We start from the raw sequence: 72,089 nt of genomic DNA, 5'->3' as shown, positions 1-72,089 counted from the left end.
GTGCTATGTTAAAAGACACTCAGAATACAGTGAAAACACCTACATACACTAGGGAACACTATGGGCTCGATTCACAGAACTAACTTAAGACAAATTCCTAAACTTACTTCCATTTTCGTATTCACAGAAGGCACTTACACATTTTGGTATTCACAGAAGACACTTACTCACTTCGGTATTCACAGAAGTTAGGAGTCCTAACTTTAGGACTCCTAAATGCCTTCTGTGAATACCGAAAGTCTTAAAACTAGGATTTTTCTCAGTTTAGGAGTCCTAAAGTTAGGACTCCTAACTTTACTACTACTAAACTGAGAAAAATCCTAATTTTAAGGCTTTCGGTATTCACAGAAGTCATTTAGGAGTCCTAAAGTTAGGAGTCCTAACTTTACTACTACTAAATTGAGAAAAATCCTAATTTTAAGACTTTCAGAATTCACAGAAGGCATTTAGGTGTCTTAAAGTTAGGAGTCCTAACTATACTACTACTAAACTGAGAAAAATCCTAATTTTAAGACTTTCGGTATTCACAGAAGGCATTTAGGAGTCCTAAAGTTAGGACTCCTAAATTCTGTGAATACCGAAATGAGTAAGTGCCTTTTGTGAATAGCAAAATGGTAGTAAGTTTAGGATTTTGTCTTAAGTTAGTTCTGTGAATCAGGCCCTATGCGTTGGGGTCCCCCTGTGATCAGCATGACCTACTCTGTAAGCCCCAAGTATATAATAGGGCAGGGTATTAAAACTACCTCTTAAAATGTGCCACAGGGCGTGTTTGCACACGTCACCTCAGGCCCGTCCCCTCACTGCCCCACTGTGTAAACACTCCCTGTGGCCATTTTTTAAGTTGGGAGATTAAGTCCCCTTGAATCCTGAGGGTCCCTAGGGTCCAACTAGACCACTAGGTACCTCCAGTAAGCGCCACAGAGCTGCGTTGCAGAGAGATGTAAAAAGGGGCAAGGCCTAGACCACCTCTCTGCAATGCAGCGCAGTGGCGCTTACTGGAAGCACCTGGTGGGCTAGTTGGCCCCCAGGGTCCCTCAGGATTGAAGGGGAATTATTTCACCAACTTAAAACACGCCTTAAAACACGCCACAGGGCTTGTTTGCACACGTTAACTCAGGCCCTGTCCCCTCCCTTCACCACTGTGTAAACACGCCCTGTGTCCGTTTGTTATGTTGGGAGATTAAGTCCCCTTGAATCCTGAGGATCCCTAGGGGCACAATAGCCCACTAGGTACGTCCAGTAAGCGCCATTGCAGAGAGGCGTAAAAAGGGGCATGGCCTGAACCACCTCTCTGCAACGCAGAGCAGTGGCGCTTACTGGAAGCACCTGGTGGGCTAGTTGGTCCACAGTGTCCCTCAGGATTCAAAGGGAATTATTTCCCCAACTTAAAACGTGCCACAGGGCGTGTTTGCACACGTCACCTCAGGCCCCGTCCCCTCCCTTCACCACTGTGTAAACGCGCCCTGTGGTCGTTCTAAGTTGAGAGATTAAGTCCCCTTGAATCCTAAGGGTCCCTAGGGTCAAACTAGCCCATTAGGTACCTCCAGTAAGCGCCACAGAGCTGCGTTGCATAGAGGTGTAAAAAGGGGCGTGGCCTCAGAACACCTGTCTGCAATGCAGCTCCCTGGCGCATACTGGAGATACCTGTTGGGCTAGTTGGCCCTCAGGGACCCTCAGTATTGAAGGGGAATTAATTCCCCAACTTACAACTGGCCAGCGGGCGCGTTTGCAGAGTGCTGCAAGGAGGGGGCGTGGCCTCCGGCGTTTATTTATTTTATTTTTTTAAGAAGGAGGGCTGTGTGGCCTCCCTTCTTTTTCTAATTTACTGGCCCCGGGGACCCCCTCCCCCGGGGCCGGCCTTTGTTTTTTATTATTTTTTAAAAAATATATTTGTAGAAACACCTAGGACATGCTGGACAAACCGTATGTACCTATCACCATGACGATTTGCGTGATATTCATTAAAAGGCGACTACGCATAGAATGAATCCACATGGAATATATTTACAACGCTATAGAAGCTCTGACGTGTCTGAGGCCCTACCGTGCCTAATCCCGGCGCACCCGCCGGTGGGTACTCTCCAAGTAGACACCCTTGTTGTTTATTTATACAAACATGGGTAGCTATTGACGGGCACATTTAATATACATGCACACCAAGCCATTCAAAGGGGATTCGACAAAAATTCGACCAAACTATGCAAGAAACTTCCCTCACGGTTAATAAAACACACATCCACTGCCGGATGTGTAATACTTTTTATTTTACTCTCTGGAAAGGAGACAAACCTCACTTGAGAGTCACAGCGTGCTCCTGGCTGAGCCCAATGCTGTGTTACACCCACCAGTGCCCGCCAAGTGCCTCACACCTCTGTGTTGTATTCCACCAGCTAGTGCGTATGTTATGACACTCTCTAGCCCATGTGCACTGTAACACCACCCCGTGAATAGGTCATGCCACACTTGCCTGCGCACGGGTTATATTGCCCCATCTAACGTGCCTTCCTCGATGCCTATGTTATAACGCCCAGGGCTATGCCATACATATTACAATCTGGAATCCATATATTTGTCACAGTGCATATGCAACGTTACACTCCCCAGCACATATTTTATATTACAACTTTAGAGACTAGTTAGGTTACACAACACTGCCCTGTGCATATTACACTCCAAGGCGAATATCGCATAGCACGCGCTAGTGCCTGTGCTATCTTGCGCTCTCCAATGAATCTGTAATTGCGAACAATGTATTGCATATTATATTTCATGCCCCGGTTCATCTTATATCACACTTTTTGGTGCATAGTTTATACCATATACTATATCTAGTTTTCATTTTCAATCGTGCTCTCAGGACTATGTTCTATATAACACTGCGTCCACCTACGCTTTTCACGGGCATTACCGTTTGAGATGGGGGTGGAGGGTCAGGGGGTGATTCTGCCAAGTGAGCCCGGAGTCACAGTCACAAACGTCCTCTTCTTCCTGAATAAAAGTGAGATTATGCTGCATACTTGTTCATATTTTAAGTAGTTTGCACAGACACACATTTTAAAAACAATAAAGTTCCTAATACCCACCTTCTCTGAACAGTTAGCTTGCAGCCACATCCACCTCCTCCCTATCCTCTGTTGTCTGAATCCATGGACTAGCCTCCTCCCTCCTGCCATGCATGGTCTGATGTGCTGCCACTGCCCTCCATTTAGCATGATGTACCAGTCCACTCCTCCTGCCCTCCATTGCCCAATTTTATGGCCCATCATTGACCTCCTGCTTAGATTCTGTGCTTAGCTTGCTGCCCCGATTCTCCTTCCCCCTGCCCTCCGATGTCTTTGTGCATGCCCCTGCTGCATCCTTTTTGCCCACCATGTTCCATGGAACTCCCACTCCTATTTACTCTAAGTGTTCTGTTGAGCTGTCACTCCCCTCCCACCTGCCTAGCATTGTCAGATGACTGTAACCTGTCCCTGCCACCTCCACCCTGCCTGTCCACATGCCATGCCCCTATCCCCTTCCTCCTGTCCTCCATGGTCCATTTTACTGCCACACCCGTCTGCCCTCCCTGGTCTGTTGTGCTGCAACTGCTCCTCCTGCCTGCACCGCATGGTCTGTTGTGGGGCCCCTTCCCCTGAACTCTCTTGTCTGTGCCCAGGTCCTGACCCTCCCTTCTATCCTCCATGGTACTTTGTGCATGCCCCTGCACCCTCCTTCTTGCCCATCATAGCCATTGTGCTGCAACTAACCCTCCCGCTTGCATGCATGGTCTTCTGTGCTGCAATGGCCCCTCCCACCTTCCCTGTGTGGTCAGCTAGCTGCCCCTGACCCCCTCCCTCCATGGTCTGTGTGTATGACATCATAGTCTCATTGTTGCTCTCCATGGTGTGTCTTGTTTCTAGTGCCCATCCTGCCTGACCTCCATGGTCATCTTGCTGCTCCTGCCCTGCCCCCTTGCCCCCAGCCCTCTGTTTCCATGTGCAGACCCCTATTCCCTCCCTCCTGGCTTGTCTGTTCCATTGTAATGCCCCTGATCCGTCCCTCCTGCCCTTTATGGTCTGTTATGCTGCAGCTTTCTCTCCTGTCTGTCCATTATGGTCAGCTAGCTACCATTGACTCTTTCCCCTCTGTTCTCTGTTGTCCATGTGCATGGTCCTGTCCCCTCCCTATTGCTTTCTATGGATTGTTGTGCTTCACTCCCGTCCCGCATGCGCTGTGTGGTGTATTGTGCTGCTTAAACCCTGATGCCTGCCCTGAACTGTCAGTTTGGTGCACCTCTCCATGTCCCTCCTGACCTCTGTTATCCGAGTCCATGTCCCTACCCCAATTCCTCCTGCCTACCATGATCCAATGTACCATACTTGCGAACATTTTGAACTTGGTAAGAGGGAGATTTTGAAAAAAAACTGGGGTATTGATTTTCCGCTCTGAGTTACATTGAAAAAGAGGAGATTGTAGACAGGAGACAGATCAAATAAAGCCCATTTGAGCTTAAAAAAATTGGACGTTTCCAGGCTGAAACGGGTCTGTTGGCATGTAGGGGTGGGCGGAATTTGCATAATCGCGTTACGCAAATCTCCGCGAAACGGTAAAAAATCTCCGCGAACATGCAGAAATTCCGCGAACACGCGGAATTGCATGTTCGCGATGCTTTTTTCCTGTTCACAGTTGCTGTTTGCATGCTCGGGGAGAAATATCCAGTGTGGTCAAATTGTTGCCTCTGCACTCTCCTACCTGCCTTCAATTTTCAGAGTCCGTGCCCCTGGCCTCTGCCTCTCAACAGTATCCCAATGAACAACTAGATTGCTAACATTCTATATTTATTACAAAAGTGTGGAAAGCCTGACGTCATCTTGATGTAATCATAACTGCAATACCTAGAGTATTTCCTTTAGAAATTACATATGGTTAGTGCTCTAAAAAACTAAAATGAGGATATATTTTTTGAGTTTTCAAATAGCGACAAAGAACTTTTAAATTATTTGTAATCTTTATGGTTTTTTTATCCAGTTGACCAGCTGATTAAATGTTGCACCTAGGGGAGAGGATGTGGTGTTACTTCCAGAGCTGCAGACTTTGCAACTGGGGAACCAGGTTCGAGTTTCTGCTTCAGCTCAACATTCTGTGATTCTGGTCAAATCACTTAATCTCCCCATGTCTACAACCAAAATGAATTTGATCGTGTGTGATGTAACCAATGCTCATGTAAAGCACTCCAATACCTGACAAGTCTGCACTATATAAAACTGCAAATACACAAAAAAATAAGTGTTTTGCACACTTCTGTCATTGGGCTACATGAGAGCTACATCTGGGTGATATTTGGGCTACATTTGGGCTCTGTTGTCTCTGGTGGCCATCTTGGGAGATTTATTTGTTATGAAGTTTCCTAATTTCCTCATTTACTGCAGTCTTCTCAGTAGGAAATACTTTCAGTTTTGTACTTTGGTTCCATCAAGAAGGCATTCAGATGTGTCACACATTTGCCATAAATTCTGAATGTTAGCACTCTAGTTGCTCATTAGATCATTGTAGTAAAGCTACTGCTCACCAGTGAAGTCTGCTGCTGGTATTCGAAGTGCATGTTTCAGTCTGCTTGTCAGAATTTTTTTTATGAAATAGAAGAGGATTTGAGAAGTCAAAATGTGCCCTAATTTTTCTTTCTGCAGCACTAATCATAATTTCTATGGTAAAATGAACCCCCTCATTTTGTTCCTTTGTAAATTAAATGTTTTAAGTGTTACCACTTTATTCCAATCAAGATGGCTTCAGGTGTGCCATACTTTTGTCATAAGTAAGACTGTTAGCACTCTAGTTGTTCGCTAGAACACTCTGGGACATTCTGTCATTGGGCTATACTTGGGCTACATCTGGGTGATATTTAGGGTACATTTGGGCTCTTTTGTCTCTGGTGGCCATTTTGGGAGACTTATTTGTTTGATGTTTCCTAATTTCCTCATTTACTACAGTCTCCTCAGTAGGAAATACTTTCAGTTTTTTACTTTGATTCCATCAAGAAGGCATTCAGAATCAGATGTGTCACACATTTGCCATAAATTCAGAATGTTAGCACTCTAGTTGCTTATTTGATCACTGTAGTAAAGCTACTGCTCACCAGGGAAGTCTGCTGCTGGTATTGAGAGTGCATGTTTCAGTCTTCATGTCAGAATTTTTTAATGAAATAGAAGAGGATTTGAGAAGTCACTCAAAATGTGCCCTAATTTTTCTTTCTGCAGCAATAATCATACTTTCTATGGCAAAATGAACCCCCTCCTTTTGTTCCTTTTTAAATTAAATGTTTTAAGAGTTACCACTTTATTCCAACCAAGATGGCTTCAGGTGTAGGGGTGGGCGGAATTTGCGTAATCGCGTTACGCAAATCTCCGCGAAACGGTAAAAAATCTCCGCGAACACGCAGAAGTTCCGCGAACACGCGGAATTGCTTGTTCGCGATACTTTTTTCCTGTTCCCGATCGCTGTTTGCGTGCTCGGGGTGAAATATCTCGCGAACACGCATATTGAGAACGCGAACAAGCAAAAAATTTCGCGAAGTTGCGGAACGCTGATTTTTGGGCAATTTCGCGTTCTCCGCGGAACGCGAAATTACCGCCCAGGCCTATTCAGGTGTGCCATACGTTTGTCATAAGTAGGACTGTTAGCGCTCTAGTTGTTCTTTAGAACACTCTGGGAAGCTGCAGTAGAACACAAAGGAATCAACTGACAGTCTCTGCCCTTGTTGGATGTACATGTTTTACTGAGAATGTCAGACTTCATCCTCACATGACTGAGAATGATAATGTGAATTTACAGAAAATATGCTCTCAGTTTAGCTTATAGATCACCTTCCAAACCTCTGTGGGAAAAGCATGAGAAAATAGTTTTCTCTCAAACATGATTCATGATATCACAGCAGAAGGCTTTTTCACATGGTAAAATCACCTTAGAACTAGGCCTGGGCGAAGCACTACGCTACGCTCGCGTAGTTTGCGAAGTTCGCGCTACTTCGCACTACGCGGACTGCACGTAGCACAGTGCAAACACGCGTAGCGTAGTGTTGCGTAGTGCTGCGGTCATTTTTTGCTTGCTCGCGGTCCTCAACGTCAAGTTGGCGACCGCGAGCAAGCAAAATGACATCCTGGCGAGACTTTTTCCTTGTTCGCGATCGCGAGCATGGAAAATAAACCTCCCGGCGAGATTCCCAACGCGAGGAGGTCAGGTTTCTCATTGCGAGGGGTCTGTGGTAAATAATTTAATTACCGGGACTTAATTTGATACAGAAACATAATAAAATAGCTCAGTAAATAAGAGGCAGAATCCGTGGTATTAGAGGTTCGGAATGGGCTTTATTCCAATGGTCGATTATAATCGGTTGCTCCAAGTTCCATCACCACGAAGGTTCAGGAAGTGAAGTACATACGTTATTGACAATCAATTACTTTTATACAATAGGCATTACAGTGAGGCCAATACAAGAGGCGTAACAATTGATAGCAAAGATAACATTTCACATGCGTAGCAAAAATAGGCGTAACTGGGAGTGATTTAAAGAACGTCATCAGATGTGATGTCATAAGAGGGCGGTTACATGAAAGAATTTCGCAATGTCAGCAGAAATACTTGACAGGGATGCGCGCGCAGCAGCATGACGTGTGATTGACGTGCATCTAGGGGGTGGAGGGGACTTGACATTTAGCTCTACATGTGGCGACAGATGTCTGGAGGGTCAAGTCAACCTAATCCCAAATCATATCTAACATCCTATGTTTAAAGAACTATGTTATCCAAAAGAAAGGTCTCTTAGAGTAGAATCTTATTCTATACTGACTATACTGACTGTTAGTGCGTGTACAAGCGTCTAAGTGTCTACACTAGATGCGAGGGCAGGAATCTTCCATAGTAATCAGGGCTATGAATTACTTGTATAAAGACAGAGAAGCCGGGCCTTTGCTCGGTAGCTGGCAGAATGTTTACTTAAACTACTAGACAGGAATGCATTGGGCAGGGATCGGAGCAGATAATTTCGAAGGTGAAATACAGTTCTTGGCAGGCAGCAAGCTGATGTCAGGCTTCGTGAGCCGCGCAGGGAATGAGACAAAGTTCATGGTCACAGATGCAGGCTCGGACTGGAGCTTCAGAGACAGAAAGCAAGAAAAGCTTGATGACAGAATCAGGGCCTACTTGCCTGGACTGTAAAAATGGCATAAGTGAACCATATAAAGGCGGTGGCCTTCGGATCTGTTCGTTTAAGAATCGGAATTATCGGTGAATTACATACATTGGAGTCTGTTTCTACAACCACTCCTTGGGCAATGAGCTCATCAATGATTTGCAGTAAAGCCATTACAGCATCTGGGGGTAACTTGTATTGTCGCATTCGTGGTAGTACCACTCCTGCCTTCAGTGTGACTCGATATGGTGTAATATTCATGCAACCAACATCAGTAGGGCCTTGTGCCCATAGATGTGTAGGTAAAGTCTGCAATCGGGGATCCATGTCTCTAGACACATAATGACCTTTGAAATCACGTAAAAACAATCTTACTCCTTCTGGAGAACAACATATTATAGCTCCTAGAGCTTTCAGTGTTTTTATTCCTAACAAGTTTTCTGGACATGATTTAGTAAGCAATAAATCTGTAGTTCGGGTCAAAGGTCCTATCGTAAGTGGAAGAGGCTGTGACACTTCATTAACAATAGGTTTTCCTGAAAAACCAAGGGAAATATTCTGTGAGCCTGAGAGGGGTACCCCTGGAACTTCACTACGTTTTATAGTTGTTCGACTTGCCCCTGTATCGAGTAAAAACTTTCTGTCTTGACCTAATAATTCACTATGTACATAAGGTCCTTCTTGGTCTACAGGGACCTCGATAAGGGGTAAGTCAACTTCCCTCTCTAGGCTGGTTCATGCGTATCGTTGGTAATCAGGGTAGTCATACTGTGCGGTCTGGTACAGCTGTCGTGTCGTGGTTTGTGTGGCAGCAGCAGGCAACGCTGGTGCGGCTGGCACAAACTGTATAGACTGTTGTGGAGCTGGCATGGACTGTGCATGCTGCGGTGCTCCTTGTTCATTCTGATCCTGTCTAGGTGGCCGTGGTCTTTCTTTTGTAATACCTGTGGCGATATTACGCTTCAGAACTGGACAATCGTGTACATAATGACCTGGCTGTTTACAATAGTTGCATGTCCCTTTTACAGGTCCTGCTGAATCACCGGAATGTGTCGTACCCTTTTTATGTCCTTCAGCTGGAACTGTCTGGGAGACTAGCATTTTCATTTTCGTGTCTTTCATGCGTCTTTGTTCATGATCTTGTTCTTCTCTAATTCTATTGTAATGGTACTGTAACATTTGTAGCATTTGTGATGGGGTATTACCTTGCCAGGTACTCTCGAATTTTAATACTCTATTCTTCACTTGGGGCAAAGAATTTTCAACTAATTTTGTCACAAACAGATGTGGGTATGACTCGCTACTTGCTTTTATACCACTATTTATACCAAAACATTTTTCGAATCGGGCATAGAAATCACTAGTGTCTTCATCTTGCTTTTGTTTACAGGCTGAGATTGCACCCCAGTCTTCCTTTTTCGTGGTTAATAAACGTGGAAGTACCTGTACTAGTAAACCTGGTAGTGCTTTAGTTTTGTCCCCAAGCCCCGAACCTGGACCTCGGGCCTTTTCTTCATTTTCTAATGCTGTCCAATCTATCTTTTGGTCTCCCACTTCCCACTCTTTTTCTTTCAGTTTTTCGTAAATGCCAGCAGGCATCAATACCTTTAATATGGTCATAATGTCGGGATAGGTATACTCTCCCATGAGTAACATGTCTTTAATTTCACAGTGGAAACCCGCTGGGTCTTTGTCATGACTGGGTACCACTTTCTTCATTTCCAACAATTCTATTTTCGATATGGGCGTATATACATATACACGTTTAAACTCATTGTCCTCGCCCTTTATTGGGTGCACTTCTCGTAAGGGATTCTGTCTGTCCATGTAATACGTGGTTCTTTCCTTGATGGGCAGTGAGACATGTTCTGGGCATATAAAAAGAATGTACTGCTTTCTTGATTCTAGTATTTCTTTAATTAACTTAGTACCTGAACCTCTCCATCTATTCGTGAGTAATTCAGTCAATATATCAGGTAAGGGACCAGGATCTGAATGTTGGCTTTTATATAGTATAAGAAGTTGTTGAATCATATAAATCCCAGCTAAACGCTGTTCATCTGGGGTGAGATTCAAAAATGTGTGTGCTACTGTATCATCATCATACTTTCCGGGACTGTCAATCCAATGAACGGCTGACCTAGCTAATTCTTGTTCATCCATAGAATCAAGAAAATGATAACCCCTTCGTTCTCGCAGTAATTTGTCAGTGGCTTGGAACGAATGCTCGGGGGACCTCATATTTATTTTAGGTGTTTGAAAATTCCTGTTATTTTCTAGACATATCGGACGTATCGGGTCAGTAAGACATCTAGTATTATTACAAGATCTTCCTCTACCTACATAGGCTATAGTTTCTGACTGTCCTGTGGGCAGTCCTGATCCTTCTTCCTCGCTTTGCTCGAACTGGTCTACCGCTAATCTTTCTTCGTGTAAGCGTTCTATTTCTTTACGGATCTTTCGGCACATGGCTATTATACAATTTTGCTTATCATGTCTCCCTTCTGATATATTCTGGCTCCATCTGGTAAGAATTTGCATTGCTTCCGGGTCTACCCCCGGTCGGTCTTGATTTCTGATCACACAATTTATGAGGAAACGTAACAGTTCCCCCTGTATTTCCACTTTCTGGTATTCCATAGCTCTGTTAATACTTTCAGAATCTCGCCCTGTTTGGACAAAATGGTATATATTATCTAGATGCATAGTCATTCCTGGTAACTTCCCTAAATACACCGCGGCTCGTCTGATACGTAATGATGCCATGATCATTTCGTCCTCTTTGCCGGGCACAGGGTCATATCTACAATCTATAAGAAGTTCCTTAAGCGTACGGGCATTTATGAGTTTGGGGGTACGTGAATGTGCTGACTCTTGAAAGGTAAGTTTATTTATTCTGGGTGGCGTAGAAAAAATGTTGGTAGCACCTCCCGTAGCCCCATCTGGGGTATCGGGCATGAAAGGATTCGTTGAACGTGATACAGCAACTATAGGTGTGGACACGGCTATGGAAGTAGCTGTAGGAGCAGATGTGGAAACAGATGTGTTTGCCGGACCTGGTGTCGGAATTTGGTGTTGCAGAGATACAGATACAGGATCTTGGCGTTGAACCTCCCCGGCCAATGGTCTATGTGGGGCGGGGTTAGCATACTCGGGAGCTGCGTCATCTAAATATGAGGAAAGAAAAACATCTTCTGCGGTTCTAGGATGCCCCTTGGGATGTACTTTTATTGGGAATAATGGGGGTGGCAAGTCTTTTGGTATCCCCGCAGTAGCCTTAGGTAATCCTTCGGCCAGAAGGGGATACATACCTTTCATAAGGGCATGTCTTTGTCTGTCTACTTGTTCTGATTTCACTCGTGCACCTTCTTCAATTAATAGATTTTCTCGGACTTCACTTGAATTCTCTTTACTCTTCTCTTCCTGCCTACGTGCTTTTTCTGTACGTCTATACGATTCTTTACGCCATAACTCAATGGCGTCTTTCTGTGATTGTCTAGCTTTCTTTTTCCATAATTCTTCCTCTACTTTCACGATGCACTCTGCATCCCAGGTCCCAGCTGCGGGCCACCTCTGACTTTCTGGTAATTCCTTAGTGTAGTCTACCCATAAATCAAGAAATAATATAGCATCTAGGCCATGTTTATGATACATGAAGTACCCTGGAGTGTCCCTAGGAGGAATAGGAACAGCTTCTTCGAGTACCCCTTTTCTAGTTGTGATCTGTCTTAATTTCGAAAAGAGCGGCATATTGAGAACTGATCTGATACTTGATCTTGAACAAACTTAATACAATAAACACGATAATGAACAGTCATTCATACCACAATATGCAGAACGTATTAACACATTTAACATTTAACATTTAAATGAGCAATTAATCACTTAAACATAATACTCGGCATTATCTGAATTATTCTGAATTTATATACTTGATATACTAGATATACTGCTAAACAGTACAGATACACTGCTGAAACAGTGTAGACCGGATTTGTGTACCCAAACCCGTCTTGACCGGCACAACCTATGTGCACGTCAGAACGCCTCCCCAGTAATGGTACTCACCGGGTAGCTCGGAACGGAAGGCCTCGGAAACTGAACTGAACTTGAACCGGACTGGACTCGACTCGACTCGAAAACTTCGGACACCGGACTCGACTTGGGACTTCGGAAACTGGTGGGCCTCTGTATACCTCGGATCTTGCTCTCTCAGCTAGGCTCTGGTCGGGATACTTCGCACTTCTCACCGCCTCGTCTGGGTGTTGATCGCAGCCTCAGTCGCCCCCGCTTGACCGGAGGGAGATACAGGAAATCCTGCTGGTACGCGTTATTGTCCGTCCAGCTGTGGCAGGAGACCGGGCCTGCAACGCACCGCCGGCGCGTGAGATGAGAAAGTGTCCCTATTCGGGCGCCATTCATGTGGTAAATAATTTAATTACCGGGACTTAATTTGATACAGAAACATAATAAAATAGCTCAGTAAATAAGAGGCAGAATCCGTGGTATTAGAGGTTCGGAATGGGCTTTATTCCAATGGTCGATTATAATCGGTTGCTCCAAGTTCCATCACCACGAAGGTTCAGGAAGTGAAGTACATACGTTATTGACAATCAATTACTTTTATACAATAGGCATTACAGTGAGGCCAATACAAGAGGCGTAACAATTGATAGCAAAGATAACATTTCACATGCGTAGCAAAAATAGGCGTAACTGGGAGTGATTTAAAGAACGTCATCAGATGTGATGTCATAAGAGGGCGGTTACATGAAAGAATTTCGCAATGTCAGCAGAAATACTTGACAGGGATGCGCGCGCAGCAGCATGACGTGTGATTGACGTGCATCTAGGGGGTGGAGGGGACTTGACATTTAGCTCTACATGTGGCGACAGATGTCTGGAGGGTCAAGTCAACCTAATCCCAAATCATATCTAACATCCTATGTTTAAAGAACTATGTTATCCAAAAGAAAGGTTTCTTAGAGTAGAATCTTATTCTATACTGACTATACTGACTGTTAGTGCGTGTACAAGCGTCTAAGTGTCTACACTAGATGCGAGGGCAGGAATCTTCCATAGTAATCAGGGCTATGAATTACTTGTATAAAGACAGAGAAGCCGGGCCTTTGCTCGGTAGCTGGCAGAATGTTTACTTAAACTACTAGACAGGAATGCATTGGGCAGGGATCGGAGCAGATAATTTCGAAGGTGAAATACAGTTCTTGGCAGGCAGCAAGCTGATGTCAGGCTTCGTGAGCCGCGCAGGGAATGAGACAAAGTTCATGGTCACAGATGCAGGCTCGGACTGGAGCTTCAGAGACAGAAAGCAAGAAAAGCTTGATGACAGAATCAGGGCCTACTTGCCTGGACTGTAAAAATGGCATAAGTGAACCATATAAAGGCGGTGGCCTTTTGTACTTAGGAATGGAATATCCGGCCAATTCATGGCGGATCTGAAAGAGGACATGTTAACGGTGGACGCACATGTATTTGCGTCTTTATAACTGGAAATAGAACCGTTGGGGTCCAAGATAGGGGACATAACTGACCAGAAAAATCCATATTTCCACAGGTCGCGTATGCTCGCGACCGCTCGCGATGAGAAACTACCAGTTCGCGTTGAGAAAGCTGCAGCTCGAGTAAAAATCTACTCGAACAGCAGAAAACTACAGCTCGCACTGTGCAAGATGCCATTTTCAATGATTGCACAGTGCCGGTTGCTTGTCCGCACTGTGCAATCATTGAAAACAACATCTTGCACAGTGCGAACATGTTACTACGCAGTTCGCGAAGTGCTACGCGTAGTTCGCGTAGTGCGAACTTCACTTTGCGTGGCTTCGCGAAGTGCTACTTCGCGAACTACGCCCACCCTTACTTAGAACACACCACAATTCCTAAAATGAATATGGTACCATCAGCAAATGATTTATAATGTAACTAAAGTCTTAAAATCTTCTATTAACTGCAATGCTTTTTAATGAGGTGCTATCATGTATATTGGTCCCAAGATGGCTGCCAACACTTCTTGGATGAAGTGCTGACAGCCAATCAGATCTCACGATGAGATGTGTGGTTAGGCTCCGCCCAGATATATATGTGATTTTACTTTTGATTTTTTCAGGAACTACTGAACGGATTTACACCATTTAAGCAAAAGGCACAAGTCTGAACTGAAGACTACCTCTTTGCCAAATTTGGTGTAATTCCGTTCAGCACTTCGGGCTGTAGCTGCGTCAACAGGTCCTATGGGAAAATGCATGGGGAAAACGCATTTTGGGCACCCCCTTTTTTCTCGGCCCTCGCTTGACAAATCACCGTGAAATTTTCAGGATAGGAGCAGACCGGAGCTGGCCAAAAGTTTGGAAACTTTCGCGAAGATTCATCAATCGACGCCAACGTTATTCCATATAGAATGTTGGGGATTTCCTATGGAAAATAGGTCATAACTATAACTACCTACTGGCGACTGCCAGTAGGTAATATAGATATATATATATATATATTTATATATTTAGATGTATATATATACATATATTCCAGAAAACAAAGGTTGCCCTTTGAGGAAACACCAACACACTTGGGATTAAGTCCATAGTTTAATGCAGACAGCAGGTACAAGGAGCTCATTCCCCCCGCAAAGAACGCCAAATGTTTCGGGCTTCATGCCCTCGATCACTGGCAATACAAACCGTGGGTGCTTACAGGAAAAATTGCATTTAAAACTGTCCTCCCCAAGTGGGCCACTGTGGAGGAAACACAACAGAGTCACTGCTGAATATTGTACCCCACAACATTGGACTCCCAAATCCTCTTGTGGCACCCAGAACTCCCGGCAACACAGGTCTGCTCTTTTTCTAGCGTTGGGGCGTTTCCACGACAAGGCGCGCCGCTATTAAATTCCAGAAAACAAAGGTTGCCCTTTAAGGAAACACAAACACGCTTGGGATTAAGTACATAGTTTAATGCAGACAGCAGGTACAAGGAGCTCATTCCCCCCGCAAAGAACGCAAAATGTTTCGGGCTTCATGCCCTTGATCACTGGCAATACAAACAGTCCTGACAGCTGAAGGAACTTAAATACCAATGACACGCCCCAGTGGGACTTCCTGCCACCTTGCTTTCTGGTTCTGGTAGTTCCATGACTTTACCACAGTGGGTGCTTACAGGAAAAGTTGCATTTAAAACTGTCCTCCCCAAGTGGGCCACTGTGGAGGAAACAAAACAGTGTCACTGCCGAATATTGTACCCCACAACATTGGACTCCCAAATCCTCTTGTGGCACCCAGAACTCCAGGCAACACAGGTCTGCTCTTTTTCTAGCGTCGGGGCGTTTCCACGACGAGGCGCGCCGCTATTAAATTCCAGAAAACAAAGGTTGCCTTTTAAGGAAATGCTAACACACTTGGGATTAAGTCCATAGTTTAATGCAGGCAGCAGGTACAAGGAGCTCATTCACCCTGCAGAGAACGCCAAACGTTTCAGGCTTCATGCCCTTGATCACTGGCAATACAGACAGTCCTGACAGCTGAGGGAACTTAAATACCAATGACATGCCCCAGCGGGACTTCCTGCCACGTTGCCGGTATATATATATATTTTTTTCCACTGGCAAAAACAAAGTTTACAGGGATGTTATAGTTAAGCTCAGATTTCACACATACAAAACCAATGAAATTCAGCAGTTATAGTTACCTGATCTAACTATTACCTACGCCCTTGTAATGCACTGCTTATGACCTCACATATTACATCACTCATGACATGGTGAGTGACATCACTTGCGACATCAATGATGACATCTCAAAGGACATTACTGATGACATCTCAAATTATATCATCCAGTGATGGTGTGTTCTAAACATTTATGAGTGTTAAACTTATGTACTAAGTAGGGGTGGGCAGAATTTGTGTAGTCGCGCTACACAAAGCTCTGTAAAGCGGTAAAAATTCTCAGCGAGCATGCAGAAATTCCGCGAATGCGCGGAATTGCTTGTTTGCGATGCTTTTTTCCTGTTCGCGAACACTGTTTGAGTGCTCGGGGGGAAATATCTTGCAAACATGCATTTTGAGAACGCGAACAAGCAAAAAATTCCCCGAAGCTACGGAACGTAGAATTTTGGGCAATTCCGCGCTCTCCGCGGAACGCAAAATTACCCAAATTCCACAAATTCCGTGAGCGGAACGGAATTTACCGCTCAGGCCTAGTACTAAGGTACTACAAAAGTTAAATTATTATACTTAGTGTACTACTGATGAGTGATACTATTTCTAATAAATAATATTTGAGTATCTGTGTAACTGTGTGAATCCATGTGCTAGTGGGTGTCTGAGTGGTTGTATGGGTGTGTGACTGGGTGGCTGAGTGGTTGTAGGGGTGAAAAAGTGACTGTTGAAAAGCTGTATGGTTAAACATGTTTGTGAGTGAGTAACTGTATGGGTGACTGAATGACTGTGTGAGAAGCTGTATTGATCAGTGAGTGGCTGTGTGGGTGGCTATATGGGTGGGTGAATGGTTTTATGGTTGACTGAGTGGCTTTGTGTAACGCCCTGAACGTCTCAGGATCGTTTAACAGACACGACAATGAGCACGCAACCACTTGTGAAGGGTTAGTTCTTTTAATGAAGGCAAATAAAATACAAAGAACAAACAAAAGTTATAGTCACTGGAATCCTCCAGGCTAAGTACGTTACCAGCCCACAGCACGGATGGTCCTAACCGTCCTCTGCATATACGCCGATCCCGGCGTATGCCAACAGAGGGCAGAAATGAAATGGCCGACAATGCCAATCGGTAGGCTGTGAGGGGCACGAAGAGTGTTGGGGAGAATCGAGGAGTCAGGGAAACACCCAGCCGGGGTCTCTACCTGAAGGGAGCAGCCGCTCAACCTCTTCCTCAGACTGCACCGGGACGCGGAGTCACCTCCTGGTGATGCGTCACCGATACCCCAATCACAAGCAAGAAGACTGAACCGAGAACAGCCGCTCGATCGATCCTGTGGACTTCCGAGTCTGTAACGCGGCAAACACCTCCTGGTGTGCGTTACAGCTGGCAGTCCCTGTGTCTCTGGTCGGGCTGGGAGTTACGACTCCAACCAGCAAAAGCGCCACTGCGCTTGGACTCAGCCGAGTCAAAAAGCGAAGCTCAATGGTTGACTGGTAGAGCTTCCGGGTCCTTCACAGGTGACGATGGGGCAAGACACGGCCCAGGGAGTAACGACTCGACCTACCTCCGTTCTTGCCTTACTGGAGCACCACTCCGGAACACTGCTCTTCACGAAGCAGGTACGTCGGTGTAAACACAATATCCGACAGCCTTGTACCTCCCGGTTCCTCCCTTTATAAGGCGTGTTTTCCTTGAGTTATGTAACAGCTCTCCTGTTTACATAAGGGCGTGTTTCCCTTGAGTTATGTAACAGCTCTCCTGTTTACATAAGGGCGTGTTTCCTTTGAGTTATGTAACAGCTCTCCTGTTTACATAAGGGCGTGTTTCCCTTGAGTTATGTAACAGCTCTCCTGTTTACATAAGGGCGTGTTTCCCTTGTATGACAGGAATTCTTGACAGTACATCCTCCCTCTCAGCGGCTCCCCACGGGTCCAGCGCTGGCAGGAAAACGCCGATGGAACAAGGAGACCAAGCGCGGAGCATGAACCCCTTCAGCCGGTTCCCATGAATGCTCCTCCGGGCCATAGCCTTTCCACGCAACCAGGTACCACAGCTTCCCCCTGCGCCATTTGGACGCCCGTATGCCCGACACTTCATACTCCACCTCCGACTCCACGCATACCGGCCTAGGTGTCCCAGACGGCTTGGAGGGTGCTGGTTTGAGCAATGATACATGAAAGACAGGTTGTATCCGCAATGACTGGGGCAAGCACACCTTCACGTTCACGGGACCCATACACTTGGTAATTCGATAGGGGCCCATGTACTTGGGATGGAACACACTGTTCTTTCGAAACCTCATGTTTCTTGTGGATATCCAGACGTAGTCTCCAGTGCGGTACAGTGGCCCGGGCCTTCTCTTCCTATCTGCCGCAGCCTTGTATCTTCTCTTGGCCTCTATTAGGACAGCCCTTGAGCGCATCAACGTGTCTTTTATGTGTGCCACCCTGTCCGCTGTGGCGGGAATCCTGTCCTCTCTGAACGGATGTAGAAATGGCAAGAACCTGGGATGTTGGCCATAGTTGCTATAGAACGGAGATGACTGTGTGGAGCTGTGAGTGGCGTTGTTATAGGCTATCTCTGCAACCCATAGCAAGTCGACCCATTCTTCCCTGCCCTGGTCCACAAAACATCGCAGATACTGTTTGAGCGTTTGGTTCAGGCGCTCGGTTTGGCCGTCCGTTTGAGGGTGGTAGCTGGTGGACAGGGCGGTCTTAACATGCAGCGCAGTGCACCAAGTCTTCCAGAATTGCGCAGTAAACTGCGACCCCCGGTCCGACACGATCACCCCAGGTAATCCATGCAGTCGTACCACATTCTTTAGGAGTAGTGACGCCAATTCCCCGGCCGTAGGGACTCTCTTGCAGGGGATGAAGTGCCCCATTTTCGTCAAGTAATCCACCACCACCAGTATTGCCGTCATCCCCTGGTCTACCGGTAGGCCCACCACGAAGTCCAGTGATATGCTATCCCATGGTCTATCCGGGGTCGGAAGTGGATGTAAGAGCCCTTGGGTTCGGCCATGGTCGGCCTTCATGGTAGCACACGTAGGACACTCCTGTCCCCACCTCCTGACATCCACTCTCATGGTTGGCCACCAGAAATGCCGTCCCATGCTAGCCACCGTTTTTTCAAAGCCCAAATGACCTGCGCATGGAGAGTCATGGCACCAGATGAATGCTTGTTTCCTTAGCCTAGGCGTGGGTATCAATAGGCACCTGCCCTTCAGGGGTATCCCGTCCTTCAGCTGCCATTCTCTGTGACTGAGGAGCCACCTCCGCCATGCGAATGACCTGATCCCTCTCTTTATTCCCCTCAGGAAAGTATCCGGTTGGATAACCCCCAATACCATCCTCGGGGAAATGATGGAACGCTCGGTTGCAGGCAATGGTTCCTTAACTGCAGATTGACGGGACAGGGCGTCCGCCTTCCGGTTTTCCGTCCCCGGCCGATATGTGATGCGGAAGTTGAACCCCGCAAAGAAGATCATCCACCGCAGCTGCCTGGGAGAAAGGTGTCTAGTGGCCGTCATGAACTGTAGGTTCCGATGGTCCGTGTACACCGATACCACATGTCTTGCCCCCATCAACCAATGCCTCCATTCGGTGAAGGCGTCCTTGATTGCGAGAAGCTCCTTCTCCGAAATATGGTAGTTGCGTTCGGCGTCGTTGAGTTTGCGGGACATGTACGCAACGGGATGAAGCACCCCTGTGTCGTGGTTGCGTTGGGACAAGATAGCCCCCAGCGCCACATCCGACGCGTCCGCTTCCACCACGTAGGGGAGATCCGGATCGGGGTGAGCCAACACCGGCGCCTTACCAAAGGCGCTTTTCAGGGCCTCAAAGGCTTTGTTCGCTTCAGGGGACCAGACAAACTCCTTGGACTTCCTCAGTAGCTGTGTGATTGGGGCCACCACTCCTGAAAATCCATCTATAAACCGCCTGTAAAAGTTGGCGAAGCCAATGAAACTTTGGACGTCCTTCACGCTTTGGGGCACCGGCCATTCTTTCACCGCCTTGATCTTTCGTTCTGCCATCTCCTGTCCCTCTGGACTCAGCATCACTCCGAGGAATTCCACGGATGTGACGTGGAAGTCACACTTGCTGAGTTTACAAAACAGCATGTTTTCCCTCAGCTTTTGGAGCACAGCTTTGACATGGTGTACGTGCTCCTCCACACTGGACGAATAGATGAGGATGTCGTCGATATATACGACCACGTAGATATCCAACTCCTCTCTGAATACCTCATTCAAAAAGTACTGAAAGGCTGCCGGGGCGTTGCACAGACCGAACGGCATGACGAGGTACTCAAAAAGGCCGAACCTGGTCTTAAAGGCGGTCTTCCACTCGTCTCCGTCCCTCATGCGCACCAGATGGTATGCCCCTTTCAAATCCAACTTGGTGTAGATACGAGCTTTCTTGACCTGTTCCAGAAGTACACTGATGAGAGGCAAGGGGTACCGATTTTTTATGGTTATCGCATTCAATGCCCTAAAGTCCACACAGGCTCTCAGCTCCCCATTAGCCTTCGGGATGAAGAAGAGTGGCGAGGCGGCCGGAGACTTGGACGGGCGGATGAATCCTAGCTTGAGGAGTTTATCCAGGTACCCCGGAGATGCACGTTTTCAGGCTCCGTCAGGGCATACAGCCTGCCGCTGGGAACGCTGGCCCCTGGCACCAGGTCGATCTGGCAGTCAAACTGTCTATGTGGTGGTAGCACTTCCGCCTTCACCTCATCAAATACATCCTCAAAACTGTGATAAGCCTGGGGGAGAGCCACATCTTTTTCTGCCGCTGTAGCCACCGTCTGACTCCCGCTCTCATCTGCGTCAAGGGATTCCGTTCTTATTCCACAATGCAGGATGCAATACGGTGACGTCATTTCGATGCGATGTGTTGGCCAATCCACAAAGGGGTTGTGTTTCTGTAGCCACGGCAATCCCAATATGACGCCATATTGGGGCGCTCGGATGATGTTAAAATCGATTTGTTCCAAATGGTTCCTCCCATATCTCATCGGAAGGACCCCCGTGTGCTGTCCGATGGGCCCCGTCACCAATCGCCTTCCGTCTACCGCATAGACGTCTTCGGGTACTGCTTTGGGAAGAAGCACTAGCCCTAGCCTGCATGCCTCGTTGTGGTCCATAAACATGCCAGTGGCCCCTGAATCCACCATGGCCACAACGGGTATCCACTGGTCATGCACTCCCACGTGCACCGTGATAAACAGGTGTCGTTGTCCCTTAGTGACCGAGTTGGAAAGTGAAGGGATGGATGAGTGACTCCGAGATGCCCCTTCTCTGGTCTTGGAGTCCTCTAGTTTTCCGCCGGTATGTCCACCACGGCTGTTACCGACCGGTTGGCCCGATAACGTGACGTCTTCGGTTTGGCAGGGCATTCACGTACGTAGTGGCCTTTTTTGCCACAATATAGGCACAATCCTTGTTTACGGCGTGACTCTTTCTCCGTGGCTGTGAGGCTCGCTCGTATTGCGCTGATGTCCATGGGTTCTCCCTTGGATGCGGTGGAAGTTTCAGGACTTCCCACCGTCACATAGGATGGAAGGGATTTTCCTTTTCTCCCATGATCCCCCTTTCTTTCACTTAGCCTATGTTCCAGCCGTAATACCAGGTTGATAAGGCCCTCACATGTCTTGGGTTGAGGGTCAATATGAGCCACGGCGTCCTTGAGCTCATCGCACAGCCCTTGATGGAAGAGCGCCGTCTGTTTAGCAACAGGCCACTTGGTTTCCGCAACCAGCCTTCGGAACGCGTTGAGATACTGCACCAGGTCGTTGGATCCCTGTCTCAACTCAAGCATTTCACGGTCCGCCGTGTACGAGTCAGCCCTTCTGTCGAATACCTTCAGGAATTCCTCGCGAAAAGCACCCCAATCACATAAGAGGGGGTCGTCCCTGCTCACCAGAGGTACGGCCCATTGTGCCGCGTTTCCAGCCAAATAGGATATAAGGAAAGCCACACAAGCCTGACTCGTGGGGAACGCCTTTGGTTTGCACGATAAATGTAGCGCCACTTGTGTGAGGAATACCTGCACTGTGTTAGGATCCCCACTGTACCTCTCTGGTGTTGCCAAGGGGATGGCTACCGGCATTTCCACTACTACCGCAGGGGTCTGGTTCGTGAGGGAGGTGCTGGGCGTGAGCGGGTCCAATTGGATAGCATCCAGTCTGGCTTTTACATCGGCTGTTTCTTGCCTAGAGGCAGCCACTTCAACGTGCATGGCCGCTAAAGCAGCCAGCACATCATCAAGTGTTGCCATGTCTGTTATCGACCGGGAGACAGTTAGTGTTATTAAGGTCGGATATTTTGTAACGCCCTGAACGTCTCAGGATCGTTTAACAGACACGACAATGAGGACGCAACCACTTGTGAAGGGTTAGTTCTTTTAATGAAGGCAAATAAAATACAAAGAACAAACAAAAGTTATAGTCACTGGAATCCTCCAGGCTAAGTACGTTACCAGCCCACAGCACGGATGGTCCTAACCGTCCTCTGCATATACGCCGATCCCGGCGTATGCCAACAGAGGGCAGAAATGAAATGGCCGACAATGCCAATCGGTAGGCTGTGAGGGGCACGAAGAGTGTTGGGGAGAATCGAGGAGTCAGGGAAACACCCAGCCGGGGTCTCTACCTGAAGGGAGCAGCCGCTCAACCTCTTCCTCAGACTGCACCGGGACGCGGAGTCACCTCCTGGTGATGCGTCACCGATACCCCAATCACAAGCAAGAAGACTGAACCGAGAGCAGCCGCTCGATCGATCCTGTGGACTTCCGAGTCTGTAACGCGGCAAACACCTCCTGGTGTGCGTTACAGCTGGCAGTCCCTGTGTCTCTGGTCGGGCTGGGAGTTACGACTCCAACCAGCAAAAGCGCCACTACGCTTGGACTCAGCCGAGTCAAAAAGCGAAGCTCAATGGTTGACTGGTAGAGCTTCCGGGTCCTTCACAGGTGACGATGGGGCAAGACACGGCCCAGGGAGTAACGACTCGACCTACCTCCGTTCTTGCCTTACTGGAGCACCACTCCGGAACACTGCTCTTCACGAAGCAGGTACGTCGGTGTAAACACAATATCCGACAGCCTTGTACCTCCCGGTTCCTCCCTTTATAAGGCGTGTTTTCCTTGAGTTATGTAACAGCTCTCCTGTTTACATAAGGGCGTGTTTCCCTTGAGTTATGTAACAGCTCTCCTGTTTACATAAGGGCGTGTTTCCTTTGAGTTATGTAACAGCTCTCCTGTTTACATAAGGGCGTGTTTCCCTTGAGTTATGTAACAGCTCTCCTGTTTACATAAGGGCGTGTTTCCCTTGTATGACAGGAATTCTTGACACTTTGTAAATGGCTCCATGAGAGAGTGACTGTGTGTAAGTGGCTGAATAGGGGACTGGGTGGTTATTTGAGTGGGTGTTTGGTTGAGTGAGTGAATGTGTGAGTGGCTGTATTGGAGAGTGAGTGTCTGTGTGAGTGACTTATGGGTGGGTGAGTTGGCATGTGAGTGATTGTATGGATGTGTGAATGGATATGTATGTGGGAGTGGTACATTGATGAGTGAATGGAAGTGTGAGCATCTTTATGAGTGAACAAGTAGGTGTGGAGTATTTGTATGGGTAAGTAAGTGGCTGTGTTGGTGAGTGTGTTGGTGAGTGAATGCCTATGTGAGTGGCTGCCTGGGTGAGTGTGTCTATGTGAGTGCTTCTATAGGTGAGTAAGTAGGTATGTGAGTGCCTCTATGGATGAGGGATTTGGTATGTGAGTGTCTCTATGGATGAGTGTGTGGCTCTGTGAGTGGTTTGTGTGTGTATGTATGAGAGGGTGTGAGTAGGTGTGTGAATGGTTTTGTGGATGATGTCATCTGTGATGTCACTGATGACATTATGAGTGATGTAATATGGGAGGTCATAAGCAGTGCATTGTGAGGGTGTTAAGTTATAGTTAGGACAGGTAACTATAACTGCTAAATTTCTAGGGTATTTTACCGGTGAAATCTCAGCCTAACAGTAACCCCCTGCAACCTTTGTTTTTTTCAGTGAATTTCTAGGAATTTTTAAAGTCTCTTTCATAACTATAACATCCCTGTAACCTTTTTTTTTAGTAAATATCTATGGTTTTTACATTCTATTTCCTAAGTATAATGTTCCTGTAACCTTTGGTTTTTGAGTGAATTTTTATTGTGCTTTACATTATATTTCCTAATTTTAACATCCCTGCAACCTTTGGTTTTTCTTGTAACTTTCAAAGGTTCTTTAGATTCTATTTTCAAACTGTAACGTCCCTGTACTGTTTTCTTTTTTCAATGAATTTCCAGACGTTTCTTTAGTGCAAATTATACTACAAGTTTATTTTCATATTTCTTTTAGTATTTTTTTTAACTCTACTTTAAAAAAGTACTTTATATATATTTCAATAGTAAAAAATTGCAAATGTAAATTGAAATTTGTAGAATAATGTAAACTTTTTTATGTTTTTCTAAATGTGGTTAAACAAATGTTATTTTTTTTAAATAATTTATCGATTTGCGGACCTACCGCAGTACTGAAAAGTAAGTTGTGGATGAAAGTACTCTATTGTTTCCAATTCCGATCACGTCATAAAAAATTGAAAAGTTTAATTTAAATTTGTTCATGGGTGTATTTTCATCAATAACATCAGTGTGAACATATATAGATATGGTACCCTGTGTGTTATTTTTAAGATAGTTATTTTATGAGTTTCACAACTTTGCAAATTTACAGAACTAAATTTGTGAATTTATGGGGACTGGGAGGAGCATATATCATAATATGCAAAAAATATAATATACTTTATCTGTCCAACCTGACCCTCTCCATTGACAGGGTGTTACATACCGTCAATGTTTTTAGCAGGTGCTCGGGATATCACATCAATTGGTCAAAATCACTGGTCTTCCCGCTAGCGGGAGATTACATGAGGATCCCCCGATCCTTTATGGCGCTTCTTGTGATGGGAAGTTTTCAATACCTGGGGATCCATGTAACTAGAGACCCCACAGAACATTTAAGTAAAAACCTCCTCACACAGTTGGAGATACTGAGTGGCGATGTTAAACATTGGGACATGCTACTGCTCTCCTTTATGGGTAGAGTGGCGTTATACAAAATGATGACACACCCACAGTTGATCTATGTGCTCCACAATATGCCCTATAGAGTCCCACAGGAGTTTCTCCAGGAAATTACATGTGAAGTCTGTACATTTTTGTTGCAAGGAGAGACACAGCGAATATCACTTTATAAGCTTCCCAGAGGAGTCTATGAGGGCAGATTGCCAATTCCAGGTATCAATAAATACTACTGAGCGACCCATCTGCTTGTGATTAATGACTAGGTCGTCACAGACTGCCAAGACTCGGCATATAGAGAAGATAGACAAGTCATGAGACGCGGAAGTCACAAAGTGTTTCACTACCAAAGCAGGACAGAGAGAGGTCTACCACACCACATTAAGACAGTATTTAGGGTAGGGAAGAAGGCCACGAGAATCATGGGCTGGAACGGAAGACTCACAATTATGACACCATTATGGAACAGTGATTTGCTCCATGAAGTGGGGGGACATGGGGGCTACTCACAAAGGAAGCTGATAAGACTAGAACATTTGGGGGATGTCTGTCGAGATATGGCCTTCATACATTTGAAATCCTAAGCCAAGAATTAGAGTTGAAGGAAGCAGAAAGGTATCGATATCTATATTTGGGGCATGCCCTGAAAATAGACGTACAAGAGGGGAAACGTTACTGGAGGCTTCTCCTCTGGAGTACTGTCTCCTTACAGAACATAACCCAGATAAAGGAAGTTCTATCATATATCTGAAACTGGTCAAAAACTCCACTGATCCTCTAGTGACACTTTGGGAGGCCTGGATAAGTGATCTTCGTGACTTGGAAGATGACGACTGGTGGGAGGCCTTCCAAAGCCCAAGGGCCAAACTAGTTAAAATTGGGAGGTCATCCTCATGGGTATGTTTCCGGGGATGTGGCCAAGAGGGTGCATTTTTTCATATTCCCTGGCAGTGCCCATATATACAGGAGTACTGGGGAGGGGTTACTTGGGTTATGTTCCGTGTGATGTCACTAGAGGTCACAAATTGGGTTTTGCTAATAAATAATATTGGGGTAGGCAATCTGGCCCAAATATCAGAGGATCTGGCTGCTGCTGGCTGCAAGTGTAGCCAAGCAAAACATAGTGAGGGTGTGGGGCAGCGGGGATCCACCCAGATTAAAAACTTGAAAGACGATCTAGATTGGAGCCAGGGTGCAGGAAAAGTGGTCTATCAAGGCCAGGGCTCTCCCAGGAAGTGGAAAAAGCTGTGGGGAGCTTAGGAAGGCTACAAGGGGTATTGCCAGGGAAGGTTTAAGATATAGACATTACATCTGATGTAGGGGGGCACCCAGACGCAGACCGGAGCGGGAGGCGCGCAGATTCTACCGCCACCAACTAAGCCAAAGATGTCGAAACAGGGGCAAGCGGATCGAACGGAAAACAAGCTGGATGCGGTGCTTGCTGCGGTGGAGCGACTGGAGGAGACTCTAAATCAGACCCGCACCTTCCTGGAATCTAAAATCGACAAGGTAGCTATCGACCTCACCCACTTACATGCAGATTATTGGAAATTAGCAGATCGTACCACTGTTTTGGAGACCACTCTCACTGACATCAAACCACAGGTGGAGCAAACAGATAAACATACGCAAGACTTGCTGAAACATGTGGAAATCCTGGAGGGCAGAGCTGAAGACTCCGAAGGTCGGGCGCGATGCAACAATATACATGTAGTAGGTGTTCTGGAACGCTGGGAAGGGAGAGAGACTGCTTCATACGTGGAAAATTGGCTTAGAGAACTACTGCCGGAGGGCTCCCTCTCACCACACTTTGTCATAGAACGCGCTCATAGGGTCCCGAAGAGGCCCCCCCCTGCGGGGTCAAACCCACAACCCCTGCTACTTTGGATCCTCAACTATCAAGACCGCGACTCCATTCTGCAGGAAACCAGAAGGCTCCAAGATATCCAAATCGACAATCACAAGATAATGTGTTTTCCGGATTATACCATTCAGGTACAGCGACGGAGACTCTCATTCATGGTGGTGAAGAAGCGCCTCCGGCAAAATGATTTGAAATAATCTTTGTTATTCTCGGCCCACCTGCGGGTGGTTGCCAACGACAAAACCCAATTTTTTGATATGCCAGAGGGAACGGAGGACTGGCTGGACACATATACGAGCGCAGGACCTCGGGATGGAGCGACGACGGCGGCGCTGCCAAAGCGGAGTAATCCCCTTCGTCGCCGCCGGAGAGAGCGAAGATCTACGGGGAGGGGGGCGCCACCTCCGCCGCTAGTGGGCCCCTGCCCGGAGCTGATCCTAAACGGACGAGACGCCCTACAGGCAGCGGCGGCGATCGGCGGGCTACTGGCGATGGGCGACGCATCTGGCTCCAGTCAGCAGGACCTGTCTAGCGATGATGAACGGATATATGGCCAGCCGGAATCGCAGGACTCAAATGAATGCCCGGACGTCACCCCGCAGACGGCGGACCTCTTAATGTGACCACTGTAGGATCCTGCATTTGAATGACATGCACACTGAGATATTGGGAAAGAGGTGGGGGGGCACGTTGCAGGTCACAATGTCATTATTTGTGAGGTACGGTACTAGAACTTTATTTGGTTCACTTGCAGACGTAACTGATAAAAATGTGGGTATTGATTATATACACTCGAAGTTGAGGGCATGCTTACACAAGCTCTCATTGGAGAGATTCCCTGAACTGCTGTAGACTGCCAGCCTCGTCTGTATAATAAATTGGCCGGCTGTTGGGGAGCCCCTGGGGGGCCAAGCACACGAACTGTGGGTAAAAAGGAAGAACAGCACGTAGTGCACCCCCCCTGGATCGTTTTGTCTGTTGTCTCCAATTGGAAGTTTGGACGATTGCTAGTTGCATTTTCGACCTTTTGGTATTAGTCATGTTCAACTTTTTGTATTATTATTGGTTTTTTTATGCGATGTCAGATGTAATGAGTGGAATCATGCAATGTCACATGTCACAAATCAGCGCGCTAGATAGGATGTGCCAAACAAAGTCATGTTTTATGCTCAGATTAGTGGGGCTGTTGCAGGCAAATGAAAATAGGAGGTGTCGCAGGACCCATGTTTTCAATTAAGATAGGAACATGGAATGTGAGGGGCATGCATTCGCCATCATGCAGGTATCAGATTTATGCATACCTTAAACGACATCATATACAAATAGCCCTGTTGCAGGAGACCCATATGGCCAAAGGGGAGACGCAGCGATTACAACAACGCTGGCGGGGACAATTATTTGCCACGGGGTATTCTGCTTTTGCGCGAGGTACACTAATATGGGTGAGGTCAGGAGTACCGCTTAAGGTTGCACAGTCAATGGTAGATCAGGAGGGGAGATATGTGATAATTAGGGGAACACTGGATGGCCGAGATATAGTGCTTGCATCATTATATGCCCCAAATACAGAACAGGCTGCGTTCTTCGATAAGCTATCACATCTTCTGGTGCCATGGCACGACACTCCAATGTTACTAGGGGGAGACTTTAACAGTGTACTTGACACTTCCCTAGATCGCTCATTTCTGCCCCTCCCGGGCACAAGTGCACATCATGCTATGAAAGCACTGAACACTTGGGCAATACAGTGGTGATTGAAGGACGCTTGGAGGCACCACCACCCCAGGATAGGATATATTCCTATTACTCAGGGGCACACGACTTGCATGCGCACTTGGATCGCTACATGCTCTCGGACGCCTTGCTCCCCCACATATCAGCAGTTTACTATTTGGGCAGGACACACTCTGATCATTACCCACATATAATAGAGATGTTATGGGAACATCCTCATCCGCCGGTCCCGACCTGGCAATTACAACCAGACTTATTATTAGACGCACCTTTTCGAAACTTACTAGCGGCCAACATCACACGATACTTTGAAGATAACACTGGTACGGCCACGTCCCCTCAGATAGAATGGGACGCATTCAAAGTTGTAGTCAGGGAAGACTGCTTTGGAGCACAGGCGGGTATGCGAAGGCAACTGGAGATAGACCTGACATGCCTAGAAGCTGAATTGCTCCGAGAGGAGGGTGCAGCGCTGGACGGGAATGCTGTGCCTTTAGAGCACCTTAGAGAAAAACACTCGGGTTGCTAGACCGACTCCGCAACTTAAACTATACAGCACACTCTGCGCGCACACAACACATGGGGGACAAGCCTGGCAGGTTGCTGGCGTGGCTGATACGACAAGACGTGACCGCCGCGCCCGTGACAACTATATGCACGGCACAGGGGGTGACGGTACATACCCAGAGCGACACACACCGTGCTTTCATGGAGCATTATACCACAGTATACAGATCTTGCTCGGTAGCCACGGATACTGACATTCAAGCCTTTTTATCGACCACGACGCTGCCGCAGCTAACAGATCACCAGCGGGAGGAATTGGGTGCCCCTCTGCTAGTAGAGGAAATAAGCGATAGCATCTCTTCACTATCCAATGGCAAAACGCCGGGACCTGACGGCCTCCCGGCGGAATTTTATAAGGCATACTCGGAAGTGCTGATACCGGAATTGCTGCGGGTATATGAGGTGGCCCTCGAACGAGCAGCACTTACACCCAAACAAAATGAAGCCACGCTGGTCTCACTATTGAATAAATATAGTACAGAATCGAAACTATATTAAGGATGTCCAGCCAGACACCCAGTTTAATTCTTCAATGAAACATAAAAATTAGTCAACAGCAAAACATATGTGGGACACAGTCCTGCATCCGTTGGGAAAAAAAGACATATACAAAACAAACAGACATTTCAGGCAAGGCAGAGGAGCTTATTTACAAAATCCAATGTTTTAAGCTTATTCCGAACAGACAATGCACTTTTTTACATAATGGGTTAATGTGCATGCTGTTTAGACTGGGGTCGACGATGTTTCGATCCTCTTACAGGGATACAAGGATCATCATCAGGACGGTAGAATGTACAAGCCTGGTATTGAAAGAAATTGCCTGTGGGGAAATGAGAGGTGAAGTAAAAGTAAAGGATGGGAAAAAAAGAAAAGAGAGGGAGAAATGGTAAAATTAGAGCTAGGATAAGGCAGCTGCGGTAATTTAGCCAAAATTGTGCGCAGTGCACATGCCGTTTGTGAGTGCATGCGTATTTGAAAAGGTGGCGGTCGTTAGGAAGCCAGCGAGTGAAACTGGTGAAGGAGCCAATTCTCTCCACTCATCCGACCCGATTTTAGTGGCCGTTCGCAGCACTCTCCTATTGGCGCCATTTTAATGCTTGCCTTATCTCACCCCCCACGTTTCCTTGAATCGGAGACCCTTCCGGCTCCTTCACCAGTTTCACCCGCTAGCACAGATCTGGGATGATATGCTCAGAACGCTAGTGCGCTCCGATGCCTTACTGCAGCCACTGCCCGCACAGCAGGTGGTGCCTAGCACCTGATGTCTCAACAGGAAGTAGAATATGTGATGCGTTAGTATGCTATTCCAACCATAGGGATTAGACCAGACAAAGCCTCGCATTCCTTGACGATGTTAAACGGAAGTAGAAGCAACCCTAGCGACCCCACGCGCACAGAGGCACTAGGAGTGGCAGCCCACGATCAATAGCAACATACTAATCTAGTCATGGCAGCACCTACAATAAGCGTATCAGACACTGGATACATAGTCCATCGGCATACTGACATCCCTTGTTTGCTTGGATTGATTTATAATTGGTTGATTAAAAAATATGGTTGAATTGCTATAAGAAAGAGAAGAGCGATAATCAGTGAGCAGATGCGACATTCATACATATATAAGGCTCTGTTTGTTCTAGGCATGTTCCACGGTATAACTCAAAAGTTGAGATCCACAATGAATAGCACTCTTATACAACCGTTGTTCACTTCTCCTTTATTTATTTATTTTTTCTTTTCTCCGATCCGCTTGCATCTGTCGCACTGTGGATTACTGTCAGAAATAGGCATACCTAACACTCTTATGTTGGCGCTCGATTAGAGGTAACAGAATGTGCGGGACGTAAGTGCCCAAGACGATTGACAATTGGGTGAGCATTCATACACTGTAAATACTAATGGCACCAATACTATGTGAAGGAAACACGTTGATTTTTTGATTTTAAAAAAAAAATGTATGCACAGTGCCATCGCAAAAGAGATGTTACGGAAAAAGTGATGCTAATTAAGGCTTGATAATGGATGTATCGTACCAGGACTAAAAATGCAATAATAAAGATATTCAAACAAAAAAATGGATAAGTACAATCCATGCATTAAAAATAAACCCTCATTCGCCAACAATCATCACCTTTATCCCGCAAAATCATAATATTGCCCCAAAACTGTCTCAAAACATGTCCACATGCCTTACAGTACTGCATATATCCACCATCACATGCATCATGAATACAATTTTAACCCTGTGTAGCCACATCATACCAAATGTGTTCCAAATAAACACCCACATCATAGTCACTCCAAAAAACAAACAAAGCCTTCATGTGTTCCTGCAAAGTCTTAATCCTGTGATTGGAGGTGAAACAGCCTCAGCTTCTCCCCTCTGCCTTCACTGTGAAAGCGCTCAACCACCAAGTCCCACATGGCGCTACCCATTTTAACTCCCCAAAGCAATGAAAAAATATTGTACAAACAAAATGGAATAAAATGTATACATTAGTGGCTGCGTATTTTGATGCAATCACCAGCCTTTATTGCTTGTTTTTTTATCCCAGTTTATGTTGTTCTTTTCCAAGTTCCTGTCTGTCATCCCTTTTTCGTTTAAAAAAAACAACAAAAATATATAAAAGTGTTGAATAAATTCTACCAAAAAATAATATGTTTTATGTTTCCGAATATTGATCTGTTTACATTTTTGTATGTATATATGTAACACCCCATATAAGTGATATTAAGATGTTACATGACTACTTTAATATTCATTAAGGGAAATAAGCCTTTAAGCATTAAAGAAGACAATATCAATGTTTTGCAAGTCATCTAGAATACAAAAATGGAAATTAATGTGCAAGTGACTTAATTGGTGTGTAAGTGAGTGTGAGTGGCTGTAACAGTGTCTGGGTAGGTGTGTGAGTGGCTGTATGGGTGAGTGAGTGTCTGTGGGAGTAGGTGCATGGGAGAGTGAGTGGGTGTGTGACTGACTGTATAAGTGAGTGACTGGGTGTGTGAGTGGCTGTATGGGTGAGGGAGTGGGTGTGTAAGTAGCTGTATGGGTGAGTGAGTGGCTGTATGACTGAGTGGGTATGTAAGTGGCTGTATGAAGGAGAGAGTGGGTGTATGAATGGCTGCATGAGTGAGTGAGTGGGTGTGTGAGTGGCTGTATGAGTGAATAGGTAGGTGTGTGGGTGACTGTATGGGTCACTGGGTGTGTGAGTGGCTATATGGGTGACTGAGTGGGCGCCAGAGTGGCTGTATTTGTGTGTGTGAGTGGCTGTGTGAGTGGCTATATAGCTGAGTGAGTCGGTGTTTGAGTGGCAGTATGGGTGAGTGACTGGGTATTCGAGTGGCCCTATGGGTTAGTGAGTGCCTGTATGAATGGCTGTATGAATTAGTTAATCACTCTATGAGTGACTGTATGGTGAGTGTGTGCCTGTGTAAGAGGCAGTATGAGTGAGTGCCTGGGAATGTGAGTAGCTGTATGGATGAGTGAGTGGCTGTGTGAGTAGTTGTGTGCATGTGGAAGCGGCTGTATCAGTGCCATATGGGTGAGTGAGATGATGTGTCAATGACCATATGGGTAATTAGTGGGTGTGTAGGTGGCTCTATGGGTGAGTGAGTAGCTATGTGAGAGTGGCTGCATAGGTGAGGAAGTGTGTGTTAGTTTTTGTATTGGTATGTGCCTGGGTATGTTAGTAGCTGCCTTAGTGTTTGGTTGGGTGTGTCGCTGCCTGTACCAGTGTGTACCTGGGTGTGTTATTAGCTACATTAGTGCTTGATTGACTGTCTCAGTCTTTGCATTGGTGTGTGCCTGGGTGTGTCAGTGACTGTATAGGTGTGTACCTGGGTGTGGTAGTGGCTATATCTGTGTGTGCCTGGGTGTGTTAGTGTCTGTGTTGGTGTCTGCCTGTTTGTCTCAGTGTGTGCATCATTGTGTGCCTGGGTGTGTCCGTGAGTCAGCTTCCTTGTCCTCATTTTTCTTCTTTTCAACATCACTGCAGTCATTTGTAAGTTTTTACTTTGGAGAGATGGCTCTTTTTTTCACAAATGCATACTGTTCTAAATGAGAAACACAAACACTTATTGATCAATTGTACCCCTTAGCACACCTTACTTTGCTGTCATCAAATGCAACCAAATACAAACCGGACAATGTTCTTACTCGAGATAAGGCTACATATGACATTCCATCCTTAACCCCTTCTGTGCCATGCCTTTTCCCCCTCCTGTGCCGGGCGTTGTATTAGTGGGTGGGGTTCATGACGAGATAGTCTCGTCATGGGCACAGTGCAACCGTGCTCCATGACGAGACTATCTCGTCATGGGCACTGAAGAGGTTAATGTCTGTACTCCCAACATTAACCAAAACTGAATCTACACTTACACCTTGAGATTTATTAATACTTACAGCATATGCCAGAAAAACTGGAAACTGTTTCCATCGCACACACACAAATATTTCACAAGCAAAGAACATACAGTGGCTCTTCCAATCTGCTTTATGCTATCAATCTGATAAAATATAATTGTTAGGAACTCTATCTCACCTGTGTTAGGAAAGGTAATGAAATCAAATATTTTACCCACAGCACCATTGACTAATCCTTCCTCAACATTTAAATTTGGGTGCATACTTACTCTACAGTTCTTAGAAACATTTAAAAATTACTCCAACCCTGCAGTTTTTTAAACACATTTTTCCATTGAGTCCAGCTTTATTTGCAATCTTTCATTTAGCAATACTGTGATGACCTGGTGTTCTATTTTGTCTATAGAAGTCAGTTCCAAAATATCACTTTTCTCTAATTTCAGAAAATATTTGTTCAAAGAGGCACACTCCTCTAGTGTAGGCATAAGGCACACACCTTGTTTTCCTTCTTGAATGATCTCTGCTGCTGTCTTGTTTGTTGGGAACAGTTTTTTTAAGAAGACAACTTTGTAGCAGATGCGTTCCCTCTTTCAAAAGAACACCTATTCTAATATCCTTCAGAATATTGCTGTATTCAGCGTCATATGCATGTCGCATATTCCTAAGTAATTCTTTGTATTCAAAGTTCAACCAAATATTGACATTTCCAATCCTTTCCAAAGAATGCCAAATTTTATCATGGAGCAGTGTTTTGAACAGATGCTGTCCTTTGACTGGTGTAAGTTTTAGTAGCTCAACGAACACAATCGACTGTTTTCCTCCAGATAGCTGATCATTGTCTGTTTTTGGATTCTGTTGCATTCTTATGTGTACAAAGGCAAGCATTAAGTTTAAGACCATGCTCACCTCAATAATGATTAAAACTTTTAACTTCTTCAGTACTGTTGAAACTTCATGACAAGTTTCACTGGATAACGTTTGGTACACCAATTTGTTTTCATGTTACACAAGCAGCATGAGAAGTCAATGTAAAGTAATTCCTTTAATGTTGTTTGCAGCTAATCCAGTGGGTGCTCTTAGTACACAGAACAAATTACACTATGTAGTCTTCTGAAGGAATGCAATGAAAGCTTGTATTGAAATGCTTTTGCCTGTGCCAGCTTGACCTCTCACATACAACGGCATTGGCCTAAATGATATGCAGGTACACTCTTTCTTGCCATGGAGAAATCCATGTGAAACTCTGTCTTTCACCTCCATATATATTTCTTTTTGCTCATCATTTATTTGTGCAAATAACTGTTCTAAATCAATAGTTTCCTCTCTTGCTTGTTGCATTGCAGGTTCCACCTCATTCATAGCAATGGCAGCTTCGTTTTCATTCATTGGCTGCCCAAGAGGATCTTGACTTAGAGGAGCTGAACTTTGTCTGCTGTGTAAACTCTCTTCAGCTATCTGAGCAGTGATTGTTTCTTCCTGTTCAATCTTATCATGTTATCCAATCCAATCCAACAAGCTTTATTCGACGTTAAGTCATAAAAGCACAGTACATACATACACAGTAAAACTCCATGGTGTAATATATATATATGTATTTTAAACCAAAGATTGGTACTTTGTGACATCGACAATTCCATATAAGAATAAAACATATTACAATTACTATATAAGAATACAACATTTTAAAATTACTATAAGGTACTAGGGCATAAAATCAATAAGAGTTCATTTCAAACATTAGGGCCTCGAATATATAGAAGAATTACAGTAATTAAAATACATTTCATACTATTAGATGTGATTCAGACCTTATAGAATTGACTTAACAAACCCTTCAAAAGTGCATATAGGGCTTCCAATCTGATGACCCAAGATCATCCAAGAAATGTTGCCATTACAATAACGAAGGGAGCTGATGTGTTAGTGCGCAGTATTGTTAGTGCCTCTCCACTCACTCTAGTCCCCATTGTCCTACAGATTGGTTCCAACCATGCACAACGCAGCCCTACATACGCAGGGCAGGTGAATAACAAATGGGCCATTGTCTCTGTCTGGGCCATACACGTGGGACAAACTCTGTCGCCCTCTGTGATCCATCTTGCTATGTAGGACCTAATGGGAAGTGAGCCTACCCTGAACTGAAAATATATATTCCGTTCCTGAGGTTTTGTTATTATGAGCCAGTACTGCTCCAGGTGTGGGGATAGTTTAAAGTCCATAAAACAGCCCGTGAGAGAGGACATGTCCGCATTTCTGTGTGTGTTAGAAATAATGGTGGCACAGTATTTCTCTTTTAGGGTCTCCTTTGGCGGAAAAGGCACAGCTGAGGGATCCACCCGTTTGTTACTGGCGCAAGCTAATCTGAGTTCCTGCCATCTGCTTTCATCCCACTCTTTCTTTGCCTGTTCCTGGGTGCTTCTATATTTTGCCCTAGCTGCCCGTTCTATGGCCGGATCACCAGCCTGAATCATATCCCACAGAAACCTGTGGACCTTAGTGCTTTCCTCATTGAACCAAGAGGTACCTGTAGTCCGTTGTGAACTATTACTCTTAGGGTGCCAAGTGCGAGCGTAAGTGGGCAAAGAATTTATTAAGAATTTCGATAATGTTCCCAGGAACCTCAGAGGTAGCTACACAAGCCTCTATCTCAGCTAATGTCCCGTCTATGCCTACATTAATGGCTGCTATGGTATCAGACTTTCTTATTAACTGTGCCCACTTCAGTCTTCGCATGTCGTTAGTGAGGACCACTTCAAGGGTGGTCACCATCGTGCATGGTCAGATGGATGCCCTCTCTGGGAGCAAGTCAAAAGTCATATCCTCAAAGGCGTCCCACAGTTGTAAATTAATTAGAAGATAGTCTATGCGACTAGTGCTATGACCATTATTAAATGTGCATGCACCCTGTCTATCTGAGGTGGATCTCCCATTTTGCAGCCCGGTGACCATTTTCCAAACATATAGCATTGATTTGAATGGCTACCTCTGACCACCTTTTTATGGTAGTTAGTTCAAATTTTGGAGTGCCCCACTGGGTGTCTTCCGCCCAGGGCGGGTCATGTTCACCCGTGACGAGAGGCTCAAATGTCGAGTTAAGATCACCTGCTATTAAAATTAGGGAATCTCTAGAATACAAATCTAAGAGATCGTCGAGAGTCGCTAATATTTCCGACTTTTTTTTTCCCTATTCGTACCTCGTGCATAGACATTATAGATATCAAAGTGTCCCTTTGCGCCCATTTTCAGTCTAATCACAAGGATGTCCCTGCTCTGAGTTGGGAGCACCTGGATATTATAGCCTATCTCTTGGCGAACCCAAATTGTCAGTCCCCCTGATGGACGGCCTTTCCCCCCCCGCTAATGGCTGGGATGTGGTAATTTAGATAACCTGTCTGTTAGAGGGGCTCCAGCAGCCACGTTTCCTGGAAAAGGCATATGCCATGCCTATCAATGAATGATAACCAGTCGGGGGAATTGATCTAAATCCTTAGCCCAGCAATATTCCAGGATAGTACAGGTAGCTTTTGTGAAGAAAGATTAGATGCTGCTACTAGATCCCTAACTACGGTATTATGTACCCTGCCGCTAGAGTTCTGCATTACTTTCTCTGAAGTTGGATTATCTAAAGAAATACTACTCATCCGGGCTATGCCACTAGGCAAAACATGGTGAATGGGGGCAAAGGCTATGGGGATTACAGGGAAAATGACAGACTCCAAGGTGGTTCGGGGATCATGAATTGTAGAGACGCTAACTCTCTCTGGGACAATGTGGGGGTCAGGCACTGCCCTCCGAATGGATGTACAATTGCCTTTCAGCATGATTACCCTGATAGACCAATGGAGATTGTCTAAACTGGATTGGGGAGTTACCGGGCGGACAGGTGTGAAATTCCAGGTTGAGGAGGTTTTCTGCCAGGTCTATTCCTGTTAAGGTAAGCTCAATGTAATCCAATGCAATGCAAACTGGTGAAGAAAACCTCCGAGCCCCAATTATGTCATCTTGTATAATCGAGCGATAACCACGTACTTTCCAAATCCAGCGGGTGACCTTATTAATCAGGGAATGGGCATTTTCAGGTCCATTCTGGGAGTTAAGCTTCTACCAGATTTGGAGTTATTGGCCTGATGGGCCTATGTTGTGCAGTATGGGGAAAATGTGGTACAAAAGGTACATGGATAAGCCCAGGGTGTGCAGGATATCTCTGAGTCAAAGGCCTATTAGAGTTAATGTTCCTTTGATTAGCACTTTGCGGATTAGACGCAGTGTGAGGTATAGGTGTGGGTGGCCCTTTTCTGGGTAGTTTCTGAAATATTGTGGGGATTATAGGGGTATTTTGATGTTTAAGCTTTGTTAGAAGGGGGGCTGGCTGGGTATTTTGTCAGGGCTGGGGCGCACAGGTGTTTCAGCCTCTAGAATGTTTTCACGTTCACTAATTAAGGTATCTATGCGGTCAAGGACACAGTTACTTCCTGGATGTTTCTGTGCCTTCCTGGCCTTTTTACCTTTATCAGACCTCCCATTAAGGCTTCCCCCACTTCCCCCACTACTCCCACTATCCTCCATACAATTTCTTTTCCCCGTCTTCCAGTGCGTTAAACTGATGACAAATCAGGTGAAACAGACCCTCCTCGGTAGGTCACAGCCTATCTAATTCCAGATAACACAAACCAAATTAATATAAATAAGAGGAAAATGGGGCTCAGCGTTCTTACTCAAGATTTAGACTTAGACAAATTACTCTTTAAGCAGTCCATATACACATGTTATGTTTGAAAAGGGAAACGTGAGATAGGTGTGATCACAGTACCCTATTACAAAGAAAGTTCGCCAGTCACTGTGTCCTCCACCCAAGTACTGAATGAAAGAGGGGCAAGGACAGGCCCGCCCTTGGACCAGGCGTGGCCCGCGCGCTTCCCGCTGCTCGGGGAGCGAGGCAGCACTATGAGCGCAATGGTAGCACCTCCCCCTCGTGAACGGCGGCGGGAGAAGGTGTCAGTTGCGCCCTGGGACTTGTGGTCCCACCAGGGTGAAATGCGGAATTGCAGGGATGCGGGCAGCGGCAGGCAGTTCTCCCTGGGACTTCGGTCCCACCAGGATGATGGCAAGCTGCAGGAGATGCCCTCAAAGACGGCCCGATGGTGAGCCCAGCATGAAAAAACATGGCAACAGTGTTATCATTTTCAAATAGATAGGAAATACCGAACACTCCATTGCATACTTTGCAAAATTGAAAGAATCTTCATAGCAGTCAATGTCACAGAGTAATTCTGATTCAAAACACCAAGGCTTAAACAGTGGTAGAAGGGCCAAATTAAAGAACAGTTTTCCATGATTAATTAAACTGCCTTTCGTGTGTCGTACCAAACAACCTTCAAACCAACTACTGCAAATTTACCTTCATCTACATTTTCTGTCACAATGTTTCTATATCTGTAGTTTTGAAGTATTTCATAAAGACATACATTTTCTAGATTTGGACTCCTTTTTGGATAGTAGGTGTCTTTCATGTTTCCTGTGCCAGACCCTATGGCCAACTGCCTGCCGTGCACGACCAAAGGCCATGTGCAGTGTGGGGTTGGCTCTTTGGGGCCAACCCTCCACCATACACAGCCAAAGGCTGGGCCCAGCTTGAGGTTTGCTGCATGTGGCAGTTGGCCACAGGGTCTCTCCTTTGGTCATGGTCAGCAGGGGGTTGCAGTTACGTATGGTAATTAAATATCAATTTACATTCAAACAAACTTGAAAGTTACTAAAAAAAAGGAAAGGCTAAAGTAATATTACAGTTAGGTGAATTTCTCAGTGACAACATTAACGTTTTGAACTACAAAAACACTTAAATTCATCAGTTGTAGTTAGCAGAGCAAGTTATACCTTGCTCCCTGCCATGCACTGCTTATGACCTCACATATGCCATCACTCATGACATGTTCTATGACATCACTCATTACACCTCAAATTACATCAATGATATATATCATATTTCAACATGCTAAGCTATGCCCTCGTTTAGTTTTAAAACACTACTTAAAAGTGATTACATGGTGAAAAATACCAGCATTACTGTTATCATTAATATTATTAGTCGACCAGCATGCATATCAACGCCAACATTTCGTATTTCATACTAAGCATAGTCATTAACAGATTATTCAGCCCAGTGGTCAAACTATGAAATGTGTCTTACATTGTCAATAATTTCCTAAATGTTATCAGTCCATTTGACTGCTGTTTTGTCCAAGTTGACCAAAGTGATTTGATATTTTCTTGCGCCAGTGGGCCATCATTTAAGTACCATGTAAATGTGCTCTATGTAAATGTGCTCTATAACACATAAAAATATTAAACGTGTAAGAAGCATATATACACATTGGCATTGTTGCAGGGATTCTGCTTATGCACAGGAAACCAGGACCTCAGTGAATTGTGGTGTACCAAAAACTCACCTCAGAACCCAGAACCCCTTATCCGACCAGCATCAGTGTCCCATTCGTTATCCGAGTTTTATCTCGGCGGTCCCAATGGATAGACTACCCAGAACAAGCGACTTAGTGTATTCTCAGGAATGGTGGGAATCAGAAATACCTGTTCGTAATTATTCTCATATCCGTCCACAACAAGAGTAAACAGAGACACAGTAAAGTTTAAAGAGTTTATTTTATAAACCTCGTGTCCTAAGATGCAGTACTTTGGCTAACATAAGCAGACAAATGATTAAGATCAAAACCATCAGCATAGTTACAATACCATAGAAAAGGAAAGGAGAAATCATAATAAAATGACAGTGGAGAACAGCCACCTTCCTTTCGCTAGTAAACTAATATTATTATTATTAGACTAATAGAAGGTCTCTAGGCTTGAATGGGGAACCCCATACCGTAAAGATCAGCTTAGTGGAATCACATCACAGGATCAGCTATACTCTGCTCCTGGGAAAGCTCTTCTTCCGAATGTGTATAAAACATGCAGCCTGCAATGTTAAAAGCACTCGACTTTCAGGTATTTGCAGCTGCGTGTGTGTTATGGCTAAATAGTGGGCCGATCAACCTGAACCCAGCAACATGCACCGTCTAGCGACCCAGACCTTTACACAATGTTCAGACCAAGGTCGCAGATCACTGTTAGGGATGTGAACAAGAGACAGTTCTCATGTGAAGCAGAGGCGAGCAAGCATTTCTCAATTAATAACATGTAACTACAGTGTCGTGTGCAAAAGCAGCAAAAGTGGCAAGATGGCCTTTTAACATCTAACGCGGTTGTGCTAACTTAGCATTGTGCGTATATAAATAGCAGTCCTCACTACAGCATGAAACAACAGGAACAAGGACATGAAGCCATTATTATAAAGCCAACAGAAAAATGAACTATTCAATAGGCTGTATCGATAATTGTTTCTTTCTAAACAGTCCCACAGGAGAGGTATCCATCCTCTAGAATGAATCTTGACTCAGGATGTTGTCATTGCAGTACCGTGTTGCCCCACTGATAGTTTGGGTACACCGTCCACAACCAAATATTTCAACAGATTAACATCTGAATATCATTAGTCCAAAGTATTTTTCACAGAGGATGGCAATATTGAAACTGCCCCACATACAGATGAATTAAAGGCATTGGACTCTCACAGGATGTCATTAAATCATAAAATGCGCGAATTAGAAAAAAGATACAGCTGGATTTAACTAAATGAATGGAAAGCACTTCCCTTCAGAAGTATTTAGGCACTGACAGAGTACCAAGCAAACTAAGAATCTTGACCGTGCCCAGTTTCGAGAATCCAGACCCAGACAATGAGATGTTGAAGGAAAAGCAGCACACAATGTAGCAGCCTCAGTAAACATGCTTAACATTACAGTGAAGTATGCTATAAGTGATAGAAAAACTCTAAAACAAGATTGAATTGGATTCACACAAAGAACAGGACACAGTGAAAAACTTTACAAAGAAATGCAAAATAGGCTGTGCCCACCTAACAAGGTTTACACTTGAGCAGCCACAAATGGTCTACACATTGGCTGGTGTAATTTTACCCAGCTGAATCCTCTGCTATGGGCCCATGAGGAGTTTACAGCTGTTCATTGCAAAAAAATGCAAGGGGAGGATCACAAAACAAGGAAGATCATAATATCTACATGTGATCTACGGGAAGCAGCAAGGGGGCATCCTTTGTTACAGCATTTAGGACACAAAGAGAAAACTTTCATGAGACTGGGGAAATGGCAATATTATTGTTCATTCAGGTATTTGCTGTGTACTGAGTCTCGTAATTACTTCTAAATATTGTTTGCGTTTTGTCATAATTTGGTAAAGTGAGAGTTGTTACACTGGCCTCAGAACATGGCACTTAGGTTTGTAATTTCTTCGATTGTTCCTGCTTTATTAATCAGATTGTTTTACTTAATGGGTGTGTTTGCATTTATACGTTTTAGTCTTTAAAGCAGACATCAAAGCAGAACAAACATTGGCAAAGACAATATGTCTTTTGCTGGAGGCACGCCTATTGCCTATGCCATTGCTTGTTTCCCTTGCTGCAATTTATAATTCCAAATTGGTCAGCCATGCGGATGCATGCGTGCAGAAATATAGGCAGCCTTCTTGGAATGTTTTTTATGTTCATGCATTAGGAAGTTTGGAAGACCTTCTTGCAAAATTTTAATATTAAAAAATAAATAAAATCACAGCCGCTGTGCCTCCACAACCATTCACTTGCCCAGGCAACCAATTTGCAATGGTTTAGAAATGTCAGTTCCAAGGTGGCGGCTGGTAGCAGTGTCAGCGTTGAGTGTAGTGTCCTGCAAACCTTAGCAGGGGCCCAGCAGCATATCTGCAGACATTCAGGGTCCACACATAAAAACAAAAATAATAATAAATTTGTACAAAAAGAAACAAGCTTAGTTTTTTTTCTAAAAGGATACATGAGGCCTCAAGTCCCTGACATTGAAAGGGACTGCTTGTGCTACAGAAGTGCACTGAATGAACAGGATAAATGTTATAACCCTCAGTAGGCGGGGGGCAAAGCTTATTAATCTATGCTATATCCTCAAGTGGGCAGAAGCAAAATGTAAATGACAATTCAAGAGATAAATAAATGAGAAGGGCATGCTGAAAGCCCATCATCATACATTTATGCACGTATTTATAGGTCAATATTTTATTTTGTTTTGAAAAACAAAATACCTTAGCTTATGTTAGACCTAAAAATATTTCTTAAATAAATGTTTTTTCGCAAGGTCAGTACACAATCAGTGCAACAATATGTGCTCTCTGGCTCTAAAATGGTGTTGTAGAACGTGTTTTACCAACATGGTTTAACTGTCCTGTAGGATTATTGTAGATAATGCATGTTGAACTTGGCCCTTTTTACAGGGTCATCCCTAAACTTTTTGCCTTCCTCCCATATTTTTTATGTCCTTTGTTGGCTGTTTTATGACTCTGGGCACTTTACCACTGCTGACCAGTGCTAAAGTGCATATGCTCTCCCTATTGTAAATTGATGTATGAATTTGTGATTCCATGGTTGGTTGCTTTGGTTTACCTGTCAGACCCTAGTACAGTGCACCAGGAGTGCCCAGGGCTTGTAAATCCATATACTGCTGGTGGGCTTGCGGCACTGGTTGTGCCACCCACACAAGCAGCCTGTAAAAGTGTGTCTAAGGTCTGCCATTGCAGAGATTCGGCATGCAGTCTGCTACTGTCATGCTGACTGGGCAAGTGCACCCACTTGCCAGTCCTTAAACCTTCCCTTTTCTTCATATCAGACACTCCTATGGTAGGCCCAACGGCAGGGTGCATTGTAAGGATAAGGTAGGAAATGCCCTGGTGTGTGTGGCATGTTCTAATAGTGAATTACAGCCATTTTCGTTTTTCACTATTGCAAGGCTACCTGTTCTCCTTAGGCCAGAATGGGAAGTTTGATTATTACATTTTATAATCCTAACTGACTCAGGGAACATGGTAGAAATTCGAATTTAGTATGCCTCAACTCAGAATGATAACATACATCTTTTAGTGAAGTCGGTTTTAACATTCTGTGTTTGAAAACACCACTTTTAGAAAGTAGGTATTTTATTGTCTAACCATCCAAACCTGCCTCTGCTAGGCTGTGTATTTCTTGTCTGGAGTTTGAGTGACAGGGGCTGGGGAATTCCAGGGGGCTGGGAAATTCCCAGAAAAGGGTGAGTCAGCACAGGGCTGAATAGAGAGATCTCCATGTAGATGGGTGGGAGGAGTTGCACCTGGGACCTGAATAGGGCTGTGCTTTCCCTCCACAATGCTGGTTCCACCTCCTGTGGTGCGTCTGATGTCTGTGCCCTGCACTCTGAAAGGAAAGAAGGAGTCAGGTAAACAAGGTGCTCCAGGACTCACCAGAACCGGTTTGAACAAGGCAAAGGCCCCTCTGCCTTCAGAGGACAAAGGATTTTGGAATATAAGTATTGGGACCCTGATCCCAAGAATTTAGATCACTTTTGGAAACAAGAAGAAACTCTGCTGAGGAGAGGAACCAAGAAGAAACTGAGGAGAGACTTTCCCTGAAACTGGGGGATTGGGCTGAGGTGGTTGCCTACTGCCAAAGAGAGGAGAAAGGAACGTTGTGTGTACTTTTGCTCAACTTGTGAAGGATCTCCAAGGGCTTGGAAAAGAGCTTGCCTCCTGCTGAAGTCTCAGGAACAACAGACTTCACCCCCCAGCTCCCCAGAGTCCTTTGGAAGTGCCTGCTGCTGTTGTTGTGCCTTCTGAGGGACTGCGTGTTGCAACTAGCTGGAAGCGCGACTCAAGAAGGAGAAGCGTGCCGCCGTCGAAGCTGTTATTGTCGCATCGCGTAAAGTGTGTCACCGCTGCAGCATCGCATCGAGCGGAAGCGTCTCGCATCATCCAGGAAGTGTCTCGCAACGCCGAAGAAGCGTGTTGCCATCACAGCCATCGTAGCTGATGCATTGCACCGCATAAAGAGAATAGTCTCTCATCGAGGAAGAAGCGTGTCACCATCGCTGTCATCGTAGTTGTCGCATTGCACCGCATCAAGAAAAGCGCCTCGCATCCACGGAGAAGCGTGCTGCCGTCAGAGCTGCTGTCGTCGCATCGCGTAAAGGGGTGTCGCCGTTGAAACATCGCATCGAGCGGAAGTGTCTCGCAACGTCGGAGAAGAGTGTCGCTGAAAAGGCCGCTGTCGTCGCATCGCATAAAGTGTGTCGCAGCTGCAGCTGAAGCATCGAGTCCAGTCTTCTCGCAACATCGGAGAAGCGTGTCGCATCTGGAAGATCTTTACGTCTTTATTTCTTTGCACCAATAACTTCATCGCATCAACATCGTTGCAACACTTTTGTTGCCCTGCGTGTCGCATCTTAAAGGTACATTGACTTAAAGTGTCGCATCTAAGAACTTAAGAGAACTAAGTTAAACTCTACCATCTAAAGTAACAGTATTGTGTGTTTTTGTCGTTTAATGGTCTTGTGGTAAATCTATATAAAGAATACTTATTTTTTATATAAAACCTGTGGGGTGTCCATCTGTAGTGGTGTCACTTGGTTACTGTATGTTTTCACAAATGATTTACACACTGCCTCTGAGATAAGCCTGTCTGCTCATGCCAAGCTACCAAGGGGGTGAGCAGGGGTTATTTTAGGAGTGTGCCCCCTTACCCTGACTAGAGGCGAGGGTCCCTATTTGTCACAAGTGCATACCTGTGCCAACTAGAGACCCCCAAGTCTAACATTGGTGGTCAGCGGTGAGGATTCTGGAATTGCATTTGTGACTCATGTACAGTGATTGGTGAACACTACTTAGTGAGTGCATACCATAACGCGACCACATACTTGTTGGTAGATTTCTTTTTGAGACTTTCTATTTTTGTGAACTGCCAAGTTTAATCATGATGGAGAAAGCAGAATCTGTAGTCTCGGTTAATAATGAATGAGAATGGGAAGAAGAGAAACTGGAAAGCTACAAAGTACAACAGCTGAAGTTCTTCTGCAGGAAATTTAATGATCCACTACTGGATTTAAACATAAGGCAGAGTTCTACAAGGCGCTGCGGGCCTGGGTAGAAGCAAGGAATGCCACTGATGATGATCATGCAGAGGAGCAGCTGGAAGGGCCTGTGGGTCCAAGAGGAAGGAGAACCCCTTCCTCTGCCGGTAGCAGTGTTTCTGGTAAAATTCTGTCTCCAGAGGAGCTGGCAGATAGAAAACAGTGTTGGATGCATGAGATGGAGCTGACCAAGCTCAGGTTAAGTGGCCAGTTAGAATTGGAATTGCAAATTAGAAAGTTAGCCCTAGAGGAAAAGAAAATGGAAATTGAGCATGAGTTGAGTATGAGGAAGCTTGACTTAGAGCTCAAGAGGCTTGAGGCCATGAGTGTCTCAGCCCAGCAACAAGAAATTGTGTAGCTCAGAGATTGAGTTTTGCTGAGTGGGAGGAGGAATCCAGCTCAGATGGTGGCAGCAATATTGAATTTTCTAGTGCTGAGAGAGTAGTACACACACCCAGAAATGTGGCGCCTGACTTGAAGAAGAGAGTTAATTTACACCAGGAGGTTCAAGGATATGAGGTAGCTCCAGTGGTGCACAGTGTTCTGGAGGTGAATTGGGAAACTGGCACAGGGGTTCATAGTCCTAGTGGTGGGAGGGATTCCCTCATGGTTGAGATCCTGGTGTGTGAGTGTGAAGACTGCCCAGAAGAGTGTGGGTTGAGTGACAGAGACAGTCAGATACTGTCTTGCCAATCTCAGGAGAGGGGTTTGGAGTACGTGTGCAAGGCACTGAATGGTGAGGTTAAGGATAGTTTGGTAAACCCTTGTAGGGGGCTGTGTAATCCAATTGTGGGAGAGCATATTGTAATTCCCGGTTTTCCAGAGCTATGCCAGCACCTGTGGGAGAGTGAGTTCTCTGCCCGCAGGGAGCTCACATTGGAGGCAGACCTTTTGGTGGAGTCCAGAGGGTCTGGAAAGGCTTTGGGGAGTAATCCCAAGATGAGTGGTTCAGGTATCTTCAAACCCAGTGTGGTGGAAGTGTCTCAGAGTAGCCCAACTAGGTTCTGTAGTAGTGAGAGGGGTGTAGGGCCTCACGTCCTGTCTTTAAGGGGAAGGAGTGAGAATGGGTTATGTCCCGGTAGTGCCCAACCTCAGTCTCAGAGCCTGGATGGTTCTTTAAGGGAACACCAGGTGGGGAGCCTAGTCTGTCAAGAGGGGCTGCCCGTTGTGCGGGATCCCCTAGTGTCTGGTGAACGGGGAGTGTCTGTAAGCAGGCCTCCCTCAGTTCTGGTGTCTGGCAGTGCTGCTCCAGTTGGGAGGGTGCAGAAGTCCAGATTGAGGGGTGAGAGGGGGAAAGAGTCCCCAGTGGAAGAACCAGTGGGTCAGAGGCCAGCCAGAAGGGCTGTGTCACCAGTGAAAGACCATGGTGACACCAGTTCTGTCCTGGGGGATTTTCACGCGCTGTCAGATGGACAGGGGTCGGGAGATCTGTGCCAGGCAGACTGTCACACCACACATGAGTTATGTGTCAACCTCGGGGAGGGTGTATGCACTCCCCAGGAAGTCCTGGTTTGCCAGGCAAGTGTTCAACCGCAGGGGTTGGTACCTGGGTTGGGAAACCAGGTTCAGGTGTCGTCTGACCTGGAGGAAGGGGCAACTATAATCAGTGTCCTGACCGATGTAGCTTCTAGGGATACCACTCCAGTTGAGAGGGTACAGCACTCTGGAAGGGGGTGCAGAGGGAGGGAGTCCTCGCCTCTGACCCCGGTGCAGTCTGAGGGTTTAGACCCTAGGTTGATGGGCCAGGTTCAGGGTGTCCGCCCTGACCTGGACGCCCAGTTGCAGGATAGAACCCCTGAACTGGTGGGCGAATTGTGCAGGGCACCTGCCCCAGGTGCCCTGGCAATTCTGGAAGGGGGTACCATTCCAGGTGGGAGGGAACTGAGCCCCAAGGAGGAGGACCGGGTGTGGGAGGGCCCACCCCAGTCTCTTGTCCAGCCGCCGAGCACAGGCCTGGGGTTGGTGGGTCAGTGTCAGGATGCCATACCTGACCTGACAGGAGAGAAAGTGAACAAAGGGTGCCAAGCACCTATGGCTACTGCCCCCGCTCTCTGACGCCGCAGAGGTTTGAGAGCCCTGAGAGGCATAAGGCCTGGGTCTTATCACTGACTATAGTCAGAGGCCACTGTGGCTTGCTGTCTGTCTGTTGGGACACACCTGTGAGCCAGTTAAGGTTAGGTGCTGCACAGGTGGTATCCACAGGTGAGGAGAAGGGTTCCACATAGGTTAGCTTGGTGGGCCCTGAGAGTATGGTCAGAGGAATTGGAATGGGTTCAGATTGGCGTAGAACTGGATTATGCCCCTGCAGTTGTGGGCCGGGTCCAGGTTCTATCGCCCAAAGCAGGGAAGCCCTTCAAGGTAGTGATTGGTCTCCCCTGCATTTTAGCTGGAAGGAGGTTGTGTTGGACTTGGCCCTTTTTGCAGGGTCATCCCTAAACCTTTTGCCTTCCTCCTATATTCTTACTGACCTGTTGTTGGCTGTTTTATGACTCTGGGCACTTTACCACTGCTGACCAGTGCCAAAGTGCATATGCTCTCCCTATTGTAAATTGATGTATGAATTTGTGATTCCATGATTGGTTGCTTTGGTTTACCTGTCAGACCCTAGTACAGTGCACCAGGAGTGCCCAGGGCTTGTAAATCCAAATACTGCTGGTGGGCTTGCAGCACTGGTTGTGCCACCCACAGAAGCAGCCTGTAAAAGTGTGTCTAAGGTCTGCAATTGCAGAGCCGGCATGCAGTCTGGTACTGTCATGCTGACTGGGCAAGTGCACCCACTTGCCAGTCCCTAAACCTTCCCTTTTCTTCACATCATACACCCCTATGGTAGGTCGAAGCGCAGGGTGCATTGTAAGGATAAGGTAGGAAATGCCCTGGTGTGTGTGGCATGTTCTAATAGTGAATTACAGCCATTTTCGTTTTTCACTATTGCAAGGCTACCTGTTCTCCATAGGCCAGAATGGGAAGTTTGATTATTACATTTTATAATCCTAACTGACCCAGAGAACATGGGAGAAATTCGAATTTAGTATGCCTGAACTCAGAATGATAAAATATATCTTTTAGTGAAGTCGGTTTTAACATTCTGTGTTTGAAAATACCACTTTTAGAATGTAGGTATTTTCTTGTCTAACCATCCAAACGTGCCTCTGCTAGGCTGTGTATTCCTTGTCTGGAAAAAGGGTGAGTCAGCACAGGGCTGAATAGAGAGATCTCCATGTAGATGGGTGGGAGGAGTTGCACCTGGGACCTGAATAGGGTTGTGATTTCCCTCCACAATGCTGGCTCCACCTCCTGTGGCGCGTCTGATGTCTGTTAGGGGTGGGCGGAATTTGCGAAATTCACTTTCGCAAATTATCACGAACATGTTAAAGATCTCCGCAAACACGCGGAAATATCGCGAAGATGCGGAAGTTTTTTTCCCGCCCGTTCGCGGTATGTTCTGCGTGGTCGCGGCTCGCCAACTTACCCATGCGGTTGCTTGCGGGCGCAGCCATCTTGTTTTCACTTGTCTCGCGGTGCATGATCGCGAGAAGAAAGACCTGATCGCGCGATGAATGATGTTACTGCGGGCGCGAAATGTCGAGAGACAGCGCAAATGGCTACCAACAATCCAACATCTCATGGAGAACATGACCGGATCGGGGAAACTTGTCGGCGAATGCGGGGATTCAGGTAAGGCGATCGCGCGCACGCAAGAATGTATTATTTTACAGCACGAGCAAGCAAAAAATTTCCGGTAAAATGAGGATTGAGGAAATTTTGACATTTTCGCGCTCTCAGCGGAACGCGAAAATGTCAAATTTTGGCGATTTCCGCAAGCGGAACAGATTTTTAGCCCAGGCCTAATGTCTGTGCCCTGCACTCTGAAAGGAAAGAAGGAGTCAGGTAAACAAAGTGCTCCAGGACTGACCAGAACCGGTTTGAACAAGGCAAAGGTCCCTCTGTCTTCAGAGGACAAAGGATTTTGGGGTATAAGTATTGGGACCCTGATCCCAAGAATTTAGATCACTTTGGAAAACAAGAAGAAACTCTGCTGAGGAGAGGAACCAAGAAGAAACTGAGGAGAGACTATCCCTGAAACTGGAGGATTGGCCTGCAGTGGTTGCCTACTGCCAAAGAGAGGAGAAAGGAACTTTGTGTGTACTTTTGCTCAACTTGTGAAGGATCTCCAAGGGCTTGGAAAAGAGCTTGCCTCCTGCTGAAGTCTCTGGAACAGCAGACTTCACCCCCCAGCTCCCCAGAGTCCTTTGGAAGTGCCTGCTGCTGTTGTTGTGCCTTTTGAGGGACTGCGTGTCGCAACTAGCTGGAAGCGCGACTCAAGAAGGAGAAGCGTGCCGCCGTCGGAGCTGTTGTCGTCGCATCGGGTGAAGTGTGTCGCCTCTGCAGCATCGCATCGAGCGAAGCGTCTCGCATCATCCAGGAAGTGTCTCGCAACGCCGAAGAAGCGTGTCGCCATTGCAGCCATCATAGCTGACGCATTGCACCGCATCAAGAGAAGAGTCTCGCATCGAGGAAGAAGCGTGTCGCCATCGCAGTCATCGTAGTTGTCGCATTGCACTGCATCAAGAAAAGCGCCTTGAATCCACGAAGAAGCGTGCCGCCGTCAGAGCTGCTGTCGTCGCATCGCGTAAAGGTGTGTTGCCGCTGCAACATCGCATCGAGCGGAAGCGTCTCGCAGAAGAGTGTCGCTGCAAAGGCCGCTGTCGTCGCATCGCGTAAAGTGTGTCACCGCTGCAGCTGAAGCATCGAGTCGAGTCTTCTCGCAACATCGGAGAAGCATGCCGCATCTGGAAGATCTTCACGTCTTTATTTCTTTGCACCAAAAACTTCATTGCATCAACATCGTTCCAACACTTTTGTTGCCCTGTGTGTCGCATCTAACAGGGTACATTGACTTAAAGTGTCGCATCTAAGAACTTAAGAGAACTAAGTTAAATTCTACCATCTAAAGTAACAGTATTGTGTGTTTTTGTCATTTAATGGTCTTGTGGTAAATCTATATAAAGAATACTTATCTTTGATATAAAACCTGTGTGGTGTCCATCTATAGTGTTGTCACTTGGTTACTGTATGTGTTCACAAATGATTTACACACTGCCTCTGAGATAAGCCTGTCTGCTCATGCCAAGCTACCAAGGGGGTGAGCAGGGGTTATTTTAGGAGTGTACCCCCTTACCCTGACTAGAGGCGAGGGTCCCTATTTGTCACAAGTGCATACCTGTGCCAACTAGAGACCCCCAAGTCTAACAATGCAGAATATGCCCCAATGGCATGAAAGCTGTATGCCATATGAGGGTCACAGTGTGTATTTATACCACCCAAATGTATGACAAAAAGACATGTAGGAAAAGCCTATTTATATATATCAATAGGTCACCCATACAGTGTGTATAGGTTTCAATGCATATAATTAGGAATCACTATATATTTTGGTAAAAAATCCTATGCTATGATGACCTTACAAAAGGCCACCCTTCTTAAGAAACAGGTGGGCTTCTTAGGCGATTGAAGTCTATGTCATCTTGCAGCAGAGTCGATACCTATTTTGTAGTCAGGACAGCAGGAGTGGGCAACGAAATGTATGCAGGTATATATATGATATTTCTCTAGCACAAACCTAGCCAAAATGCTAATAAATGAACAGTTTATTACTTTAAGAAATACACTGATTTACTGTTTTTAGGATGTACTAAAGTATGAATATACATAAGTGGGCGCAAGATATAACCCCAATGAGGAAGGGACGAGGGAGTAGCATGGAGAGTGAATGGGCCACTAAAATATTCTATTCAGCATGACACTAGAACATGGCAGCCAGAATATTGTTTGGCGTAAACATAAATATTGTTTACTAACGTGTTAGCCTGTCGACAATCTGCATCCAAAGCAACAATATTTTTGCAAAGAATATTTACACCACCATATTTATTTATTTTTTAAAAATATTTTTTATTAGTTTTCCAATACATCACATTACCCCCCCACCAACCCCCCCTCCCTCCCACGGAGAGCAGGTATCTTACATATTTAACAACAGAGAGCTTATTTGTACATAAACAACATGAAAAGACAAAACATTTTTTTTACAGTCTACATATCAATATCCAATTGCCGCAATTAAATTTCTTGCGTCCAAGCAATCAATGGTGCCCAGATCTTCATACCCCTCTTCCTCTTATCCCTCCCTTTATTCTTATAAATGGCAACCTCCAGACTGCAGGTCGCCAATAGCCGGGTTCTCCATTCAAAAAATGAAGGGGGTATCGGATCTATCCATGCTGAAGCAACACACATCCTGAAAATGGCCATACCAACAAAAATCAGCCCCTGTATCTCACTAGATCGAATGTTATCAGAAACGCCCAGCAATACTTCTGTATTCTTGATATTAACCTTACAGTGTAAAATCCTTGATAAAAAGTCGGATATTTCAGAAAGGACTTTAGTTAAGACGGGGCATGAAGCAAACATATGCGTTAAATCTGCTGCTGGAAGAGCACACCGAGGACACATCGTTCCATTCCCCGTCCCCCAATTTGCCATTTTTTCAGGAGTGTAATAAAGTGAAAAAAATGTTTTAAAAAATTGAGCCTGAAGTTTCATAGACATTGAGGGCCTCATGTAGGAAGCCAAATACCGGTCGGTAACGGCCGATTTTCGGTAATTATACCGTTACCGACTGGTATTTTGGCTTTTGAGATGTAGGGGGAGAATTTCATGATTCAGTATTTACCGAATCGGTAAAATTACCGAATCGGTAATATTACCGAATCGGTAAATACCGAATCATGAAATGAGATGTAGGGGGAGTGTGTGGTGGGTGTGGGGATTCGTTATTTACCACCAACTAAAGGTTGGTGGTAAATGACAAATAGGTGACAAAAAGCATTTTTGTGCACGTTTAAGTGTGTAATGTGGCAGACATACATGCCCTTAGGGCATGTATGTGCGCCACATGTGCACACATGGCCGAATCAGGGGTGCAACAGGGTGTCAATGTGACACCCTGCCACCCTTGCATGTGCTCCCCCATTACCGAATCGGTATTTACCGATTCGGTAATGAGGCATACCTTCCCATCAATGGGAAGGTATGCCTCATTACCGAATCGGTAAATACCGATTCGGTAATTACCGAATTTTTACGAATCAGTAATATTTACCGACTCATTACCTACATTGCATTTACCACTTCATAAATACCGAATCGGTATGATTCGGTATTTATGAAGTGGTAATTGCAAGCCCACCTACATAAGGCCCAAAATGAGTTAATGACATATCATAGGCATCACAAGGGATTTGAGATGTAACACCCAACCTGGTCTGCCATGTCATAACGTGTTTATTCATATCATCAGGTAGTAAAGCGTTTAGTCCTGCATATATCTCCCTGATTCTCGGAGTTTTAACTAGTCTCAATTTATCTATAATATCACAAGGGTGAAATTTAATGCGGCCACCTAGTTTCCTAGATAAGAAGTCCCTCACCTGAAGAAATTTAAAAAAATCCCGATTTGTCAAATGAAACTCTATTTTTAATTCATCAAATGATTTTATTCCACTACCGGAAAAAAAACACCCAAGTCGTTTAACGCCTAGTTCAGCCCATCTCTGTATATATATATCATGAAATATTTCTGGGAGATCCGCATTCTGAAGTACGGGGGTATTGTATGAATATCGACCTAACCTCTTCAGTGCCCATGACGAGATAGTCTTGTCATGGAGCACGGTTGTGCTGTGCCCATGACGAGACTATCTCGTCATGAACCCCGCCCGTTAATGCAACGCCCGGCACAGGGCGGGGAAAGGGCCTAGTTTTTTTATACTACTCCATACTTTGAAGATACTAGAAATAGTTTTAAATTTTACTTTTTTTAAATAATCATCGTTCATATGGCGCCATAGGCAGCCAATACTGTCCTCACCCAGAATAAGTTCTTGCGGGGTGGGTATATTGTGACCCATTGAATTCTCCATTAAGAGACTATTGCTGTACTTTAGTACTGTGGCCCAATAATATAATTTAAAGTTTGGTAATGACCATCCCCCACGTTCTCTAGGTAAAGTAATCCATCTAAGTGCTCTACGTGATTTATTGTATCCCCAGACAAAATGTGAAAACATAGAATCGATATTTTTAAAAATTAATGGGGAAAATTCAAGACAAATAGTTCTAAAGAAATATAAAAATTTAGGAAAGAATAACATTTTAACCACATTGGATCTTCCACCAATAGTTAAATGTAAATTGTGCAACCGAGATAATTCTTTTTTAGTCTGAATTATTAGGGGCTGAATATTATCATCCACGATATTTTCAATTTTAGCACTAATACTTACCCCTAAATATATTGCTTTATCAACAATCCTCATATCATTCATAATGATTTTATTATTTACTACTATCTGAGTTTTGCTGGAGTTCAATTTGTACCCGGAAATTCGACCGAAATCCAGAGTCTCTAGCTCTATATGTTTTATCGCTTCAATGGGGTCGCCTGTAACAATAGCAAAATCGTCTGCATAGCCCAAACATTTAGTTTCTAGATCTCGTATTTTAATGGGAGGGATTGAGGTTTTAAGTTTTAATCTTTGTATAAATACATCGATGTAAATGGCAAACAAAAGGGGTGAACAAGGACATCCCTGTCTTGTACCCCTATGAATGGTGAAGCTATCTGACAAGATCCCATTGATCAAAACACGGGCAGTGGGATTTATGTAGAGTTGTTTTATTGCCTGTATATATTTTTCTCCAATCCCGCAATTTGCCATGGCAGCCCATAGGAATTTCCAGGAGACCCTGTCAAAAGATTTTTCAGCATCTAACAGTATAAGCGACATAGGGTCTCCTGTCACACTTGTGTAATCAAAAAGGGAAATAACTCTTTGTATATGATCAGTTGTGGATCTCCCGGGAATAAAACCGTGTTGTTGTTCCGAAACAACTTTATGAATAATTGGTGCCAATCGGGCTGCTAAAATTTTAGAGTAAATTTTTGAATCCCCATTTATCAAAGTAATCGGGCGATAAGAGCCCATTTCTTTAGCGTCTTTGTTTTTTTTCAGGAACACGATAATTTTAGCATATGACCAAGACTTAGGTGGATTCCCTCCCTGAAAGATATGTTGAAAAAGTAATGTTAAGATGATTTTTAATTGTGGGGCAAATTTTGCATAAAATTCAGTAGGGATTCCATCCATGCCCGATGCTTTTCCTTTGGATAAGCCCTTTATTGCCATTAATATTTCCTCCCAAGAAATGGACTATCTAGCAATTCCTGGTCATCTAATCTTAAACATTCTGGGATTGACAGATCTAAATAAGTTTTAGGATCCCTGTTATCATTACTATTATCATCTTCATGGTATAATTTCCTATAAAACTTCTGAAAAGCCATTCTTATTTCAGCAGGTTCAGATCTTAGACCCAAATCTGGATCTCTAATTTCTTTAATTAATGCAGATGAGATTTCCTCTCGGGTTCTAACGGCTAGTTGGTGCCCCACTGTTTCACTGAACTCGTATATTTTTTTCCTGTTGGCGCTAGCCCGAACGACAGCTTTTCCAACTAGTATTTCGGTGATATAATTTTTAGCTACTGTCACTTTACCCATCTCATTATCAATCGCCCTGCCTTCCTGTATTGCTTTAGTTAGATCCTCTTCGGCTCTTCGTAAATCTTGTTCTAACAGTGCCATATTTTGTTTTTCCATTTTATTATATTTAAAAGAAAATTTCAAAGTTTCGCCCCTAACACAAGCTTTCAATGTATCCCATACTATGTCAATTGTAGTAGATCCAATATTATCTTCTAAGACGACCGGAATCCAAGTACTCATATGTTGGCAATATGCATCATTATAGAATAACGCTCTTTCAAATGTCCATGTGAATAATTTTAGATCTCATTGGAAAAATCGTGAGACTGAGCATTAGAGGATTGTGATCTGACAAAACTCTAGGTAGTCTATCGATTTGATAGTTTGATCTCATAGAGTTGGACATAAGCATATAATCGAGCCTTACCTGTTTTGAGTGAGGGTATGAAAAAAAAGTATAGCCAGGATCTGCAGGATATTTTGTTGACCACCCATCGATTAAACCATGAAGCATGCACATTTCTTTTAGAGCATTAAAAACTTTACGTTTCCTACCCTGATAGATAAACCTTTGATCCGTAATCCAACCATTAGGTAAATGAATGTTTACACCACCATATTTATGTTAAACAATATTTTTAACTTCAATATTCTGGCATACGACTAGTCATTTATGTATACTTTACTAAATACTTACCAAACTACAGAATATTTACTTCTAGGAATTAGATGAGTATAAACATTAAATTTGTATAGACCATAAGCAAAGATGAATTTGCCGGAGGGCCATTTCGGTTTTCAGAATGAAGAGGTTTTCATTCTAAAACTAGTCATAACATGATATGATCAACATTGTTTGTAAAAGTCCTGTTGGAGAGAACATTAATTGATAAAATATTTCCCGCTATTCCACAAGACACCCGTTTACTCTCCTTTGAAAAAGTTTTTTTCGTATGGCAAATCATTTTCCAGATTGATGAGTGGAATTTGAAAGCTATTCGCAATGCAATGGAACCGGAAGCTTAATTTTAAGTACATCAACGGAAGTTTGTTCTTCTTTAAGCACTCGCCCTGTTAACTTTCCCCAAAAAATTAGCATGAGCAACATTGAAGGGCTTCTGTGACATCCCTGTCACTATAACCTGCCCTTCCTATTACTAGATCATTTTATTTTTTCCAGCAAAACAGCATAATTTCACCTTCAGTCACACGTAATAAAGCTTCAAAGTTTGTCACACTTGCAAACTTCACTGCACAATTTCAGGGCATTATATATTGCTTTAAGGTTTATTGGTAATTTATAACATTGGAATGTTTATTTTTGTTGTCTGGTGTTCTTTATCCCCTTCAGTGCCACGCCCTTTCCCCCTCCTGTGCCGGGCGTTGCACTAGTGGGTGGGGTTCATGACGAGATAGTCTCGTCATGGGCACAGCGCAACCGTGCTCCATGACGAGACTATCTCGTCATGGGCACTGAAGAGGTTAAAGACCAGGTGTTACCGCGCCTGCCTCCTGGCCCACCACAGAGGTCCTGTAATGCATAAACTCCGATAATGAAGAAGGCTACCTGCATGTTATTGCTACAATATGTTGGTGTAAAGTTACAGAGGCCTGCTCATGGACTACAGGATCCTGATGATAGAACGCTATTATTTCCACACTATATCAAGGAACTTGGCACCTGATAAGGGAACAGCTTTGTGGTTCAATAAGGAACAATTATTATTAATAAGGTTTTTAAAACATAAATTAATCACAGAATAGAATCATTTCACCAGCATTTCTAACTTATTTTGGCATCCTAGCATTGAATGAGAAGAATGAATCGATCATTTTAAAAATGATCTTGAAGCTACTCATTGGCAAAGAAGGTCAGTACTTAACACAATCTGTAGATGCTCAAGGTGCAGTGATAGAAGATGTATACAAAGAAGTAAAACATATACTTTTCTCTTACATTTTTGTAATTGAAATTTTGCGTTAAATATAATCTTTGACACAGTACGAACAATTTGTCTCCAGAATTACATCCATGAGACGATCATCACAGAGCAACAAAACAAAAATCATGGTAAAAATTGGGGAACATCGTGGCCAGACTAGAGGTGTGTGGGGAGGGCTGAGGTGACCATGTGTTATGCTGCAAGTAAAGATGGAATGGTTCCCATGGGTCCCTGGGCCGAGCAGTGGGATGGGCTGTCTCAGCATATTGTTCTGACATGTACCTCTTAGCTAGTACAGGTCAAATGTAGGTAAGACAGTGAATCGAAGGGGGTACATTTTTAGTATCCCCCAGCAAAGCTGTCTGAGGAATGGGATAACTTATGTCCCCAATACGTTCTTCCAGTATGTGAGTTCACAGTGATCCAAAGACATATGTAGAACATTAGCATTAGGAAGGTCACATCTAGCACATTTGGTCCCAGTGTTCTCACTAAATGTAAGTATTCGTTCAGGAGTGTAATAGTATTGATGCAGGTTTTTTTTAATTTTATTTATTATTATTATTTTTTTATTTTGTCCTCATTTGCCTGCCCCACAGTCTCCATGAGAAGCGCCACTCCCCTTAGATGCCGTCTAGAACTAGATGTTATTCCATCCCAAACCCAGACATCAAACGAGTGTAGACCGGCGAGAGACGTTCTCCAGGATGATGTTGTGGGAGGAAAGGGAAAAATATGCGAGGGCTCACAACCCCTCGATACTCCATCTTAAACTTGAAAAGCCTTTCGAAAGAGACCACCAAGGCAACTGGAGTATGATGGCATAATCATTGGACCCGGGAAAAAAAAAAAAAAAAAAAACCCCGGAGGCTCAACGGAGCCAATTATTTCCACTGGACCAACAAGTTCCAAAAGGAGAGGTTACGTTGATGACACGTTCTGGCCATGTCCACCTTTGATGTATCATATAAAGACTCTAGCCAACCTGCGTGTGATGGTGCCTTCTGGTCTACCCAGAATTTACAAATCTGCCGTCTAGCCAGCAGAATTGCATAAAACAGAAAGCTCTTTGCCTGGCCTGTGATATTGTCGTCCACCCCAAATATGATTAACGGCAGAGTAATAAGAGTAGGCTTCTTAAGGATAGAGTCCAAAGTGATCTTAACTTCCTCCCAAAAGGTGCTGATAAATGGACATTCCATAAACATGTGAACGTCGGAGGCTGCAGGAAGATTACACTTATTACATGATTTTCCGGGCTGATATTTAGATAGCCTTTGAGGGGATAGGTAAGCTCGATGGAGGGTAAACAGGTGATTCCGCCTCAACCAAGCCGGCTTGACCAGTTTATACAGGAGAGTGAAAGATCTTATCCATATATCCTCACACTTCATCCCCGTGAGCCCTCCCCACTGTACATCGGGTAGGGTGAAGTCCCCATCCACCTCCTCCAAGATGGCCCAGTACCAAAAGGCTACCTCTTTCCCCCCCTTGTCACTCTATCAACTGTTCTTCCAGGAGGCAACTCTTCCCCAAATGTATCTTTTTCCTAATCAATTCCCGGGACCAGCTGGCTAACTGGATGTATTTAAATCTGGATAGTGTTGGGCCGACCTTCTCATATAACTCCTCCCAACCCACCAATGTCCCCTCCACTAACAGCTGACCCCACCTTACTATCCCTGCCTCTCTAATAGGTGTTGCAAGACTATCCCTCAGACACGGAGGAAGCCCCGGCGAGTCCCAGATTGGGGCAAACCGAGAATAGTAAGGCAACCCCACCCTTTCTCTGATCGCTTTCCACGCATTGGCCAAAGATAGTAAGATCTTTAACCTCACCTTCTTGAAGAATTTCCGGTCTCCAAATTTAAAAAGAAAACCGTCAGGTGGCAAATCAGCCCCATTCAGCATGGCCTTAAACATTTTACCAATCGGTGCACTTGATGGAGCCTTCAACAGCATCCTGGAGTATGATAACTGAAATGCCCAGGCATAGTATTGTAAGTCTGGGAGTGTGAGCCCCCCCTTCTCCCTCCTCCTTCTCAGTTTTTTCCAGGCTAGTCTAGTGGCTTTATAATTCCAAACGAAGGAATTTATGTCTTGTTGACATTTATGAATTTGTTTCTGATCAAAAGCTAGAGGGATGGTATTAAAAATAAACGTGTACTTGGGAAGGATGGACATTTTTACTAGACTAACTCTCCCCAAAATTGCCAATGGAAGAAAGGCCCAGGCTTTTAATAATGCCCGACATTCTCGTGAAACCCGTTCCAAATTGGTGTAAGCGATTTTACCTATCTCCTGGGTGATCCTGATACCCAGGTAGCGCATGGATGAAGTAACGGCCAACTTTGGGTTTTGGATGTTCCAGGTCATTACCTCAGTCTTTCCTTCATTGATTTCATATCCCGAAATCTGCCCGAATTCCTTAGCTCTCTTAATAATAACGGGGAGAGCCTGCACATGGTCCAATGTATAGACTATTATATCATCCACATAGAGTCCTATCCGCTTAGCCCAACCTCCAAACTCAAAAGAGGGAATGTTGTTATCATCCCTCAAAATTTGAGCTAAGGGTTCTATATACATATTAAATAGGAGGGGAGAAAGCGGACAACCCTGTCTGGTACCCCTCGTGATTTTAAATTGTTCAGTGTGAACTCCATTGACCAGAATTCTGGCCCTTGGGTCGTTGTAAAGAAGCGAGATGGCACGACGGAAGTTATCGCCTAAATTAAATCTTCTCAGCACCGCGGCCAGGTAGGGCCAATTGACCCTATCAAAAGCTTTGGTGGCGTCCAGGGTGAAGGTGGCCAATGGAAGACAGAATGAGGTGGCTATATCTATTGCTCCGACCAGGTCGTGGGTAAGATCTGCTAGCTGTCACCCTCTTATAAATCCCTTCTGGTCCTGATGGATTATTGAACCAATCTCACTCCCCAACCTTCCCGCAAGAATGGCCGCAAAGATCTTATAATCATTGTTTAGGAGTGAGATTGGTCTATAGGACCCGCAATCGGCCTTGTCCTTGCCAGGTTTAGGGAACAGCACAATCGTAGCCTCATTCCATGATTCTGGCGGGGCCATGCCATCTAAGAATATAGCGTTAAAAAGGGCAGTCAAAGATGGAACTATAACTGAACCCAAAGCACTATACACCTCCCCTGGAATGCCGTCCGGGCCTGCGGCTTTCGCTCGCTTCAGTTGTTTGATGGTGTTACTAACTTCGGCCTCTGTTATTTTGGTCTCCAAGTGGTCACGCTGGTCTGACGAAAAGGTAGGGAGGTGGGCCTGGTCTAACCATACCTCCCTAGCCTCCCTAGCCAATTGGTCATCTACAATATCCTCCTTGAAGATGTTTTGAAAGAACTCCTAAAAGGCGATCCCTATTTCTGTGGTGGTGGATCTGACCCTGGCTTCCCCTACCATTTTTATTTACTTAATATATTTCTTGGCCTGGTCTGTTTTTATTTTCCAAGCCAAGATTTTACCAGCCGCCTCTCCATATTCAAAATGTGAAAGCTTAGATGCCTCCCATCTCTTGGCCACCTTGTCCTGAAGTAGGTTTTCAAGCTTTACCTTCAGTGCTACCCGCTTTTCCTGGTCCTCTGCCGAGAGTGACCCGAATTTCAACTCTATCTGCCTGAGTTCCTGCTCTATGTTGGTGACTGCTGTTCTATATGCTTTACACCTATAAGAAGCTCTGTTTGTTATGCAGCCTCTTAGGAAGGCTTTCAATGCTTCTCATACAGTGACTATTGAAGCTGAGTTTATATTGATGTCCAAAAATATGCATGCCTCAGCAACAAGGAAGCAGATTTCATCTTCTTCAAGCAGAATCGTCCGATCAAAGGACCAAGAGTTTTGCCTACTCTGCTGATGGTGTGACAGGGAGAAAACAATAGCAGAATGGTCAGAGAGGTGAGAGGGAATATATGTTATATCCTTCAAATCATCCTTCAGCTTATAACTGAAGAAGGCGTAGTCAATTCTTGACTTGTGCTTGTACTTGTAGTTATGAAAGGAGACCCCTGGAATATTGCCCGCTCTCTGCCTCCATTCATCCACCAACCCCAGATTCAACAAAATAGATATAAGAGTTTGCCTGGATTTAGAGGGAGTTATTGCTCTTGAGTTAAAAGATTTGTCCAGCTTGGGATTTAAGACAATATTTAAATCTCCCACCCAGACAATGGGGTCTTGGCATGAGATCAGGTGATTCTGAATTTTATTCAGAAATGATGGGTCATCTTGGTTCGGGCCATAATAACCCACTAGGGTATACACTAGCCCTTCCAACTACACTTTTACCAATAGCCATCTACCACTAAGATCTTCTTTCTGATCCATGATTTGGGCACAGATCTGCTTTTTAAATATTATAAGTATCCCTCGTATATTGGCGTTATGATCCGTACATATGAATTTGTCCACCCACTTCAAGTTTTTCAGCATATCCTTAACCTCATGTTTTAATAGGTGTGTCTCCTGGATAACGATTACCTGCGCGGGAGAGTCTTTTAAATATTGTAAGATTCTATGTCTTCTAGCTCTCACCCGCAAGCCGTTGACATTCCAGGATATAAACTGCAGCCCAATCATGGTAGATTAACCTTTCCTGTCCATCCTATCCTTCCACCTTTAAAACCAGACTCTCTAGAACAATCCACCTGACATCTCCCAACCTGATACCCTATGAAGGCTAATTTATATAATATAAAAAACGCTGAGACAAACTTATGAGGACTTTTTAACTTTCTCCCCCCCTACTCCCCCCACCCTCTGGAAAACCCTCCCTTGTTGATACTGGCGTGATGTGTTGCCAGTTTGCGTCAGAAAAAGACCATACCTAAGCCCCCACAAAGCCAATTGGAACGAGGGACCAGCGTTCCTCCACCTCAGGGTCTATGGTAGGAAGAACATAGGAAATGTGATAATGACGAGATGGGATCAATACAAAAGAGAGGGGACCTCACCCCTTGCTACCCAAATTAATTTAACGTGCTTATCACCCCTTGAGAAATAAATAAAAACATTTTTGTTTTTTCCTTTCTTATATTTTTTTTCTTTTTTTTTTTTTAGTGAGTGTTCCCTTATCTCTTTTCCTCCTACTCCCTCCTTCTAACTGTGCTGTGCTGTGTCCCTTACCCGCCTACCTCATGTAAATTATTTAATCTAATCTTGTTTCCCCTAGACATGAAGGCACTATCAAACTGGGGCAATTTTAATATTCTACTTTTTTTTTTTTTTTCTCTGCCTCTTCGCCTTTCCCCACGTTTGAAGCCTAAAGCCCTGTAACCCAAGAAAAGGGGGAAAAAAAGAAAAGGGAAAGGAGGACACGAGCAACTCCCCAACTCAAAAACCTGATCAATATCTCTTCTCAGGGGTGCTGACTGATGGAAGCTATTAGATCGTCTGCTTCCTGAGGGGATCGGATATTATGCATTTTATTGTTATACATCACCCTCAGGAAGGCAGGAAATCTCATCTGTACAGTTGCTCCTACTGCTCTAAACTTGTCCACTTTTTGGCCTAGCTCCCACTGTCTATCTAAGGTGGTTTTAGACAGGTCTGACCGAATCTCAAAAGAGAAGCCAGTGGCCGTCACTGACTTTGCTTTTAGTGCTAGATTAAGGTTTTTCCCCTTAAGGGAATAGGTAAGAAAGTTCACCAGGATCTTTCTTGGTTTCACTCTCCCGGGGTTAAGGCGGAACGGATCTCTATGGATCCTCTGAATATCCCTATCAAGACTTTCTGCCGATTCGTCAAGATTGAGTGAGCTTTTTAATAGGGCCACCACAAATGCCTTGATATCACTACCCTCCTTTCCTTCTGGTATTTTTAGTCGGCGGAGATTATTTCTTCTGGAGTAGTTTTCCAAAGATTCCACTCTCTCCTTCATCACGTCACCTTCCCTTAACAAGGATTGGATCTTGGTCTCTGCTGACTTCAGACTAGATTCCAAGCGCCCTACTGAGATTTCCAAATGGTCTGTCCTTTCACAGAGACCATCCACCTTCTTTTCGAGAGCCTCACAAACCACCCTGATCTCATTCTGGTTGATTTTGGACTGTGCGAAACCGCACCTAATCTCCTCCCTCATGGTATTCAAGAGTGTCTCCAAAGCACCACCGATTTCACCCCCCTCACCGGTGGGATCGCTGTTGGTTATGTTAGTGGTCCCCCCAACTTCCACATTGTGGGCCGCGAGGGGTCCAGCCCCCCCGGGGCCCGGCAAGGACGTCGCACCCTCCTCTGGAACATCCATTATGGATCTAACCCCAGGCGGCTCAACCACCCGAAGTGCATCCTCACTGTGGGGGGTATCGGCCTTGTTTTTATCACTCATAGGTCCCTCCAAAATTCCGGCCGTATTGCTGACAACCTCTGAGCCAAGTTGAATGTCCAGGATTTGGGGCCGCACCCTGAAGTATGGGAGCAGTGAGGGGGTTATACGGATCGAGCTTTTACGTATATCTCTTTTACCTTCCCTCTCAACTGAATGGATAGTGGCACTTGATTTGGGGGGTATAGCCACTTTGCCTCTTTTTTCCACTGGAGCCTCCAATACCTTTGAGGTCACAGTCATAAATTGTTGGGGGGGCCTTAAGACTAATGCCTTGTTTACCCCCCGGGGCAGTAGACGTGGGGCCTTTCCCCCTCCTTCTAGTCTTGCCCCCTTTCTCTAAGGATGTACTGCCAGTAGGTTTCTGAGTCCCTGGCATCCCCACACCCTCCCCCGTCCTCCCTCGTTACTACTCACCACCTTATAGTCCGTGGAGGGGCGAGGGACGCCTGAAACGCCTACAACACCTGCTGGCTCTCTGGCTGCTGCTGTGCCCGCTGTGTCCTCACCCGGCTCCCTGGGGTGCTTTTCGCCTTGCTGAATCCGGCAGCCCCCCCTCAGGAGCCCGCGAGCCGCCGCCCTACGTCCACGCCTGAGCTCCACGGCTGCCTGCTTCCAGCGCAGGGTAGAGGAAGTGGAGATCTTTAGACTGGGACTCCCACACATCGGCGCTGCTCAGAAGTCAGTCGTTGCTGTTCCTTACGCCGACACAAAGGCAAATCCCATGCGAGGCAAACGCCAGAGAAGCTGTGCAAAACGGAGGCAAAAAGTACACGGAGATTAGCGGATATCAACGCGGATCCGCGAAGACCTCCTTCGTAGAGAGAGCGCCGGCGACTTTGCGCATCTCGACGGAGGCTCAGAAAGGTCAGAATCTGCTGACGCGCGAACCGCCTGACCCGCGGCCGCCATGTTTTCCCTCCCTTTGTCATCGGTGAGACCACGGTCACAGTGTGGCGGTTAGGGGTGGGCGGAATTTGCGTAATCGCGTTACGGAAATCTCCGCGAAACGGTAAAAAATCTCCGCGAACACGCGGAATTGCTTGTTCGCAATGCTTTTTTCCTGTTCACAATTGCTGTTTGCGTGCTCGGGGAGAAATATCTCGCGAACACGCGTTTTGAGAACGCAAACAAGCAAAAATTTCGCGAAGTCGCGGAACGCAGAATTTTGGGCAATTTTGCGTTCTCTGCGGAACGCGAAATTACCCAAATTCCGCAAATTTCGCGAGCGGAACGGAATTTACCGCCCAGGCCTAGTGGCGGTGCTCTCTGCGGTGCCAAAGCTTCAGCGTGAAGCGAGGCAGTGCGGAGTGCGGTGCCAACAGTCGCGGTGCAAGCAGCGGCTCAGTGGCGTCGTCGACAGGCGTCATCAGTGAGACCAAGGTTGCGGTGCCGCATTGCGGCGGTGCCCTCTACGGTGCCTTCAGGACACGGAGTCGGCAGCGGATTCATAGACGGCGTCAGGCTTGAAGTCTTTGCTGTTCTTGAGACCTCTTGAACAGGGGGCAAGCTCTACCTCAAGCCCTTGGAGGAACTCACAAATGTAGATTGCAGAAAGTTCAGTCCAGTCCTTTCACTGCCCAAGACAAAAGCACACAGCAAAGTGGTGGTTCCTCCTCACATCTTCTCCAGCTCTTCTTCTTGGCAGTCTTCTTGATCCAAAAGAGTTCTGAAGTTCTGGGGTCTGGGTCCCCCTTTTTATCCTCAATTCCTCTTTGTTCTCTGAAGGCAGAGAGGCCTTTGACTAGTCCAAACCAGTTCTGGTCAGTTCTGGAGCACTTTGTTGACAAGACTCCTTCTTTCCTTTCACAGTGTAGGCCAGGGACATCAGACGCACCACAGGAGGTGGAGCCAGCATTGCGGAGGGAAGGCACAGCCCTATTCAGGTCCCAGGTGCAACTCCTCCCACCCATCTACATGTAGATCTTGCTATTCAACCCTGTGCTGACTCACCCTGTCTCCTGGAATCCCCCAGCGCCTGTCACTCAAACTCCAGACAAGGAATACACAACCTAGCAGAGGCAGGCTTGGATGGTTAGACAAGAAAATACCTACTTTATTAAAGTGGTACTTTCAAACACAGAATGTTAAAACCAACTTCACTAAAAGATGCATTTTATCATTCTGAGTTCAGGCATACTAAACTCGAATTTCTACCATGTTCCCTGGGTCAGTTAGAATTATAGGATGTAATAATCAAACTGCCCATTCTGGCCTATGGGGAATAGGTAGCCTTGCAATAGTGAAAAATGAAGTAGGCTGTAATTCACTATCAGGACATGTCACACATACCAGGGCATGTCCTACCTTTTACATACAATGCACCCACATTTAATAATAATATAATAATAATCCACATTTGTAAAGCGTGAACAGGCGCTGGGAGCCGTCGGGAAGATTAAGTAAACTGTTGCCCAGAGTCACATGGTACTAGGCTAATCTGCCACCAGTGCCGAGGATCGAACCGTGATCCCCGGACTCCAGAGTCAGTCGCCAATGCCGCTGCACCACACCTCTTCCTGCCCATGGGGGTACGTTGGGCCTACCAGAGGGGTGACTCACATGTAGAAAAGGGAAGGTTTAGGGACTTGGAAGTGTGTGCACTTGCCAAGTCAACATGGCAGCCCCAGGCTGCGCACAGGCTCTGCAATGGCAGGCCAGTGTTACACTTTAATGGCTGTTTGCGTGGGTGGCACAATCCAGTGTTGCAGCCCACCAACAGCATTTGATTTATAAGACCTGGCACTCACAGTGCACTTTACTAGGGACTGACACATAAATCAAATAGGCCAATCATGGTAACCCTAATCCATAACACAGTTTATACAGGAGCACTTGCACTTTACCACTGGACATCAGTGAGGAAAGTGCGCAGAATCATTACACCAGCAAATACAGAGTAAAAATGGAAGGTTAGAAAGCAAAAAGTCAGGGGAAACACGCCAAAAGATGCCAAGTCTTACACATGTCCCCTCCAGCTGAAAGTAGGGAGAACTACCCAACCTCCTGGGAGTTCTCTTCACTAAGGCAGAAGAACCTGGACAGACCATCTGCGTTGGCGTGTTCTGTGCCAGGGCGATGTTCCACCATAAAGTCCATTCCCTGTAGGGAGATGGATCACCTCAACAGTTTTGGATTCTCACCTCTCATTTGCATCAACCATCTGAGGGGCCTGTGGTCTGTCTGAACCCGGAAGTGAGTTCCAAACAGGTATGGTCTCAGCTTCTTCAGTGCCCAGACCACAGCAAAAGCTTCCCTTTCTATGGCACTCCACCTCTGTTCCCTGGGGAGTAGTATCCTGCTAAGGAAGACTACAGGATGATCTAGTCCATCTTCGTTCATTTGTGAGAGCACCGCTCCCACACCATGCTCTGAAGCGTCAGTCTGCATGACAAATTCTTTGGAGAAGTCAGGTGCCTTGAGCATGGGCGCCGTGCATATGGCTGCCTTCAGGGCATCAAAAGCTTTCAGGCAGGACTCAGTCCATATCACCTTCCTGGGCTGCTTCTTGGAAGTCAGCTCTGTTATGGGGGCAACAATGGTGCCGTAGCCCTTAACAAATCTCCTATAGTAGCCGATGAGACCTAAGAAGGCTCTTACCTCTGTCTGGGTCTTGGGGGGCTCCCAAGCTAGAATGGTGTCAATCTTGGTTTGTAGGAGTGCCATCTGGCCTCTTCCTACCTGGTGTTCCAAGTACACCACAGAACCCTGCAGAGCTGGCACTTACTGGCCTTGATCGTGAGGCCTGCACCTTGCAGAACCCTCAACACTTTCTGAAGGTGCTGTAAATGTTCTTTCCAGCTGGAACTGAACACAGCAATGTCATCCAGGTAGACGGCACTGAAATCCTTCAGTCCAGCCAACACCTGATTGACCAACCTCTGAAAGGTGGCAGGGGCCTTCTTCAACCCAAAGGGCATCACCCGAAACTGACCTTTTGGGGTTGAGAATGCTGATCTCTCCTTGGCCCCATCGGTTAAGGTAATCTGCTAGTACCCAGACGATAAATCAAATGTGCTGAGGAACCGAACAGCTCCCAACCGATCAATGAGCTCATCAGCTCTGGGGATGGGATGCGTGTCAGTCCTGGTGACGGCATTGAGCCCACGGTAGTCCACACAAAACCAGAGTTCTGGAGTGGCACCGGGTGCACCAACCTTTGGGACCAAGACCACTGGGCTGGCCCAAGGGCTGTTGGAGGGCTCAATCACTCCTAACACCAACATCTTAGAGACCTCCTCCTTGTACTTTACAGGAGGGCTGTCACCAGTGTCCACGTCATGGGTACACCAGTGAGTAACACCTTGGGTCAGAGAGAACAGTGGGGCAAACTGTCCAAACAACTGGCGACAGTTCCCCTGCTGCTCTTGAGCCAGTGTAGGGGAGAGGATCACACCTTCCACTGGCCCATCATGCTCCCTGGTAGGTCAGGGAGAGGCTCACTCTCCTCTTCCACCCCATCATCTGTCACCAAGAGCATACTCACTTAGGACCTCTCGAAGTGGGGCTTGAGGCGGTTCACGTGAAGGACCCTAAAAGGGTTCCTTGGAGTCTGCAAATCTACCAGGTAGGTGACGTTACTTTTGCAATCCGCCACCTCATATGGCCCAGTCCACTTGTCCTGCAAGGCACAAGGTTCCACTGGGGCCATGACCCACACTTTTTGCCCAGGTTGAAATTCGACCAGAGTGGCATTCTGGTCATACCAACTCCAACTCTTCATTTCGTCCTGGCTTGCTTCTAGGTTTGCCTGAGCGAGTTTCCTGAAGCAGGCAGTTTGGTTTCAGAAGGCCAGCATGTAACTAAACACATCCTGGGGAGTTTTCCTGGGAGCTGCCTCCTAGCCTTCCTTAACAGGTCCTCTGACAGGGTTGCCATACAGGAGCTCAAAGGGGCTGTACCCAAGAGACTTCTGAGGCATATCCCTGTATGCCAAGAGAAGGCATGGCAAGAGGACGTTCCACTTACACCTCGTGGGTTCTGTTAGGCCCTTGATCATGCCTTTCAAGGTCTGGTTGAATCTCTCCACCAGACCGCTTCCTTGTGGGTGGTAAGGAGTGGTGAACTTGTAGGTTACACCACACTCCCTCCACGGGGATGTCATATACTTGGATATGAAATTGGTCCACCTGTCAGAAACCACCTCTCTGGGGAAGCCCACGTGGGGAAAGATCTCCATTAACACCCGGCCCACCACTGGCGCTGTTGTTGTCCTGAGAGGGATTGCCTCAAGGTATCGGGTGGCATGGTCCACCAAGACCAGGATGTACCTGTTGCCCATGCCTGTCTTGGGATCCAGTGGCCCCACAATATCCATCCCTACCCTTTCAAAGGGTGTTCCAACAACAGGAAAAGGTTGGAGAGGAGCTTTGACCTTCCTCCCACTCTTGCCACTTGCCTGGCAAGTTTGGCAAGACCTGCAGTGTGCATCTGACTGCCTTCGTATTTGGGGCCAAAACAAGTGGGTGACAAGCCTGTCAAAGGTCTTGTCCTGCACCGAATGTCCTGCCAAAGGCACGTCATGAGCCAGACCCAGTAGGAAGGTCCGGAAGCGCTGGGCTACCCCAGCACACGGGCTGACCCAGGCTCAGCAATCTTAGGCTGACTGTATAGGAGACCATTCTCCCAGTTGATCAGATGTGACCCGGACTGATTACCAGCTGCCTGGTCTGCAGCCTGCCGCCACAGACCCTCCAGAGTAGGGCACTCTTTCTGCTCCTTGCAGAATTCCTCCCTGGTGGAACCCCCTTCTTGCTGCCATTGGGTCAGCTCAGAGATGTCTCCCAGTTTGGCTACCTACTCCTCTGTAGGCACCAGGGTGTCCCGCTCAAGGTCCGCCTCCTCCCAGTCCGTGGGAACTTCAGGGGCCGGTTTCCCGTGCCCCCTGCCTTTTCTCTTGGCAGGGACTTGGGCCATTGTTCCAGGCTCTTGATCACCCTTCCCGGCTGCCATTGACCGAGCAGACACGCATGCCCACTCTGAGCTTAACATCCTTCCATGAGGACTGCTCGAGGTCGTTACCTAGCAGTCAATCTACAGGCATGGTAGGGCGCACAACCACCCTCAAGGGACCTGAGACCCCCCCACTCAAAGGGAACCTGCGCCATCAAACACTGGTGCTCAGAGTTGTCTACAGCAAGTACTTGGTGGAATGCCCCTGGGACTACCTGCTTCTCAGAGACCAGATGACACCGGACTGAGGTCACACTGGCTCCAGTATCTCTGATGGGCCTCTACCCTTTTCCTATTGATGGTCACCCAAGTGGTATATTTCTTTGTGTTAGGGCACACCTGGTTTCCTGGGACCATCTCACTGTACCCTAGTGAGACGAGGGTCATTTCTGTGGGATCCCCACCCTCTTGTGGGTACCCCTCCTCCCCAAGCGCTACACTAGCCAACACCTTGGACTGTTCAGCAGTGGGTGGCTGTGTCCCCTTTGGGCACCTGGGGTCCCCCTTCAAGTGACCCACCTGGTCACATGCAAAACACTTGCGGGGCGTTCTCAGCAGGCTTTCCTGTAGAGACCCCTTTCTTCTTATCTCCTGGGGAATGGGAACCTTTACCCTGGGTACTAGTTTAGGGCCCTGTAGAGAACTCCTGTGCTTTACCCATGTCCCCCCCACTTTTCTGCTGGGGACCCTGCCCACCTTTGGCTGAATCCCCCCCAAACGCTTTCTTGTGGACCCTGATACTCACCCAGCGGTCCGCCTCCATAGCAAGCTTCCTGGGGTCAGGGAGTTTACTATCAACTAGATGCTGGCGCAGATCTGCAAACCATAGACTAGACAAGTGCTCCCATGCAATCAAATTCTAGAGTCCCTGAAAATCTGCTACATTACTGCCCTTCACCCAGCCATCCAGCGACCTACAGAACATATCTACACATTTCACCCAAGTGTTGGCCTCAGACTTTTTACTGGACCTAAACTGATCCCTGTACTTTTCAGGAGTGAGTTCATACCTAGTGAGGAGAGCGTCTTTCATGTCAGCATAGGTGAGATCCTGCCCCTTACCCAAAGCTATCAGAGTATCCTTGGCTTCTTCTGGAAAGAGAGGCCACAACCCTGCCCCCCAGTTCCTCTCAGCGACCCCATTCATATGAATAGACGACTCGTACCCTTGAAACCACCTTTGTATGTCATCACCCTTTTTGTAGTGATTGGAAAAAAGGGGAACCCTACATAACTAGTAAACTTGCTATACGTAGGGAAAAAAAACATTTAGGTAAAGTACTATAGCAAGTGAATAAACATACGGCACAACATATTCTAGGTGTGAACCATAAATGTAACCACTAGTAAATATCTAATTTGTATTTCTTCATTTGATATTTTTAATTTTTTATCTTAGTTTAGTGTCATACATAGCAACTTGATATATGGTAGCATTTACAAATCAGTGAACAAAACTAAAAATACAGTAGAATATTTCATCGAGAAAAACAATAACTGTTATATACTCAAGACAAATAACAGAGACAATTTATAAATATGTGGTTGATGGGAGCAATGCGGTAGATGTAAGATACATGCGTTTCGACATTACTGCCTTCATCAGGAGACCGTCTATTGCACTGAAACTGTATAAGATATAAACAACATTTAATATTATGGTTACATTTTGTGATTTAAATACATATGCACCTAGATTTTAAATACTTATGTAAGCTCTATACATTATACAATCCTATCGGCTAATAATATGTAAATGACTAAGAAAAGAGAGAAAAGAGTTCATAATGGTATATCATGCATCAAATATATAGCTCAATGTCGACTTTCCTTCTTTATCATTGATGAATTGTTACAAAACCAAGCAAAAAGGGAGATACAACATCTCTAGGACAGTGACTTAAATATATACATATTTACACTCATTTCAACATATATTGATCATTATTAACACTACTATAATACAATAATACACTATTTACAACAACATTTTATACAAAATTCTAAAAGTAGAAGATAGAAAAAGAGAAGAAAAACAAAGGAAACCAATAAAGAATAAGAAACTTATAAAGTAATTGAATATAAAGAAAAAAGTTATTGAAAGAATAACAGAGCAGATGTGAATAGAATCGAATCAGTATTACTAAATTCTAAATATTAGGTCTTATATTCCTACAGTTCAGATGTAGATCGAATGACAGCTACACTTACTTAATCACGAGAATCTAAGGCTGAGATATCCTTTGATAAACTGAGGACCGGTTATAGAACTGAAGAAAAATGTTGGGCAGACCAAAATTGCAGAGTTCTATCTGGGCAAACAAATATGAAATATATATGGGTAAACAAATATATACGGATGTTCTCATATATATGATGACCCAAATGTATACGAGAATAAAATGGACAGCCTTCTATACTTACTTTATTTGGGTTTCGACATGATGACTATTGATGATCACCCGAAAAATATGTATATATATCTGTGCCCGAGCCAACCTTCACAATTGAATGCCAATATCATTAAAAGCAGGCACTATATAAGAAAGATGAAAACAGATGACCATATTTTTATCGTATCGCAAAGATTAATATGCCAAATGCAGAAGACCGCCATTCGATCACTAACTACTTATCACCCTTTTTGTACTCTACCTACATTCTTGGGGATGCGTACAATCCTGTCTGTGTGTGTTGAAGGGTTGCTGCCACCATCTGAGCCGGTTCTACTCTTTAGCTCCATCTCC

The sequence above is a fragment of the Triturus cristatus genome, chromosome 10 (genome assembly GCF_964204655.1).
Source record: "Triturus cristatus chromosome 10, aTriCri1.1, whole genome shotgun sequence".
Taxonomy (NCBI): domain Eukaryota; kingdom Metazoa; phylum Chordata; class Amphibia; order Caudata; family Salamandridae; genus Triturus; species Triturus cristatus.
This window is presented reverse-complemented; position numbering follows the sequence as displayed.